At 33.3% G+C, this 72,089-nt stretch overlaps 2 protein-coding genes across 4 annotated transcripts; one reads left to right on the plus strand and one right to left on the minus strand.

Moving 5' to 3' along the window:
- The first annotated feature begins 4,026 nt into the window (after nt 1–4,026).
- On the plus strand, nt 4,027–20,582 carry LOC145315153 (uncharacterized). Its single transcript, XM_080155197.1, has 16 exons — nt 4,027–4,159; nt 5,847–5,955; nt 6,547–6,605; nt 6,788–6,856; nt 14,146–14,236; nt 15,246–15,376; nt 15,576–15,646; nt 15,848–15,920; nt 16,432–16,549; nt 17,405–17,500; nt 18,197–18,278; nt 18,580–18,683; nt 19,358–19,449; nt 19,737–19,823; nt 20,206–20,278; nt 20,412–20,582. Exons 4-16 carry the CDS (start codon nt 6,792–6,794, stop codon nt 20,466–20,468), a joined length of 1,140 nt encoding a protein of 379 aa, XP_080011323.1. The 5' UTR covers nt 4,027–4,159; nt 5,847–5,955; nt 6,547–6,605; nt 6,788–6,791; the 3' UTR covers nt 20,469–20,582.
- A 1,925-nt stretch (nt 20,583–22,507) lies between these two features.
- LOC145313662 (uncharacterized) lies at nt 22,508–56,852 on the minus strand. Of its 3 annotated transcripts, none has more exons than XM_080153173.1 (15): nt 56,799–56,852; nt 55,980–56,075; nt 54,423–54,537; nt 52,276–52,395; nt 51,467–51,578; nt 40,128–40,224; nt 39,203–39,292; nt 37,629–37,709; nt 34,793–34,913; nt 32,031–32,119; nt 30,353–30,434; nt 29,494–29,624; nt 27,440–27,485; nt 24,597–24,707; nt 22,508–23,383 (listed from the first exon to the last, which is right to left on the minus strand). In XM_080153173.1, exons 4-15 carry the CDS (start codon nt 52,381–52,383, stop codon nt 23,177–23,179), a joined length of 1,275 nt encoding a protein of 424 aa, XP_080009299.1. In that variant the 5' UTR covers nt 52,384–52,395; nt 54,423–54,537; nt 55,980–56,075; nt 56,799–56,852; the 3' UTR covers nt 22,508–23,176. The 3 variants fall into 3 exon arrangements, with proteins under 3 accessions (XP_080009299.1, XP_080009300.1, XP_080009298.1); XM_080153172.1 differs by having other exon boundaries at nt 22,511–23,383; nt 52,276–52,421; XM_080153174.1 differs by lacking the exon at nt 54,423–54,537 and having other exon boundaries at nt 22,509–23,383; nt 52,276–52,421.
- Between the last annotated feature and the right edge of the window lie 15,237 nt (nt 56,853–72,089).

Genomic DNA, 72,089 nt, shown 5'->3' on the forward strand with positions numbered 1-72,089 from the left:
TGATATCTATAACTGAAAAAATTTTGAAAATCGGACCATAAACACTGAAGATATGGAGAAAAATGTGAAAAATATAAAAATAGCCTAAAACCTGCTGAAAAGGCAGTCTGGCCTTCATGGTTGTTCCTTTAAACGACGGGAAATTTAATTTTGATATCTGTAACTGAAAAAATTTTTAAAATCGGACCATAAACACTGAAGATATGGAGAAAAATGTGAAAACTATAAAAATAGCCTAAAACCTGCTAAAAATCGGTCCGAACGTCAATGATGTTTTATAGTCAATTGTGCTCCTTAATGATGGGAATGTTGTCAAAAAATTTCAGCATTCTATCTTTTATAGGAGCTGAGTAAATCCCATTTCCCCCATAGCGTTACGGACTGACGGACTGACGGACTGACTGACGGACTGACTGACGGACGGACGGACAAAGTGAATTATAGAGTAGCTTCGCTACTAAAAAGAAATGTAATTATGTAAAGATTGCCCAACTATCATTATGTATGTTATCTTTATTATTATGCCCAACTAGCAGTATCTATGTTATCTTTAGTTATAATACTTATTCCATCTGCCCAACTATTAGAATCTATGTCAACTTTAGTTGATATAATTATTTAATCTGCCCAACTATAAGTATCTCTATTATCTTTATTTATTTCATCTGCCCAACTATAAGTATCTATATTATCTGTATTTATTTCATCTGCCCAACTACTAATATGTATGTTATCTTTAGTTAGCACCAGAAGAAAAGTGTCAGAATTCAGCACATTTATCATTTCTATTAACGAGACTATTCCATAATTCACTCTTTCTCAAAGAGTTCGTAGATGATTTTCATTACATATAAATGCTTATTTATTAATAAGCCACCTGTTATATTCGACGCTGCTGTAAATCAACCGCAGCTGTTAATTTTTTTTCAGCAGCAATTAATTTTTTTATTAACATCGAGGTTTGCATTGGTAACCATTTTTATAAAAAAGAAATATTGTTTACTTTGCTAGTACAAAAAAAGGTAAAAAATTATTTTCCAAATTGTAAATGTTTTGGATTTTGTCATACTTGTTAAACATAAATCAACAAACCATTTCAAAAGAAATAAAACTGTTAGTTTGTCTTATTCTACAACATTATATTTTATTTTCCTAACTTAAATCTAAATCTAAAGAAAATCTGAGTAGTGATATCATCATCCAGTTTTATTTTTCATTAGGGGGGGGGGGGGATAAGAGGTGCTTGCTTACCCTTTGAAGTTTCAAAATATTTGTATCAAACTTTCCAACCAGTATTCTTAAAATCAGATTAGTAGAAAAAATGTTGTCAAAAAAAGTTTGAAAAGTACTAAAGGACGTTCTTGTACAAAAATGTAAAGAATGATTGAAAAACCGATGAGACAATTCTAATGCCTAATTAATGACAAGAGCTAGCCGTTACGGAAGGACAGACGTTCGGACGGACCGACCCTTTTTTTAGAAAAGCTCTCAATTAAAATTAGATTATAACTAAAAACACTCTAGATAAAGGGTTAAATCGTTAGGTCTTATTTGCTGTATCTCTCTTCTAAACAAAACCTTGCTTAATGATGTGTATGGTTACTCGCCCAAACGTACTACCGACAACTATCGACTTAGCAGCAGTAGGGACCATTTTTAAGACGTGGTATTGGGCTAAGAATCGATCAGAGCATTAAACCGACGATTGGCAGATGCGCTATGTGTTAGGCCACAAAAGGGAACTATTAAAATTATATTAAAATTTAAAAGGTAGGAAGTTCAAATATTTGAGTGTAACAATCAAGTTACAAAATCAGTGACCTTTTAATTGACTTAAATTAGACTGACCAATTTAACATTTCTTTCTTGTTAAGTTTTAATCCTTTTTGAGTTTTGTGTGCTTTAATCCTTATATAAAAGTAACAGGATGTCTTTCTGTCTGTACGTACCGAAGGATCTCGCAAACCGCTAAACCGATATTGTTCTCCTTTTTAAAGTTGCTTCACATAATTAAGTCGGTTAATAACTATTTTGGGGGCAGGTACCACTACCTTTTCAAACAACCCCCCAAATTTTTCTTTAGAATTATTCTTTTTAAAACTAAGATTTAAAATAGGTACTGGGATCCCCCCATTTCCCTCCTAAAGTGCTTTTAGAGTCAGGGAGTAAGGGAGGGGACAATGGATCGAATATTCAATTTTTAAGGAGTCTCAGACTTTGGGGACTGGCTTACAGGGAATGTGCACGAATACAGCAGATTCTTACTGATTTTGGGGACTTGCGCATCAATGCCCCGCTAACTAGCTGAGCTAGTTTTGAATATGCAGACAGAAAAGTTTGTTATTTATCGCTGGTTTTAACAAATATTTTTTCCCAAGAAAATGTCTTTTCATGTATAGAAACTCTACTGTGATATTTATGTATTAAATAATCTAAGAACCTGGTTTTAATTGCTTTTCAGCGAACCCTCTTAAATTGAATTAATTGCCCATTGTCCCCTCCCTTACTCCCTGTTTTAGAGTCCTCTTACGGGTGCTATTAAAAAAAATTAATTTTTCTCCTTGTAATTAGAATTTAAAGTGGAGGGTCCCCCCACCCCTTTTTTCAAGTGCCCCTAGAGGTCTCCAGAGAAATAACTGCTTGTAAAGTATAGTATTGGCATAAGGCTACCGATAAATTGAAATGTAGTTGCTTCGGCTCTGGCTTTTAGGTGGGGGTGATGAAAGTCAAGAAAATATTATATAAATGTGAGAACTTAATCTTATCAGTAGCTATCAAAATATTAATCTTCAGATAAAAAAACTTTATTTTAGTTTTTTTTTAATATAAAAACATTTTTTTTTGGAGGGGGGGGGTTTATTGGGGCGATTTCTCTTCGGAGGGTGGTGGTACCTTCCTAGGTCCTATAAAGCTACCCTATAAAGGAGAACCATATCGGTTTAGCGGTTAGCGAGATCTTTCGGTACAGACAGACAAACATTATGTTACTTTATTATAAAGACTTCAAAAAAAATAAAAGGATATCTCCTACAAAAAAAAAAAAAAAAAAATGAGGGTGATTTTTTTGTTTTTGGGGGGATTGGGGGTGTCCCACCCCCCAAGAAAATAGCCTAAAACCACCACAGGACCAGTAGGTATATTCCCTGAAGAGTAGAATCCGATTGGCTCAGTGGTTACCGAGATCTTAAGCTTCAGACGGACGGACGGACAGACATCATTCTACTTTGTATTATAGATAACATTTGCAAATACTAGCGGAAGTAAAACCATTCCTCAGATAAAAATCCCTGTATCCTTCCTTAGCATCCGGTTTTGTCTTCACTGTAAACCAAGGACAATAGTAATGAATGGTAGCGTAGCATTTAAAGTTTACAACATTCTAGATGGAAATAGAACAATATAATGTAATATCTTTTAAATATCATAATCTCAAGAGAGAGAGAGAGAGAGAGAGAGAGAGAGAGAGAGAGAGAGAGAGAGAGAGAGAGAGAGAGAGAGAGAGAGAGAGAGAGAGAGAGAGAGAGAGAGAGAGTTAATGAATGAGCGATAGAGTAAAAGTGAGAGAGAGAAAGAGAAAAAAGAAAAAAAGAGACAATATATAGTTCACTAACCATTTACTGATTTCAATCTATTTATTAAAAGGATACACATTCTCTTGGTATAAAGTCTATCAGTATTGTTTGAAATGTCGTCGCAATTGGTTCAGATTATTTTTGTGCTTTTAGTGTGTTTTGCTCATGGTTATTCGTTCACATACAGGTCCTTTTTAGATGATATTTTATGATAAAAACATTTAATTTCATATTCTCATATATTATCTTCATGTTATAATGTATCGAATGATGTTTTTTGTGTATGTAAGTCATTTAAAACTGAATTTTGACAATTTTTTGAGATTGGCTGAAAATTACAAAAAATTATTAATTAATTTCGGTTATTTTTGTTACACATTTTGATTAAAATTCGTCGTAAAGTGAATTGAAATGTTCAAATCCTGACTAAAAGTACATGTATTAATTTTTTCTAGGAATGAAAAAGAGGACAGTCTTGACAATATTATCGAGGCTGGTGTCATTCCTGTGATAAAAAGTAATTATCAAACACATTTCAACAAGTCTATTTATAAACCTTCTCCTTTGGAACAATCTTTTCATAACAGGTAAAATATTAATTAAATTAAATTAATTAATTAAAGATATTAGAAAAAATTGGCGTACTGAAGTAGGGGGTCAACACTAAGAGATATAAGTTTTCCGGAATTGTAATGTAGGGAGTAGATTTGAAATCTGCATCAAATTTTAACCCTTACAGATCGGGGGGGGGGGGGTCATATTGACCCCCCCCTCTAGTTTTTTTAATGTCATTTTTTTTGTAGGTAAGATGGAGAGCTGTGACTTCATGACTTTTTAAGTTTAGTAATTATGCGTCGGCAGGAGTTGATTTTATAAGGATATCTGGTCTGTGTCGGTCGTGGTGTCCGGTCAAAGTCGGTTGGGTAGCACCAAAATTTAAAAAAAATTCTAAATAAATCTTAATTTCTACATTATGACTTTGTGTATAAGGTAGAAACCTAATTTTTTTTTGATGAATACTGAGTATCAATGACCTTATGAGAAAAGTGGTGTTATGACCGTTTGACCACACCCTGACCGACTTTATGACCGATTTTTGTCCGGCTTTTACTACAGACATATATCATGAATATCGTGGCTTCTATTACAGCTAGAGACCTATAAATTTTTTTGATGAATTCTTGAGCAATAATAAACAGATAAAAATATTAATTGGCGCCGCCAACCGCCGTTTTACCGCCTTAACCGCCGAAAATGGCGGTTTCCGTTATTTGCCGTTTTTCGGCGATGATCAGAAAAAGTAATTTTTTTGTTATGAAAAATAAAAGTTCGTCCTAAAATTTGATCATCCTAGCTGCAAAATTGGCCACTCTACAGCTGTTTTAAAATTCAGCGGCTGGCCGCTAAAAAGCGGCTAAGGAGCGGCCTGACTGCTATGACTAGAAAAAGTAATTTTTTCTAAAAATACACATGAACCACCAGAAAAAAATTTTACGTCTTTATCTGTAACAGAAGCCAAGATAGAGGGGGGGGTCAATATGACCCCCCCCCCCCCCCCGATCTATTAAGGTGGGAATAGGGGCCCGATCTGTAAGGGTTAAGGATTTTTTTTATAAAATTCGTTTTTTGTAAAATTCTTTATCTAAAAGCGAAAATACATTTTAAGTTAATTAATTTTGAGCAATAGGATAGTTGGATTTTAAACTACCTGCGCTCTAATTGGTTGAATAATGTACGACATCCAATCAGAGCGCAGATTTTTTAAATCCACGAATCACAGATGCCAAAATTAATCAACTTAATTTGTATTTCCGCTTTTAGATAAAGAATTATACAAAAAACGAATTTTATAATGAATCCTTAAAATTTGATGCAGATTTCAAATCTACTCCCTACATTACAATTCCGGAAAACTTATATCTCTTAGTTAACACCCCCTTTAAAATTAAAGTTGTAATGTCTTGCAAATAAATAAGTATATATGTATAATTCCTCCCCTATGTGATAGATACCCTTTTCGTCTGCTAGCATATTACTTCTTGTTATATTGTAGGGGCTTGGCTGTGTTTATATTTCCAACACTTTAAGCTGATTCAAATAACCAAAACAAAATCAGGACATGGTTCCCGCCCTACGCAGAGTTACATATAGCTCATGTCCGATCTATTATCTTTCTTTAAGTCCTGACTTCTCCTTTTTTCATTCTCTTTAAATTGTGTTATTGTGTGTGTGTTGAGTAACGAAATAAAATTTATGAAAAACTTGTCGGTTTAGGATAGTTGATAGAAACCATGGCACAAAACGAAGAAAAGTTATTAAAAGAAGGAGAAAATTTGACGAGGAAAATAATCTGTTTGACAATACTACTTTTTCTACTTTGCAGGTAAAGTTTGTTTTAAATTTTGCTAACAATGCTACTTCTATAAGTATAAGGGGTTTATATGACGGTCCAAAGCATTAGGAACGAAGCGATTTCAAGGATAGTAAATATAACTCAACATTATAAAAAGGAAGAGAATCGGAAAAGTTAATAGATTTTTAGGGGTTTCATTTCCCACCTCCCCTCTCATCCTTCGATTTTTGTTACGTCACAAAGATAAAAAGTTAGACACTATTACTAGGTTCAAGAATAATGATACAAAATTTTTGAAATAATTTGATACAAATATCTTTATCAATTATTCTGTCTAATTTCAAATTAAAGAAACATGATGTCTGTCTGTGTGTACCTGTGAAGGATCTCGTTAATAACTAAAATGCTCCCTTAAATTAAAGCATCCCATAAGTTCAGGGAAGTTTACAACTATTTTGGGGAGAGTACCTCTCTCCTCCCAATATTTATTCTGCTATTTCAAAAATGACCTAGGATTTTTTTCTATCTTTTTGAACTTAAATTAAAAGAGCTCCCATAGGACTCTAGAGGCATAGCCACTAGTAGACTATATCTCAATATTCTATTATCGTATCTATATAGACACAAAGCAGTTATCCATTAAGAATAAAGAAAAAGAATATTCTCCAAAATCTTAACAGGTAATTTCAGAATTGTTCTACAGATTTTAAAACATTATTTAATCAAGATTCTTGTCACTGCAGTTTAATTCAAGGTGAAATTCAAAAAGCGTAACAAGTCTAAATAACTTTCTTTTGTCCATCAGTTTGTTTAGTTTTACTTCTATAAATGTTGTTATTCCTGCATTAATTATATTACCAAGGACGATGTTACTGAAGAATGGTTTGAGAAGCAGAGACAGCCGGTTCTTCAGCTTGTTCACAGTCATCAGGTAACTTTCAGCTAATTAGCTGATGATTTTCTTGACATATAAAATATTTTTTCCTTTCCCCTTTTCTATTATACTGTGGTATCTGCCTAGGGTAAATGGCAGACACCAGAGTTCGAATAAAGACTACGGCAGTGTGAACAGACGTGGACACCTTACTATAGAGAAGCTACGCTTCTCTAGCTTTCACTAGACAAGAATCAACATCTATTTCAGTTGTCACTTTATTGGAGGTGTAAAGGATACTAAAGTTATATACAACAAACAATAACTACATGGATAGGAATAAATGATCATAACATAAAAGCATTATAATACATATACAATAGTCAGTTTGGGCAATCATGATTCCCCATCCCTGGAAAGGGTGGGGGGGATTAAGAATACAGTTAACCATAATATAAATACATATGGATTAGGAATAAAGATGGTTAAAGATAAATCATACAGTAAAACATAGATAATTGCAATGGTTAGGTAGATGGCTATCCCTGTCTGGGGCAGGCAGGATAGCCCATGGAGCAGCACAATAGGTAGATAAGCATAGAGGGGTTGAGTGGTAGGTCTGGGTGCTAAAGAGGGAAGGTTTGATGATTACTTGTGACAACAACAGTCTGTGTGGGGGCAGGTTTAGATCCTTTATCCTCAGGGTTGAGGTGGTGCTGATAACTTGGTGGTTGAAGGGGAAGGTTCCGGTGCTTAAGATGGGAGAGGGAGGGTTAACACCCCTCCCTCCCTTTGCAGGACAACTGAGGGATAAAATCAGTACCGTTATCTGACATCTTTTCAGGTGGCTTCATAATTGTAGAATAACAGGATTTAACTAGGTGCGTAGCATCACTATAATGTCTTGGTTTCTGCATGGTCCAGAGCTGCCGAATACCACAACTCTCCCCTCGGAAGGCTGGAGGGGTTGTCTGCACCGCCAGACTTCCGACAGTGGTTGCGGCCTTCAGTTTGTTGTCCTTGTGGAATGGGTCCGCCAGGATACCAGTTGCTGGACGGTGGTGGACTCCAGCCCTCCCCAGGCCTAACGGAATCGGCTATATCTGCTGGAGTAGCTGGTCCTGTTGGATCTTCTGGCCGTTGGATGTGTACCTCTGCGGCCACCCTGGCAACCTCCAGGGGTGGTACAGCACATGAGGGGGCTTGGACCAACAGCCGCCCGGTATACACCTCTGCAGGTTTCTCCACTGGGCTGGTGGTCTCCATCGTGTTGGTCACCTTGCTGCTGGCAGGCTGGCTACTGGATGCAGGCGCAGTTTCTTCGCCCTCGGGGCTGGTCAGGTTCATTCGGCTTCCAGGGTCTCTGTCAACGCGGGCAGGTGGTGGTTGCCATACTGTAGGAGCGTTGCCTCCTTCAGGCTCATTCTGGACATTGGCAGGGTGGTGCATGGCAGTCCGACCTGCGGGGTAGGGAAAGGTAACAGTCCACCTTTTATGCCGGAGGCTGTCTTGGATCTGCAAGGGTGGCTCCGCTCTAGTTGGCTGGGAGACAGGCCCATCCACGGACACTGCTGCTAGTGGACTGGAGGCACAAGGCTCCGGATTTCCTCCCCTAGCCTGAAGGGGTCCAGGCACATTGTCTCCATCCTGGGTAGACATAATTGTTGGGGATCCTCTACTTCTATGGTTAGGCTCGGCCCTTGGCGCATCTAGTTGTGTTACTCCCCAGGCAGCGGTCGAAGCTTCTTCAGTTTGGCTGGTAATGGCTGATACCCTGGCTCCTGGGGCAGATGCAGGGGGCGCAGGCAAGTTTGGCCCAGCCCAAACTTCCTGGTACACCAGTGCAATACAATTACCCTGGCTTGGTTGAGGGAGGTAGACAGCTGGATGCAGTGGAGGGTGAGGGACAGCTGGACTCTCCCTGCTGGCTGGGGGCTCTGGCTGGCTGGGGGTGACGGGTGTCACCCCTTCCTCTGGGGCTGCGGGCTCATTCCGGGGTCCAGGTATCTCGGTGGCGGCGACGGTTGTCGCCCCAGGCACCAGTGTGGGGGCGCTGGATAGCACCCCCCAGTCTTCCCAGGGGTCCAGGTCTCTCGGTGGCGGCGACGGTTGTCGCCCCAGGCACCAGCGTGGGGCGCTGGATAGCACCCCCCAGTCTTCACAGGTGGCGGCGACGGTTGTCGCCCCAGACATCAGCTTGGTGGTGCAGGGAAGCACCTCTCGTTCCTTCCAGGTGGCGACGCCGGTTGGCGTCCCATACATCGACTCAGACTTCTGGGTAGCCGCGGCCCCAGCGGCGGCAGCTAGTTGGGGTGACGGCTGGGCATCTCCCTCCAGGTGGACCTGGGTGGCAGACTGGTTGCATGCAGGTTGTTGGGCGGCCTGGTGTTTCTTCATTGCCCGGTCCCAACCGGTTCTACACTTGGCGACTGTGTGGCCGTTGAAGCGGCAGCGCCCCTTCGTCCAGCTGGGTCCCATCAGGCCGGCTTCCCCGGGGTGTATCAACCTGCCAGGTCTCTCCTCCTCCAGTTGGGGCACCAGCTGACAAACAGGGTCTCCCCTACTAGGGGTCAGGCGGTGCTGGGCTGCTTGTGGTGGCTCCTTGGTTACATTCAGCCTCCTCCCCATACACACAGGTTCCTTCCATCCAACAGCGGCTCTCCTCCCCTGGGTGGCGAGGCCAGCCTCGGCCTTAGCTTCTGCAGGTGCTTCTCCACATGAGGGATCCTGCCTCTGGGTATGCCAGGTGGTTGGTAGCAAAGGCTGTTGATGGTGCCAGTCGGAGAGGGGGCTATGATCTCTGGGGGGGTACCTGTGGCCAGTGTGTGGACAGGTACCCACAGGTGGACCAGCAAGGCCCAGAAGATGCCATACTGATGGTAGACTGAACTGTATTCCGGGCTGTCAGCGGACTGTTGGTCGCCACCTGAGTTGGGCCAGAGTTGCCAGCTGGTATTGCGTCCCTGCCAGGCTCCGTCAGCTGCTGGTGGGGAGCCCCTGCGGTGGTTCTGGTTTTGGCAAGGGGTGGCCTTCTTATTGACTTCCCTAGTTGGAGCTCTGCATCCTGGTGGGCCTCCATCTTCAGCAGCATGGGGGAACTTGGCTGGGACATGTGCAGTGGTTCAACAGAGTAGCGGCATCTGGTCTTGGAGTGTGGGGGAACAGCCTCACTGCTGCTGGTCAACCCTGCTCCCTCCGTGCTGGGCAAAGTCTTCCACTGCAGCAGGTCACCAGTCCCCATCCTTAGGCCGGTCCCCAGTCGTTCCATGCCTGGGGGCTCCCAGGGAGGCTTGGGTGGCGGCTCCCCCACCCCCAGGTACGCGTCGGGCATCTGGGTGAAGAGCCTATTCCCCTGGGACCGCTCCCCATCCTCCAGATTGGTGAGGCCAGTGCCAGGGAGGACCTTTCCACCCCAGAAACAGGTGGTACTGGCCCTAGGGCTGGGCCCCTTTGAAATCTCAGTTCTGGTAGTAGTGTCCATCTTGGGGCTGGCCACTAAGTCTCTGAAGCTGGTTACCTTCTCTTTAGGCTCAGTTGCATCGTTCAACACCCCCAGGAGGACACCTACAGGTTCAGCAATTCCCAGTCCAGTATTGCTATTTCTCGTGCGTTGAGCACCAACTGAACAGGAGCGGTGCAGCGGAAATTCAGTCACCCTTCCAGACAAGGGCATCTCGGGGACCAGGGGTCTGTGACCTGGCATGTGTTTGATGTTCACTGTACTCAACACAGTAGGCCAGAGTAATAGCAGAAGCAGTATCGTGTATGAAAAAGCAGAGAGTGGTGGGGTACAGATGTTGGTGGTTCTGGTCCAAATGAAGACTTCTGTCCACCACAGTGTCAGCAGCAGGCCTAGGCACACAGTTAATGCCCAATCATGAATGTCTTCTATTTCCGCACGTCGGGCTAGGGGCTGCCAAGTTCTTATCTTGTAGATGTAGGAGCAGAGTAGAGTAGCCGCGCCGCAAGGGGGTTCGAGCCGGCTCACCCCTAATATAAATACTATAGCTGTGTAATTAGGGTGGTAGTCCACGTAGCCATAGGCTCGGTCCTCCTGGCTCAAGAGTTTCTGTGGCTGGCGCGTCCCCATGGTAAGTAGCAGGGGGTTGGTCTGTGGGTGCCAGCGTCTTGTTTAACTGTTGAGCCTGAGTCGTTCTCCTTTCCAGTATAGCTCTTGATTTCTGTGATAACCAGCGGATCTTAGCTTGAAGGTAAAAGGAATATGTTAGGGATCCACAGATGTCTCTAGGAGCGTATCCGCTGGTAGATATATGGATAGGTAGGCTAACTATATATATATATATATATGGCTACACTCCCATATATATATATATACGTGTATAAGAATATCCCCAGAGCTAGCTAGCTTTCCTCCTTGCTCCAAAAAAATCACGCTTCCTCTGTATAAAGTTCACAACTATGGGGTCGATGGTCCAGGTACACACCACCACTGCCCAGTGTGGGGCATCAAGTCAGGCTATGTCCACAGGGTGGGCGTACTTTCGTTCAGTTACCATATCAGTTTCCAGTGTTGTATGGTGGGGGTTTAGTATTCACTTACTTGTACCCATGATACAAAAAAAACAACATTATTTATCACTTGGGTATTTATATATACATATATTTGTTTCACTAACCACTCAGCTTTGAAGTAGGGTTGGCAGGGCTAGGAGATGTTGAGGGTCTGAGCGGGTTTAAGGAACTGGTTTAGTTTTCCTTATCACACTGTAGACAGGGAGGGAGGAGCTTGCAAGTTTTTCTCCTAAAAAAATATCTCTGATGTATGCTATAGAGAGTGGCCCCTCTCCTGTGTGGGTGTGTGTGTGTGTGGGTGTGTGTGCGTGAAATCTCCTGTCCTTGCAACGCGCGTCCGCACCTTCAAATCCGCGCACACTGGGAAAACGCGCTCTCACCCCTCAACTCGCTCTCTCATTGGTCAGCTTCGTCCGTTGGATTTATGATATTTCCCGCACTCTGTTGCGCTACCCGTGAATGGCGCTCTGTGTGTCCGATCGCTAGCCCCACACTACAGACGGACTTAGGCTAGTGTGGGTAGGAAGGGGGAAGCGCGTAAGGGGACGGGGGTAACTCCGTCCGTTCCCCCTGTGAGGGAGGGGGATAACTGTGGGCTGGTGTAATATTGCCTTTTCTTCTTAATCCTAGGTTTATCTATTATATCACCCTGATTGTATTTGCCTTCAATGGAGAGGGGGGCTTCTCCCCTTCCCTTGGAATAAGGGGTGTATTGTTATTGTGCTGTGGGCTTGAGATGTTTTGATTGTATATCAGGGTCTTTATTATATTACATCTAGATTCTATTTTTGTCCTTATCACAATTGCATAACAGATTTGTTTACCAACTCTGTTCTATTCTTAGCTGTTATCACAATACCCAATAATCCAAGCCTGGTCTATTCTTAGATTTATCACAACACAACAATTTGTTTGCCAAGCTTTGCTCATAAATCTATTGTTTGGCCATCACATCAGGGTGGTAATCCCTGCAATGTAACATAATATCTGTTTTTCTAGATGGGTGGCTGCGTTGTAGCCTCTCAGGATACTCGGAGTTGACGTAGTTTTTCTCTGTTCTGGTGCACTACACTCGTATGTTAGCTCGCAGCTTGCAGCTATGTGGCATGTTTCAGCCTATCGGCGGCAGGGAATGTCCCGTCCTGCTAGCGCCGCTTGCAGCTATGTGGCGTGTTTCAGCCTATCGGCGGCAGGGAATGTCCCGTCCTGCTAGCGCCACTTATCCAAATCCAGTTGATGGCGGCAGGGAATGTCCCGTCCTACTAGCGCCACTGGTTCGGATCCTGCTATCTCTTGCAGTAAAATTGGCCTATTTTCAGCCGTTTACACTTATTTGGCTTGTTTCAGCCGGTCCGCAGGCCTGTTTCAGCCCTTTTGGCGCTCAATTCTCCGTTAGATATCAGCGCTGCTCGCGGTTATTCATCAAATTTCGCTGTCTCGCTTCCACAACTGCCGGATGCAGAGTTAAACTTTGCTGTCCAGGGTGGGTAATTCAGGTTGCTTGCGTCAGTTTTGCCAGATTCACTGCTGGGAGTACCTTAGCCTCAGATGCGCGTCTGCTCTACACTTGTGGTTCGCCGTAATCTCACACAGCTGTCACCAAAGTTGTGGTATCTGCCTAGGGTAAATGGCAGACACCAGAGTTCGAATAAAGACTACGGCAGTGTGAACAGACGTGGACACCTTACTATAGAGAAGCTACGCTTCTCTAGCTTTCACTAGACAAGAATCAACATCTATTTCAGTTGTCACTTTATTGGAGGTGTAAAGGATACTAAAGTTATATACAACAAACAATAACTACATGGATAGGAATAAATGATCATAACATAAAAGCATTATAATACATATACAATAGTCAGTTTGGGCAATCATGATTCCCCATCCCTGGAAAGGGTGGGGGGGATTAAGAATACAGTTAACCATAATATAAATACATATGGATTAGGAATAAAGATAGTTAAAGATAAATCATACAGTAAAACATAGATAATTGCAATGGTTAGGTAGATGGCTATCCCTGTCTGGGGCAGGCAGGATAGCCCATGGAGCAGCACAATAGGTAGATAAGCATAGAGGGGTTGAGTGGTAGGTCTGGGTGCTAAAGAGGGAAGGTTTGATGATTACTTGTGACAACAACAGTCTGTGTGGGGGCAGGTTTAGATCCTTTATCCTCAGGGTTGAGGTGGTGCTGATAACTTGGTGGTTGAAGGGGAAGGTTCCGGTGCTTAAGATGGGAGAGGGAGGGTTAACACCCCTCCCTCCCTTTGCAGGACAACTGAGGGATAAAATCAGTACCGTTATCTGACATCTTTTCAGGTGGCTTCATAATTGTAGAATAACAGGATTTAACTAGGTGCGTAGCATCACTATAATGTCTTGGTTTCTGCATGGTCCAGAGCTGCCGAATACCACAATACTAGGCACTATAAAAACAAGCTATGTTACCAAAAAACAGGAGTAGAAAGACTATGAAGGGTCATAATTGTTGGGACTCTGCCTGTTTTTTTTATATCAAATGAAAAGTACTTGCTCCTGACAGAATTTAATCATTTTTAACCTATTTTCTTTATTAGCACTGTGTGTTTTATACCAGCAAAAAAATCACAGTTTTCGACAAATTATGCCTTAAAAGCCTGTTTTTCTATAGGACCAAATTACAAGGTTATTTGTTTCGACAACATAACGAGTTCAAAAACAGCTTGCACCACAGCCTCTGTCTGCATATCAAGATCCGAGTGAAGAAGATATGTGTTTCAAAAGCTACAATCCACTTTTTGGGGGCTAAATATTATTCTTATTTTTTTACTTAGATTTGACAATTCGATGTGTATGACAAACCAGAATGACAACGGCACCTGCTACACTCAGGCAGATTGTGAACGGAAAGGTGGAAAACCAAGGGTAAGCTTACAATTTTCAACTTTTTTCAGTCGTTGGTTACAAATGATTTTAACTTCATACAAAGTTAAAAAACGTGTTCATATATTTTTTTTTAATCAGGTATCATGTGCAAGTGGGTATGGAGTATGTTGTTATTTTGATTATATGTGTAGCCAGTCTATACTATATAATATATATATATATATATATATTTAGGGATCTTGTGCTAGTGGGTATGGAGTATGTTGTTATTTTGATTATACGTGCAGTCAGTCTATACTATATAATTTAAAATTAGGGATCATGTGCAAGTGGGTATGGAGTATGTTGTTATTTTGATTATATGTGCAGTCAGTCTATACTATATAATTTAAAATTAGGGATCATGTGCAAGTGGGTATGGAGTATGTTGTTATTTTGAATACATGTGCAGTCAGTCTATACTATATAATTTAAAATTAGGGATCATGTGCAAGTGGGTATGGAGTATGTTGTTATTTTGAATACATGTGCAGTCAGTCTATACTATATAATATATATTTAGGGATCATGTGCAAGTAGATATGGAGTATTTATTATTTTGAATACATGTGCAGTCAGTCTATACTATATAATTTAAAATTAGGGATCATGTGCAATTGTGTATGTAGTATGTTGTTATTTTGAATACTTGTGTAGCCAGTCTATACTATATAATATATATTTAGGGATCTTGTGCAAGTGGGTATGGAGTATGTTGTTATTTTGAATACATGTGCAGTCAGTCTATACTATATATTATATATTTAGGGATCATGTGCAAGTGGGTATGGAGTATGTTGTTATTTTGAATACTTGTGTAGCCAGTCTTTACTATATATATTTAGGGATCTTGTGCAAGTGGGTATGGAGTATGTTGTTATTTTGAATACATGTGCAGTCAGTCTATACTATATATTATATATTTAGGGATCATGTGCAAGTGGGTATGGAGTATGTTGTTATTTTGAATACATGTGCAGTCAGTCTATACTATACATTATATATTTAGGGATCATGTGCAAGTGGGTATGGAGTATGTTGTTATTTTGAATACATGTGCAGTCAGTCTACGTCGCAAAATGGAACATACTTCAAAAATCCGCCAACACCACAACCTATTTGTAACCTTATGATTAACAGGTTAATAATTCATATTCTAGAATTGCAATTTCTCATCTTACTTTGCTAAACAAAGACACACAGTCAGTCATCTTGTTTCTTTTATCAATATATTGTATAAATAGAATATTACAAGACTGTTTGTTAAGAAAAACGATACCAATATTTTTTTTTACAAATGTCTGGAATTCACAATTAGTGATCATTCTTTTCTTTTAAGAATGAATGATGATATTTGTCAAGTAAAATTAGAGCTGGATGTTTTTGAGATAGCTGGCCCTAATTCAAAAGGTAATTTAAAAGTTTTGTTTTAGCCATTTAATAATGATTTACAAACTATTTATCATACTCACAGCTTTTAGATACTTAATTTACCTAAAACTAATTACTAATAAACAAAAGTTTAGTTTCATTTGTGAATTACTTCAATTTGATAATATGAGAGGACGACATTCAAAATTGTTTTCTTATACTAACCATGAAGCTGTATAGGGGAATGTGCAGATGAATTTTTCCTAGTAACAGGAGGTAGCAGTGTTCCTCCTATTTGTGGACTCAATAATAAGTATTGTTATTTTTTTAAATTACAAATCAGATTTAAATTTTGTTATTTCTTAATTAATGATAGATATATAAGATCTAGATGTTCAATCTGGCATCTTATTCCGTAAAATTATGAAAGGTACCCCTAGCAGACGAACATATTTGGTTTTTATACAGTTATGTTCGATTTATGCCATTACTAGGAGATAAGAAATTTTTTAACCATGTAGCTAGCTTCATACTAAGAAATAGCTAACTTATATCATTTGTCATAGAACTTCACAAACAAGCGGAGAAATTTTTACACGAAATAATTCACCAAAAAAAAGCTTTATTCCAAGAAATTCAACTATTTATAGATAACTAATAATGCGAATGAAATAAAAAAATGATTTTTTTCTTAAAATTTCTATACTCCTTTTAACCATTCATATGTCCGGATTGTTCCTTCACCGTTTTCCTATCGGCATAAACGCGTATTTAGATATTCATTTTTTTGATAGAAAAAATAACAAATATTTTTGATGTTTTAGACAGCATTTAATATATTCTGTGACCCCTGACAGCGGGCCATCTCAACTGTCTGTTATTCTGTCTGTATCAACTACTATGCACTCTAATGCTAGATTATGGAATATTAGAATATACCAGGTATGTATGCTCCATCTCAACTGTCTGTTATTCTGTCTGTATCAACTAGTATGCATTCTAATGCTAGATTATGGAATATTAGAATATACCAGGTATGTATACTCCATCTCAACTGTCTGTTATTCTGTCTGTATCAACTACTATGCATTCTAATGCTAGATTATGGAATATTAGAATATACCAGGTATGTATACTCCATCTCAACTGTCTGTTATTCTGTCTGTTTCAACTACTATGCACTCTAATGCTAGATTATGGAATATAAGAGTATACCAGGTATGTATACTCCATCTCAACTGTCTGTTATTCTGTCTGTATCAACTATTATGCACTCTAATGCTAGATTATGGAATATAAGAATATACCAGGTATGTATACTCCATCTCAACTGTCTGTTATTCTGTCTGTATCAACTACTATGCATTCTAATGCTAGATTATGGAATATTAGAATATACCAGGTATGTATACTCCATCTCAACTGTCTATTATTCTGTCTGTATCAACTAGTATGCATTCTAATGCTAGATTATGGAATATTAGAATATACCAGGTATGTATACTCCATCTCAACTGTCTGTTATTCTGTCTGTATCAACTAGTATGCATTCTAATGCTAGATTATGGAATATTAGAATATACCAGGTATCTGTCACTTATGGGTCCAATCGTTCATTTAGAAGGAGGGGAGGGGATGGGCTAAAGGGGGATGGGGTTGAGATAATCATTATTTCATCCCGCTGCGTATTTCACTTTATTGGAGAGCATGAAAATCTGGTGTAAGAACCAAGTACTAAATTATACATTCCTTTTGGTTAAAATTTTTAATTGTTATTGTTTTAAATTGTTATTTCAGTATGAATGCACCAGCCCTGTGTTAGCTCCTGTTGGGTGTTTACAATATTATACCAGTGCTAGTGGTGTTGTTCAAAGCTTTAATTATAGAGATGATGTAAGTATTTACTTGATATGACTAAACATTATTGTTGTTTACAATGTTATACCAGTGCTAGTGGTATTGTCCAAGGCTTTAATTACAGAGATGATGTAAGTATTTTTTCATCACCTTTTATGATTGATCTTTTATTTTATCAAGTTATCCTTTTCAGCCATTGAATATTTAATTTATATTCTATTTATATTTTTGACATCTTATATTTACAGCTACTCTGTAAATAAGGCACTAAAACTAAGATTTCCTAACAATAGCTTTTTATTTTCATCTTATTTAGGCATTTGTTAGGATCCCACATTGGTTTAAAACATGCTGATTGTTTCACAATTTTTTGTAAACATTTTTTATGACTTAAATATACTATTCATCTTATATTTGGAATAATGATTCCTTGGACAACAATGTATAATATTATAAGCGAAGCCTCTCTATATTCAAGTCCTAAAAGTATATATATGTATTTTAAGAAATTTTACAACAAATTTTATATACCATTTTGTTTAGACTAGTAAAATATCATATTGCTTATTAAGTTCTTACACGTTACAAGTGATAGTTTTTGTTTATCCTTCCGTCTGTTTTTAGAGTTTTGCTTTTATTAATATTGTCATTCTTGTTCTTCTATATCTTTTATACATGTTGTCTAAGTTTTATTTAAGTTTCTCAAAAATTATATTCATTTACATAATTCAGGTAAAAAGTATATCCAAAGATACCAACTTTGTTCATCATCTGGCCAACCTGGATTATTCTGCCTGTATCAGGATGGCTTCAGGTAAATCTTTCTTCATCATCTGGCCAACCTGGATTATTTTGCCTATATCAAGATGGTGTCAGGTAAATCTTTGTTCATCATCTGGCCAACCTGGATTATTCTGCCTGTATCAGGATGGCATCAGGTAAAACTTTGTTCATCATCTGGCCAACCTGGATTTTTCTGCCTGTATCAGGGTGGCGTTAGGTAAAACTTTAAAATAAGCATTGACATGAGTAAAGCTACGCTTAAATATGTTTCTTCAAAAATCGAAAAAAGTAGGGGTGAAATCTATTTTACATTTATTTCTCAATTTGTTTAGGTTATTGTGGCATTCGGTGGAGTCAATATCCAGGAGATAATGTTTCTTTTACTATGACTGGAGACGCTAGTGCCATCACTAGCACTACTACTCTTGATCCTAAGGTTTTAAGCAACTTTGATTTTATATATTAAAGGGCGTGCAAAAAAAATGCGGACATTTTTAAAATTGAAATTGCGCGGCTTGTGTTAATAGTAGAAAAAAGTTACGCCTACCGTTAGAACCGCTAAAAGGTCTATTTTTTGGAAATATAAGAACGATTCCTTTGCTACGTATAGTTACGGAGCTACGTGTTAAAATGTCCCAACTGATGTAAAACTTGACTTGCGAGTAGAATTTAAAATATAACTAAAAATTAGAGAAGATATTTTGCAAAACGAGATGCCTACATTTCTTAATTTCAAATTGCGCGGCTTGTGTTAATAGTAGAAAAATGTTACGCATACCGTTAGAACCGCTATGAACTGTATTTTTGGAAATAGAAGTTTTAAGTCAGTTGGGGCATTTTAACACGTAGCTCCTAAATTATGCGTAGCATAAGAATCGTTTTTATATTTCCTTAAAATAGACTACTTCTTAGCGGTTCTAACGGTATGCGTAGTATTTTTCTACTATTAACAAAAGCAGCGCGATTCCAATTTTAAAAATGTCCGCATTTTTTTTGCACGCCCTTTATGTGTGCTAGTGACTTTTACAATGATTACTAATTTCGAACTTCAGTTTCAAGCAATAGATATACATGATACTACTTTATATTATAAATAAAATATGATTTTAGAATGTAGAATATGGAGATGCATGTAAGTATGACTACATAAGAATACCTGGAGGCAGTGAGGATGGAGGTAGTCCAGCAAATACTAAAGACAGGTATACAAACAGTTTATTTTACTTGGCTCCAAATTTGGTTGTTATGATAAAAAGGCAAAGGTATTAAAAAAAATTTAAAAAAATAGTATATGGATCTTAACCCTCTAGGGATTTTTCTAGTTTTTTGTTTTTATTTGTTATATTAGGATATAATTATTCTTTTTGCAATTGTAATTTTGAAAAATAATCTAAAACAAATACCAAACAATAATCATAATTGTAGACTTAACTGTTGTATTTTGGACACACAGACACCAAATTTTACCATATAAGATTTCCCCTTTAAGATATTGTGGACGAGCCCTTGGATTCTGTAGGACAACACCTACCTCCTCAACATGTTCAGCTATTTTGGGTGCTGTTATTACTTACAGGTCATAGAAAATTATATAAAATATATAATAGAGGCGCAGATGCTCTATAATTAAAGGTCTTCCGTTCTCTCTTGTTCTATTCGTTGCTATAATACGAAAAACACGTATACTCTGTCTAAACTATCGTCGTTCTCTTTCTCACACTCCATTTACTCATTTGTACATTGTGTATTACCTATTTTCTTAATGGTATACAAAAAATGCTGAAAATACAAAATATAATATAATACATTGTTGTTTACTAAAATAGTTTAATAATCTTTTTAAATAAAAAATTGTTTTAGTTTTTAAAGCTGCAAATAAGCTGGATTTAATTTAATGAAGATATTCTAGATATCCTTTTTTACAGAAACATGTAGCTTTTACCGTCATTTATATTTAGTAAACCTTTCCAACTTGGAGTTGTAACAGACGCAGACGAGGGAGGCACAGCCACTCAAAGTAATGCACCAGAGGTAAATACACTAGCTTTATAGCAGCTGCGATTATGAAGTTGCAAGAAAAATTGTCACAAATAAGGACATATACAAATCGGCATCCGTTAATTCCAATTCTACAAATATTAACTTAAAACTTACTTTATTTCAGGATAAATCAAACAGAGGTTTCAGGCTTGTTTTTAACCAAACACCGTGTATGTCATAAATTATGAAAGTATAATTGTTATTCTTAATCTATTGTTTATTTTTATGTTTTTGTTAATTTTAAGGATATAAAAGATTTGAGTAAATTTTAAATCAGAATATAACTTTTGTTTTTATATATCTAGAGTTGAATTGTTATTTTTAAGATAAAAAGTATTTTTTTAATATGCAAATCGAATTATCTATTATGTTTTAAATCAGTGGCGAAAGCTAGATTTTTTTCCAGCAACGCTTAGTTCATTTTTCTGCTCACAGAATGGTTCAAGTATATACCTCAAATAGGCCCCTGCCCTTCACGTTTCCGTTTCATTTGTTTTATATCAATAATAGGTACTCATTTTAAACACCAGTTTTGACTACACCTGTCATTAGACAAACCCCAAACTGTCCAGATTTAAGCAAGACGATTCCTGTAACGTCATTCAAAAAGTAAAGTGGGGAAGAAAATCTCTTCCCTTTTCTCCCATCTCTTTTTAAGAGATTTTCTTCCTCCCTTCCCCTTTTCTTTCCCGAAGCGTATATGACGTTACTGGAATCGTCTTGCTCATATCTGGACAGTTTGGGGTTTGTCCTGTCATTATACATGTCTTTCTAGTAATTATTGTTGGAGGTGTTAAATGATTAATATTTCATAGATAACTTAAAATACTTACAATATACTAAGTCTATTAAAAAAGATGAGAAGTTAAATAAATATTTTGATGGATGTAAAGATTTTACATAAACCTGCTACAACACATTAAAAAATGATAATCTTTTCAAACTTTGCAAAAACTTTTTCTCACAATAATTGGAAAAATTCTCGCTTTAGAAATAACGCTGGCAGACAAAACACACAAAAGAAATGAAGTGTTTTCAAAAATGAGAAGAAAAAAAGTAAAATAATATGGACAATCTATAAAATAAAAGATAATTTTATCTATTAATTTATAATTTAGTACCAATTTTCTAAAAACCTCAAAGGTAAAAACTAGATTCATTAGTTCAGTGTAGCAGCGCTACTCTAAAAGTAGTTTACATTGACAAGTCTGTACACATGTGTGACGTCAAGCAGACCTTCAAAAATAAACCAAGAAACTTTTTCGATATTTTTATGGCAAAAAAGATTTTTTCCAATTGTCATACTCTTATAATGTGCTTTTTCTTAAGATACTGGATTTAAGTTTAACAACGTTTTTTTTTAAAAGCAATTTTGAAGTAACACCCGAAGAACATTGTAATATTCAGACGGCGATGGGAAGGTGGGGTGGAGTTTTTTTCATCAACTCAATACTTTTTATGTATTATCATTTTTCGATATTTGATACAACAAAAACATAATACCTATGCTTGGTGGAGGGGGAGAATTCAAATATTATTTATTCAAAATTTGCAAAACAATTAAAAATTCAACCTAATATTAATAAGAGGAAAGATTTTTGTCAATTTGCACCTAAAGATCTCGCTAATTGCTGGGCCAATTTGGTTCTGAATATATTTTAGTATTTTTGATATATTCTTAGGCCAGTTTGTATACTTTTTTACCGATTTGGAAGGATAGGTTAATCCTCCAAAATAATTCTCACAACTTTTTAACTGTTTGGGGGCCAATCCTACAAGTATGAAAATAATATTAAAGTCAGTTATCATAAATAAATATTTTTATAAAATTTATTGTAAAAGTATTACAATGCAATGTTGAAATATAAACATAAAATACCAAACATTATATGAGTAAATGCTTTTTTAGTCAACATAATCCATCAATATAAGTGTTAAAAAAGGCTGTTTGTTGTACAATACAATGTATTTTTTTCCGTTCTAATTTCATATAATTTTTGTGCTTAACTTTGGCAAATTTTTAATACTTTTTCTCGTATTCATTCGAATCCGGTGGATAGGAACCGGTTCTCATCCATACGAAAAAACTATGTCTAGCATCGAATTATATCCAGTTTTCTACGAATATAGAAATGTACAATCATAAGATTAAAACCAGTTTTTTTAGCCGGTGCCTTCGGCACCACGGGGCTAAAAAAACTAGTTTTAATCTTATAATTGTACATTCTATATCCGCGGAAGCCGTTTATAATACGATGCGAGAAATAACTATTATTGGTAATAAATAAAAGAAGTGTTTGAACACCTAAACTTTAATTTACATTTGAACAAGTTTCCAAAGAAACATTTTATCAAAAATGTAATAAAATTTATTTCATACTAAATGCCTTGTTTTTAATAACTTTACGTTCTAATTACACTTTAAAATGCTTTTTATAGAGCTTTTCTACTTTTATATGCAATCTAAACTACTTTTTATGTGTAAAATTAGGCTAAACACACAAACAAAAATTTGTATAAACCCGGGTTAAATGCAAAGCTTTGAAACATACATTAGGAATATTTGCTTTACGTCTAAATCTTAAAAAGCTTTTACTTTTTCTAGATCTTTGTTGGCCTATATAAAAATAGAAAGTTTAGTGTGGCAGCTTTTTATCATATTTCATTAAAAAGTAAATGGAAAATATATTTTAGATTAAAATATTGAGAGAAAAGAAATCTGTTAATCAATAAGAGTTTCATTTTCTTGATTTACATAATAAGATGATTTTTAAAGTAAGAAAACGAATATGAATAAAAAAAATTATACATATTATTACATATGGCACAATATTTACAATAATCACTCAAAAAAATCGTCCAAAAATTTATCAAAAAATGTACCAAAATTTAGTGAATAGTAAGTGGGTACACATATTCATCCTCAAAGCAGCACAAAATAGTACAGCAGTACATGATGGTGAACACTGTACTGCCCAGGAAACCAATAGCAATGACTGGGAGTACATAATCATTGATGAAGGGCAAGGGAAGGATGGTCCATTCTATAAGGGGGGAGTACATCTCCGAGTAGTTCAACATAATCCACATTAGGGCCTGAAAATATAAATTTTGTTCAATAATGATAATTTTTAACTAAAATTTATGTAGATTTCATATCCTTAAAGAAAACACATTCATTAATAGAAAGAAAATATATAGTAATTGCATTTTCCTTCATTCAAGAAACTTTTTTGTCTTTGTATTAAACACAATAGCAATTGCATCAAAAGATTGTGTGTTTTAATGTTTTGTTTCTCATCTTTTATTTATATTTCTTCAAGGCAAGAAAGCTCTTTATTTACAACAAAAGCGACAAATCTTTTTATATTATGTTTGTTCAATAACAAAAACTTGTTGAAAATTATATCAAATCCACTGAAATGGAAAAATTAACATTTCAGTATAAAATATAAGCCATGATGTTAAAAATTAAATTTGTCTAAAATCTAATTCCAAAGCATAAAACTTTTTGGAAGTAAAAACTTGAAAATGAAACTTTTCTCGCATATAAGTAAAAGTATCTAAAATTATAGTAAAAAGAATAGAAAAGTAGGTCTTCTTAGTTCTTATCATTAAAAGAAATTTGCCTCCTTTTTGCCATAAAAAGTTTGTGCCTCTAATTACTAATTATCTGAGCTAGCTAAGCTAAGCTGTATGAACATATCAAACTAACAATTACATAAAAAGATATTTATACAATTACAATCCTATTACATTATAATTTTCTGAAGCTTAAGATTTCAGTAACTACTGAACTGATTGAGTTCTCCTTTTGACGGAAGCTTCATATAGGACCTGGAATAGTTTTAGGCAATTTTATATTTAGATTCAAGCCATGGGATGGTTTTAGGCTATCTTTTGCCTTATACCTCTTTAAATACAGAGTCTCTAGATTCTAGGGACGCAGCTGCTAGTTACTTTATATACCAGCAAAGATATTTAAGCAAGTTAAACAACAGATACCTATATAAAGCTTTTTTTTTACAAAAATTTAAATTTTATTACGGTGCGAGTGTCATTAATAATCTCACTATTATTAGGAATTCTATAGTTTCGCCTTAATCGTCTAATTGTTGTTGTTAAAAAATAAAAAATAAATATAAAGGGAGGTTACTAATTTTATTAAGAACCATTTCTCATAGGAGGGTTACAATACACATACTCTCTTAAGATATCTTTTTAGTGAGATCTTTTATTGTACACAGCTACAAATACAATATAAAGGTTTACACTTAAGTTGTAAGAAAAATAAAGTTGAAAACATTACCAGTGAAACGCCAAGAACTAGTCCACCAAAGATATGATGAATAGCAAGAAATCTTTTACTTCTCTCTCTGAATAATTCCATTTGCTCCGGGCTTCTTTCTCCATAACGAACCTGAACAAAACATTACGTAAAAATGAAATAATAAGTGACAATTACAAAACAAAGTCTTTTATGTTGGATTGCGTATTGGTTTAATTTCATATTTCAAATTTGGTTAGGTTAGATGAGGTTGGATGAGCCAAATCGGGTTAGAGGTCCCCTCAGTTGCTATATTTTTTTTTAAATAAGGGAATCAAAAATAGTTTTGGACGAATTCGTAAAATCGTTTTTTTTCGCCCGGATTAGCTCTGTTTGATATAATCGTTCTTGTTATTGTTTATTACTTACGTTTAAGTAGACAAAGTGTGAAATACTAACAAAGAAGTAGGGAAAATCAAATTTTAAACACAAAGACAATTTTCTCTTTCTATGCATTTATTTTAGTTTTCGCCCTAGTTTTCTAAACTTTAAATGTTTCTTTTCACTCCAGTTTGAAAGCATTTCATTTATTATTTTCAAATTATTGTCACCAACTTTAGAATTGATGAGCTTGAAATACATGCAATTACATTAGAAAATCAGGGAAGTTTTTATCAACAGTTTAAACTAAACAAAGCATTCGATATACAATTGGAAGAGGTAATAATATATATTACTTTTTACAGTACTTGTCACTTTTAAAAATCGAAGGTAACAAAGGTAAAGAATAAACAAAAAGTAATATTTTAGAAGCGACTCATTAACTGTCGGTTTAATTGATTTTATTTTCCTAGAAACCATAATGAATTAAAAAGCGTATAAATTATTTGTTCCTATATCTAACAGACAAGATAGTTGTATGATCAAGTAAATTACAAGGTTGTTCAAAATATCAACATCAAAGAATCATCAAAAATAATTGCTCAGGGCTTTGTCTGGAGCAGACTTCATAATTCTACCTAATATCTTTAACTTTATGGATAGTATAGTTTGTAATAAATAATAAATAGTCTCCCAAGATTGAAATATGCGAAATTTAGCTTTAATTAAATTCAAATGAGGGGGAGGGGGGTGTTACTGAAGACTAATTTATTATCCATTTGCCCTTCCCTAGTTATGAACTCAACAGGGTTAATCAATTCTAAACTCTTGAGAGAAGTTTCTGCTTTAATTATTCCTTGGATTAGTGTGATGGGTTTCAAATCAGGGTTATCAATATGCCTTCAAATATGGATGCTTTTAAGTTAGATTTTAATTACCAGTTAATTAATTATGTTGTGTTTTATTTTAGTAACGCAGTTTTTCTTTGATTAGAATATGACAGTTTATTAGCAAAACTACTCTTTACTTTAGTTCAGATTACTAGGGTTAATTTGGATATCAAATTATATATAGATTAAATAAGCTCCACATAGTGAAGTAAATATGTCTTAACCTCTTTTCGAGGAAGCCTTGTGTTTATCAAGATCGAAATTAATTCCTTATTCAAAATTCAAATTAAGCGCAAAATGTCGTCTTTGTTTGACTTTCCTTTTCTAAAGAGACGCGGCATGAGTGTTGTTTATATTTTGATGCGTCCACGTTCTTTACTTTTTGAATGATATGTGAGTGGATGAAGATTTCAGAGAATAAAGTTGGGCCTATCATTGGTCTCATAGTGCGTGAACAACCCTAGTATACCAGGGGCTTTAAACCATAAGAACTTCAGGTAGAATTTGTTCATTTTATTTAAATTGAATGGCGTATAGGACGAATTTATTAAGTTTAAAAGGCTTTAGCCAGCTAAACATGAAACTTTATTATGATTCAATTATTATGTTTTAGTAATTTTTATTTGCCTTTATTTTTGCATTTAACAATGATTTATTAAACCAAATAATTTTCCTTTAAAGCCAAAGTACCCAAAGATTCTTAACCGTAGAAAAAAAGATTTTAAAAAGCAAATAAGAATACGTGGTTATAAAAACTGGAATTTTGTATTAATTGATTTTGTAATTTCAGGACTTTGAAATAGTTTGTATCAATAAATCTATACTCAAACCTGCTGTTGAAACTTGATGGTTCCTGGTATTGGGGGTTTGTGTGTCCGTCAAACAAGATCTCTAGAACTTCCCGCTGATTCGGAAGTCACACTTAACCAAAGTGTCATGGTTAAGACAAAATAGGTGTAATCCAAATAGAAAGTATTAAATTATTATCTTTATGTAAAGTAATTTCTGGCATCCCTATACCTTTGTGGTTGGTAATATTGTAGGTAGGGGAGATATTAATTCTCTATTTCTTGATAACAAAGTCACAGTGCTTTTTAATCAGACAAAACCTTAATAGCTTACTGGTTTCCACCCCTTTTTTCAAATCCCAAGGGACTCAACTCTATTTTTATCTAACCCTTTATATTTGATTCAAAATATTTCCTTAAGGCAGTTTATTATTTTTGAAGTTTTAGAATTTGTAAATTTGTTATATGCTATAGGTATAAAGGGCAATAAACTTTAACGTCGCCTTGGAGTTGGTTGATAAACTTTATGCAATATTTCCTATAAAGTAAAGTTACCTAGTTCATTTATTGTTCTTTAGTTTTCAAATTTTTTAAAGAAATATCTTTTAATAGTTTGATTATATATCACTTTTGTTATAATAGTCTTATTAATTTAAAACCTTGAATAAAGATTCTTGTAAAAACAAGGTATGTACATGTTTTTTTAGCTTTTGGGCATCAAATTTATAGATTTATTTTTTGTAATTATTTCTATTCTAAAACAATGATTCCAATCTTAATTAAGTAGAATATTTTCATTATTGTTTGTAGATTGAACACTTCTCACCTCATCTGTAACATATCCAAGGGGCTGCAACTTTGGGTTTCTGCACCTAAAAGTAAAAATAAACATTATTCAAATTAGCGAAGCTATCCTACGACTCATGAGTCTTTAAATGAATGCCAGTCAGCAATGTGATATAATGTAATATTTGGAAATAAGTCTAAATAGAAATGACATGATCAAAAAGCTTAATTTTTTTCCTTATTAAAATCTTAATGCTTGAACTTTATGATTTTCAAGTAGAAATTGCTTCTAATGTTATTCCTAATAGAAGGTGTATCTCTTAATTAATTTTAAGAACCCAAATGCACCAATCTGTTGAATCTAAAATTAAGGTAATGTATATGCTGCAACAATATGAATATTAAATCATACTCTTGACCCAAATATGCAATAGTTTTCAAATATGGAATGCAAGGAATAAATTATATAAATTTGAGGTTGCTATTTAAACTGGAAATTTGTTATGTATCAACAGTTGTGACCCAGGGATAAGACAATGTCCGATAAATTGATGTACATCCCCATGATGAAACACAAAATTACCCCTTCTGTAGATTACAGTTAGTATTTGAAACGTTTTGAAAGTCAACTTAATGGCCCAACCAATTAAAAGTCCCCAAAGTTGTTGAGCAACAAATAAGAAAACGTTATTATAAAACTTTTGGGACTAGTGTAATAAATAACCCAATGTCCCCTCCTTCCTGGCAAGGTATAAATTATATAAATTTGAGGTTGCTATTTCAACTGGACCAAACTTAAAATAATTTGTTATGTGTCAACAATTGTGACCACACTTTCATTTGTTTAAATATATTACAAGGTCTTTTTAGATTTGAATAATATGAAATATAATCTTTTAAACGCTGGCTTATAATTTTCAACAACTTACAGCCAAGCCGACCTAAAACTTCTTTGGAAAACTTCCTAAAACGATGATTTTTAAAAAATAGTATTGGCCAGTCAGTCGAATAGCTCTTATCGTTAATTTAGGCATATTGTAAACAAAGTATCTTATAATCAAGTCATGAAATCCAGCTGAAACCAAAAACTAAACAATTTTTTAAAAATATGAGTAAATGCTAGGGAAAATGCAAAGATAGCCCCTAAAAACAGCTGAATTTACAAAATATTTTTCGAATTAAATTAATTAAGTTTTTGATTTGATTAAGTATTGACACTCTACTCTACAAATTCGTTTGTCCTGCCGTCTAATTTTATAACTTTTCTATTTGGACGTTATCATCCTTGTTTAATCTAAGAACAATCACTCATACATGTCCAAAGAACCTTGAAAATTTGAATGACAGAAGAAAGATAAATCATGTAGGAGGTGTGTTTGTCTACATCATTTTATATACACATTTATTTTCTAAATGTCTATGGAAACATGGATCATAGGACATGCATAGGATGACATATGTAATTGAAACACATACTTTTTCATTTCAAAAAATTATTAAATATTCTTCTCAAACCTGAATACCGATTTGGCATAAAGATTATTTTTTTAATGAACCATCCCTTTAATTTTTTTTTACAAGAATCCCTTATAAAGGTTTCGCCTTCTTCTTTAATATAATATTGGAAGATTTGTTTTTCCATCTACACATAAAAACAAGATGACCACATCCATAAAAAGCAAAGCATGGATGGAAATATGAAGAAAGGAATGCGAAGACCATAATTTCAGTTGTCATAAATGAAAAAAAGAACATTTAAATTGTATACTGGATGATCATTGGCATAGGGATAATTCAAAAATAATTATTAGCCGTCTATCTTGAATAGGAGAAAGCCTAAAATGTCACGTGACGTCATATAAATACGTATAAATAGAAAGGATGAGAGGAGAAGTAGGAAAGGGAACCCCCAAAAATGATTGATTTTTATGGCGTCACACAAGACATTTAAGGATTTCTCCTAAATAGTTGCAAAAAATCACATTAACCAACCATGTAGCGTTACGTACTGGTGGTCGGACAGACGGAGTCAAGTATAGAGTAGCTTCCTTACTAAAATGCGCAACAATTATAAAATATAGCTATTAGCTATACCTGTTAAATCCAGCTGGTACAACGATACTGGCCACTCCATACACAATGCTACGTGGCAGGTCTAGGCCGAGGATCTTGAAGGAGATTACGTTGAATAAAAAGATTAGGAACACCGGAATCAGCACATATTCCTATAAAGTTAACATATATTTAGTAATAAGTACTTTACCTCGTTGAAGGGTTACTCCTACAATTTTAAGTGATCATCTAGAGAATCTGGGATGCGATACACCTTCCTGACGACGAGCGGATGCGCTACGTGTTTAGCCACGGTTGCGGGTTTAGTAATATGATGTACATTACTTACGGTATAAAAATTGTTTTTAGACATTTGCTTTACGAATGAAAATAAAAGGATATGAAATTTGAATATATAGAAGTAGAAAGAGAGAGAGAGAGAACAGCAAAAAACGGATGTTTTGTTGAAAACAAACAAAGATGCTTAAATATATTGATAGATTTATCATTACTGGATAAACGCAGGTCAAAATATTGCGGATATTTAAATGAAAATTATAAGATTAAAGCCAGTTTTGTTAACCCAGATCGGCCGAATTCATGAAAAATTGTTCGTAATAACGATGCTATATTTGATTTTTCAGTGTGGCTGAGAACCGATTCTAATCCAGCGGATATTACAGGCAAAAACATAAATAAGACATAACTAAGATGGAAATAGAAAATAAACGGACAGTCAAGGAATTTAAAATACAGAAGGTTTTAAGATAGAGGACAAATATATAGATTTTCTATTAGTATTTGAAAGATTACAAAGTAAACCAAACTTGACCTGGCAATTGTTGAACCATTAATATATCTAAACAAAGAGACTGCATCATAAGCTTGACAATTTGTTTACCTTGAAAAATATGAGAAGAAGTGTGAATGTGATGGTTCTGTATATTATTGTACAACTGTAGAACGGTATAGTAACCAGAAATCTAAATGAAAGATTTGCAATAAAAATTTAATTTGCAATTTTAACAATAAATAATCTAAGGTAATTTTTCTTTCTTTTAATTAAATAGCCTTGAAATTTTACCGGGCTTCTTATCAGGCCATTTTTATGAGGTGGATGAATTTAAAATAACAAAACTTGTTAAAAAAAGACACTGTTTTTCAGTGAAAGGTGGCTTTGAGACTTTAATGACTAAACGTCCGTTACATAAAGGGTGTTAAAATAAAAACCAATCGCTTCACTTTTTTCAATATAAACCTTACAGTTTTGGTCCAAAACTAATAAAAAATAATACAATTCATGCCCAAGCAATGACAATGAGAAAACAATATTGAATTTTGAATCTACTCACCCTTCCAGAGCCCTAGAGCTTAAGACCTAGCCCTTGCAGAGAAATTTGCCCTACGCCGAAAGTGCATATTTTATTACAAATTTGTCTTTTTAAAAACCAATCGCTCACAATTTGAACCACCATAAGTACTTAAAATCTTGTAGATAGACCCCATAATATTTGGAGTTTTTGATGGGGCATGTAAAGACCTTTCTTTAGACACCTTAACAAGGTTTCTAACACAATCTTAGCCCATTTGGCATCAAAATGAAAGACCTGGCAATCATCCAGAACTAGGAATAGACAGAGCCGTCATGCCTCAAAGTTGGATGGGAATGTCTTTTTTATGTCAAATTGGCATAGATTGAGTTAGAAACCTTGTTAAGGTGTCTAAAAAAGGTCTTTACATGCCCCATCAAAAATTCTAAACATTATGGGGTCTATCTCCAAGATTTGAAGTACTTATGGTGGTTCAAATTGTGAGCGATCGGTTATTTTATTAACACCCTTTATCTAGTAAAATTCATTTAGGTTATAAAAAATTCAAGAAGAAGAAAAATAAATTTACTAGTTTATCTGATATAATAATGTGTTGCTCGCTCAGTGTGTGTATATAAATCTATTTAATGTGATATTTTTATACAATATTGTCTAGGAAATGGTTTTCTTTTTTTCTCAAAATAATTCTTGTCAAAAACATAAAATATCATAAGCTGTAGTTTATTATACAATAATTGGATACAAATATACTACAAAATATTTTTTTTATTTTTATAAAATTTAAAATTTTTATTTAAGAAAGTGGAAAATATAGATAGATTTCTATTTAGGAAACCTATAAATAATTCGAAAATAGCCTAAACCACTTCAAGATCCTTATTTTTAGACATTATAGGATAAGTTAGGATTAATTAAAAATTCGCCAAATGGCTGACTGAAATAAGATTTTCAAGCATACTATCCCTAACTCCACTAGCCTCTAAGCGCTGAATATTTTTGTGTTAAATCATTTGATATAGACAAAACTTTGCCCCCACCCCCAAGAAAATAGCTTAAAACCACCGCAAACAAGTGGATTTATATTCCTTGAAGAGTCCAATCTGTTCAGCGGTTACCGAAATCTTAAGTTTCAGATGAACGGACAGATGGACATACATCGTTCTACTTTGTATTGTATTACAGACGAAATTATTTTATGTATTGTAGTGATCCTTATAAAACTAAATGTAAAGTAAAACCCTTACTTACCTCCAAAAAGAAGTTGTTTTCTTGGCGCATTCATTAAAATATAGAACAGTCTGCAGCAGAGATAAGAAGGAGAACAGCAGGCTGTACACCTAAATATATTCATATAAATTGAATAGATACAGATTTAATAACATGAAAATTACAGGAAGGTAGAGATAATCTAAGATTTGGATGGATATATGAATGGAGTGTAAGATAGATGGATGGTTTAATTGTTTAATCATCAAATAGAAGAAAATTCAATAGACATAACTGATGGATGGATGAATGGATGAGTTATTTAGAATTGAAGATGGCTTTATAAGAAGTTAATTAAATTTAGATATTTTAACAAATATGCAAATAAATAGTTCTATGAATTAAAAGATTTTTAAACCGATTATTAGTTGTTTAAAAAGCTGAATAGATAGAAAAAATTCTGACAGATTTATAAAAGTTATGTAGATAAAAATCATTGCTTGCAAATGATTTTTTGATATGGAATCAAAAGAAAGTATAAAAGTTACTCAATACTTGATAAAAAGAATTATATAATCTAATAATGATATACTGGTATATGATTGATTTTTTTGCAAATAATTGGGAGGGGCCATAGATTACTATAGAAATGTGGTAATGTTTAATCTTTATTGGTGTGTCAAAAAATGTTTTATAAAACAGGATTATTTTTATGGGTCTAAAAAATTGGTGGGTAAACCCTGCCTGAATTTTAGACTTTTTTTATTGGGAAGTAATTAAGGCTTAACCACTCCTAAAATGGCAAAAATTAAGGTCCAGTTCAAAACAATTAGAAAGAAATTACTATTGCTATGATTGGTTTTGTTTTTGCATGGATAATATTGCCATTGTATTTCTTTATACCTCTCTATGTCCCACCCCTAAGATAAATTTTTACAGCAATTGTTAGTATTCTATGTGGTAGGTGGATATTGTATCATTTTTCAACGATTTCCTTGCGGTATGTTGGCCAACATCATTAACACAAATATCCAACAAAAACAGAATCTTTATACAAAAGTAAAAGGATGTATGTGATATCGATAACCGCTGGACCGATATGGCTTATCTTTACAGTGATGCTTTACATAGGTCATAGGTTTATAACTATTTCTTTTTAAAACAAATTATAAAGAGGAGCGGGCGACCCCTTTTCCCTTCCCTCAATTGTTCCTAGAGGCCTATAGAGCCGTAACTGCTATCCTATTATATAAAGTACTGGAATGGGAAAAAGTCTTTTATTATACAAATGTTTTTGGAATCAACGGGCATGAAGGAATCTAATTAAAATTTATTATGGCCATATAATTTTTTTTTTTTGGGGGGGGGACAATAACTAGTTCATTAAATCTACAAAGATTGACAAAATAGAGAGTGGGTGACATAAACACCAAACAGCATAAAACCTGTCCATACGTAAGACCAATAGCAAGCTCTCCTGAAATTTGAAAACTGAACGGTTGGATCCCATTAGACACAAAACTAGAATTTATAATTTTAGGTATATATAAATTAAACAAGTTATGGTAAACTTGGCTAGCTTATTTTCTAAGCATAACTGCAACTCCTTGAAACTTGGTTAATAAAGGCAGAAGAGTATAATTTAGCCTTCTCTAATGACCTACTTTAGATAATATCAAAGAAATATTAATATCTTCCACGAGAAACAGGAGTAAAAAATATTTGTCCAGTGGATAGATTCTTTAAACATCTTCTTAATAAACTAAAACTTATTCGATTAAGGAACAAAGTAAAACATTTTTAGAAAGAAGAAAAAACTGTCCTATAGTTAGAAAAAGACAATTAAAAATATTCAAAGGGGACAATAGGAAAAGGGTTGGCTAAAAATTGATAATCAAGGAAAAAGACAATGGAGATAAATTTATTTACATCACCATTGAGAATATAAGAAGTTACACATTCTGTAAATTAAATTTGTTGAATGAAAAGTTTGGACCAGCTATGAGGTTTATAAGCTTTGAGTGCCATCTCTATTGACAGACCAATATCCACTCCCTCCCTGAAAAAAAATCAGATGTTTTATGAATATGGTCTCTGGTTGGTGTGCAGACTTGTAGTTTGTCAGCATACAGATAACAAAATCAGCAATTTAAGATAATATCAAAATCTGGACCAATTTTTTTCAGGTTTTTGCTTAAACATCAAATCTTTATTTAGTTTGTTTGTGTCGAATTTAATCGAAAAAAATAAACAAAGAAAACTAAATGAAATATATTTTTTGTTGATTGTATAATTTCTAGGTAATTGTTGTATTTATTGTATTCCATGAACTAAAAAATCAATTCTGTAGTTCTTTATATTATTTTATAAAAGAATATTCAAAATCACAAACCTTCCATTATGCTAGATATCTAAAAGGTTTCAAAATTGATTTTTGCGGGTTTGCAAGGAAATTGCAAGTTTTTTTACTTCTTATTTTGCACATCAAAACTTTGCTGAGAGGATTGAGAGGAGAAAAAAGTTTCTCGTCTTGTTTTTGTGTATGTCTGCATGAAATATCTCAGATTTATGACTCCTAATATCCAGACAACTTTATCATTCTTTCTACTTCGTTTGGAAATTGGATAGTTATACTTTTTTGCATAAAAAAAGTGAATAGTTATCTTTCACAACAAAGATAACTCAATTTTTGGCCTTAACTCAATTGGCATTTAGGATAGTTCTATAAAAAATAAATAAAACCATATGCAATAAAGCAAATTTTCATTTTGTGAAAACTTAAGGGGATATAAATTAAATTATACCTGGATAAGACCCCAGAACCATTTGGGTGGTCTGTCCGCATCTTCAAACAGCTGGATCTGTTCTGGATCAGTTGTGGTTAGGTAGTGCAGGGTTTGGGCCAGGCTGTGGATCAGGGTACCTCTGATATACATATTTAGATTAGCGAAAAAAAAGAAAATAAAGATGATAAAATTCATAAGTAGTAATAATATTTATAAACATAGATATATGGATTATTAGACAGCCGGATAGAAGAAGATTGTTTTCAATGAATTTTAGATGTTCAACTTTTATCCCTACTCATAGCATTACCGACGAATCTAGTAAGTTTCAGCCTATATTGTTTGGTATGTTTTGTACCCACAAGTTTTTTTTATATTTGAATGAAAAAATAAATGAAAACTATAGACGAAGTGAATAATTAGACAGACTGTCAGGCATAATTATGAGTTACAGCTTTGTTAATCATTAATGTTTCATGCATAGCTTCCTTTCTTTAATAACAATCTTTCCATGGTTCATTTATAAATGAAAGCTCAAAAAATAAAGGTTGGTTTCACTCAAAGTGCCAAGTGATCACAGAACCCCGGCCCCCCCTCTCCCTTTTATTTTAAATGATACAAAATAAAGAGTGGTGTAGTTTTTATCATAGGTAAGGTTATATTAGAACACCATACGTATAGGCACGAATGGGTTGGGGCTTTAGCTGAGGTTAGTCGTACAGAAAAAAATACATCCACACATTTTAAAAATTCCAAAAAGGGGGGAACTTTCCTGTGTGTGCTATGTACTTTGATCGGGTAAACACCAAATACATCTTTATCTTGAAACAAACCAGAAAATTTACCAAACCTGTTTTGCTCACAAAACAAAATGGAGTTGAACCACTTTATCAAAACAATATTAATCCTCATTAATCGAAAGTCTTCATTTTAAATAATTTATTTAGGTAATCCTGAAGGCAATCGATCTGTTAAAAAAAGGAAAGAAGTGTAAAAATGACAACATATTTTCTTACATAAATTTTCTCAAAATTTACTATATAAAGTTTCTATTTATTTTTACAGCCTTCATAATCCATTACACCCGTACATACATTCAAGAAATGCATTGCCTGTACTGAATTAGTAACAGGGACGATTATGTTTAATGGTAACAAGTCAAGTCAAATTGGTCTGAATAGTGACATTACATTTTAAGCCCTGAATTAGATTTTTTCTTACGTTTTCCTTTTGGGTCTTTTACTACTTTAGCTAATCTTAAACTTTGTATCTGTCCCCTGTTTGTTCTTAATTTTAGGGGGATAGACATTTTTTATCTTTCCTTCACTACCCCATCACTTTAAATCTTCTTTTTTCTTCTCCTTCCCTTACTTTCCCCTTCTCTTTAAATCCCCTTCTATTCTCTTTCTCTTCCCTTTCTCCTCCCTTTCTCTTCCCTTTCTCTTCCCTTTGTCTTCCCTTTCTCTTTCCTTTTTCTTCCCTTTCTCTTCACTTTCTCTTCCCTTTCTCTTTCTCTTTCCCTTCTCTTGACTGCTAATTTTATATCTTTTTTCTCCGTTCTCAAACCCAGGCTTAGTAGAACATATAACTTTTCAAAAAATAGCCGTAATCGTCATCTTATTTCCTTAAAGCTGTTCTAGCAAGCATAAACGTGAAGCAGTCTGTTTTCAGATTTGTGAAGTTTTATATTACAACCCAATTTGCAAAACTTGTGGAGAATCAGCGCTGCTAAAAACTGCACGGTTGCAAATTTCTTACACAACACACTCACCATGAAATTTATTGAGATTTTTTAAGTAAAAATGTTTAATAATTACCAATCACTTTGAAAAAAACAATTTTCTAAAATTTTCTTATTCTTATAATCTTGTAAAATGGTGTAAATTGGTAAGTATTTTGGGGGTATTCAAGAACCAATCTATAAATCTTTGCAAAAAGCATTACCGACTGCATTAAATACTTTTTTTGAAAGGTACCCCAGCAAACAAAATAATGTAAAATATGTACATTTCAGCATTTTAAAAACTTTGAATACTTTTTTTATTCAAAATTTTATTGCAAACAAAAAATGTCTGATATTGGTACAAATATATTTGGTTTTATGGTATTTTCTTAAGCAAATATACTCTACATTGATTTTTGATAATTGTATTTTAGCAATGTTTTACCTTTTAAACCTGCAAAGTATTGATATTTATTTATTTTTTATTCTTTTTTTAAAGCAAAGATACTCTACATTGGATATTAGTATGTCAACAAACAACCCACACAATGAATTTAATTAGAAAAGGGTAAACAAAAGGGAAAATTTAAAAGCAAAAAATGACAGCTAATGACTAATAATCATCTAAGGCCAACAAGCGATTAATAAAAAAACTATTACGGGGGTAGAAATCAACTGTTTTAGGGTTGTTTTTCATAAGTAACAAACAAAGGTTAGCACCATATAATTTCAGAAAGAAATAAAACAATACGCTAAAAAACCTAATAACTTTATACATATGGATCTTTAAATATTATCAAAAATTATTTGTCAAGAATTGGCAACAATGGCTTTGGGTTCATTCAACTTTTCTATACATCAACTTTTGTTGATATTATTGTCCCTATTATCCACATATCTTCATCTTTTATGCAAATAAAATAGGAAAATGCACAAGATATAAAAATAGTTCACCATTTAGATTCATAATGCATTACATAAAAAATATTTCGTGCATATATTCATCTGATGCATGTAACAATTCTTCAAAATTTTACTTTTTTCACTGATTTATTTGCAAGATAGATATAGAACAAGAACAATTTATCCAAAAGTAGAAAAGCTAATTTACGAAAAGTGAGTTCTACTTACTTTGAAGCAATGTAGAGGCTGAAAATAATTTGACAAGCAGCAGTTATGAACCCTTCCAAGCTTCGTAGATATACAGCTTCCCTGAATAGAAAAATGTTAACTATATGATTCGTAATTTCGTATATGAACTCTTTTTAATACATCCAGATACTACAAAACTAATTAAAATTAATTATTTTTAAAAACTGTATATTCCTATTTACAGGTCCATCATTACATTTTTCATTATAATAACTGCAGCAAAAGGGAAACATCTTTTAAAACAAGATTAGGTGTTAAGTAATATAGAAAATATTTTGAGAGTATTTATAAGGAAGAAAGATAAGTAATTGTCCTAAAAGTTTTATAAATTAATAGCTATTTATTCAGATAAGTTATCCCTACTTATATTAGTAGCATTTGTTAATTATTCCCACCGATAATTAGAAGATCGATCTACTGTACTCATTAGCATTTATGTAATAAAAGAATATGCATAAAGGCACAGCACAATAATAAACTAAAAATCAGGGATCGGAAACCTCACGTAAGCCGCGCATAAGCCTCAGTTTTAAACCTGCTTGTGAGCAGAAAAAAAAATTTCAGAAAGAAGGATTGTCTGCTAAAGAGCCGTTTTATACATCCAGCTGAATTTTATAGTAATAAAATCACGATTTCACTGAGGCTTACACGCGGCTTACGTGAGGCTTCCGATCCCTGCTAAAAATCACCTTTTTTGTGTTTTTGATATAACATTATTAGACAGTTGTAATCAGTGGCGTGCACAGGGTTTTGCCAAGAGGTTGCGCGAAGCACAACCATAAATTTGACAATTTCTTAAACCCAAATCGCGGGGGGTGTTATTCAGACAACAAAAAGGATTAATTTACTGTAAGAGGGTGGATACTCCCCTCCCATTTAATTAACATACTGAAAAGAAAACATTTATTTTGCAAGGGGGTCGAAAAATAAATCATGATGACAGTTAATAGAGGATAAACCAGTAAATACTAGCACTTACTTTTGACAGGTTATATGACAGGTTCCTAGAGCCATAATGATGACAGTAAACAGGGGGTAAACTAGTAAATACTAGCACTTACCTTTGACAGGTAATATGACAGGTTCCTAGAACCATCATGATCACAGTAAACAGAGGGTAACCCAGTAAATACTAGCACTTACCTTTGACAGGTTATATGACAGGTTCCTAGAGCCATCATAATGACAGTAAATAGAGGATAAACCAGTAAATACTAGCACTTACCTTTGACAGGTAATATGACAGGTTCCTAGAGCCATAATGATGACAGTAAACAGGGGGTAAACTAGTAAATACTAGTACTTACCCTTGACAGGTAATATGACAGGTTCCTAGAACCACCATGATCACAGTAAACATAGGATAAACCAGTAAATACTAGCACTTACCTTTGACAGGTAATATGACAGGTTCCTAGAACCATCATGATCACAGTAAACAGAGGGTAACCCAGTAAATACTAGCACTTACCTTTGACAGGTAATATGACAGGTTCCTAGAACCATCATGATCACAGTAAACACAGGGTAACCCAGTAAATACTAGTACTTACCTTTGACAGGTAATGTGACAGGTTCCTAGAGCCATCATAATGACAGTAAACAGGGGGGAAACCAGTAAGTACAACCAGTCCATAGCATTCCTAAAAAAATTAATATATTGTAAGTTTTTTTAAATATTATACTTTTTGGAGATCCTTAGGGCCATGCAAATGAAGAGAAAGTCTTTAAGTAAACTTTTGATTTGGTGGAAGAAGTAAAAACAATTGATCTTTTATTAAAAGATTTTTGTGGCGAACTGACAGACAGACATATTTTATTCAGAAGTGTATACAAAGTAAAAATTCTAAAGTATAATTCTTATCTAAAAATATGTCTTCCTTGAATTTGCTGAAGTTTGGAAGTATATATCTTATCTATTGTAGAGGACAGTATAAGCGTGAACATGTAATGGGTTAAGTAAAGGGGAGGTGTAAGACATAGTAAATAGAAGAAAAAAAGCTAAAACCAATAGGTATTTTGAGATATTAAAACTATCAAAAATCATCTGTTTTCGGGGTTTTTAGCTTTTTAAATTTCATTGTGATTTTTTCCTTAACGATAAACATTCTCTAGTTAAAATCAAATTTAATTTTAATTTCGCTTATCGGTTGAAGCTGCCCAAAAAAATAGATTCTACCAAATTTTAAGGATATTGACTATCCTATCATTAAAGAATATATTTATTGATCGCGCCCACTTTACAAAGTCCAATGACACGCCCTTAGAATAAACTTTTGCAAATTTTATAAAAATTTTGCATTTAATCCCTTGTAATTTCCTGCTTACTCCTGAGATACTCAGAAACTCCAGATTAATCTTATCAAAGCCAGAGTAATAATCATACAAACAAGAATGACAATATGCGTGCGTTGTAAATTGGAAGATGAGAAATATTATTTTATGCAGAAAAAATATATAGAAAAACAATGATAATACCTGCAGCAAAATCCTTCATAGACACAGCATTTGTATAGTTCTCCTATTATAGCTAGTACACCAGGGGCTAGCACCAGTAGGAGCATAACATATCCATCTAAATATATATTATTATAGTTCTCCTATTATAGCTAGTACACCAGGGGCTAGCACCAGTAGGAGCATAACATATCCATCTAAATATATATTCTTATAGTTCTCCTATTATAGCTAGTACACCAGGGGCTAGCACCAGTAGGAGCATAACATATCCATCTAAATATATATTCTTATAGTTCTCCTATTATAGCTAGTACACCAGGGGCTAGCACCAGTAGGAGCATGACATATCCATCTAAATATATATTATTATAGTTCTCCTATTATAGCTAGTACACCAGGGGCTAGCACCAGTAGGAGCATAACATATCCATCTAAATATATATTCTTATAGTTCTCCTATTATAGCTAGTACACCAGGGGCTAGCACCAGTAGGAGCATAACATATCCATCTAAATATATATTCTTATAGTTCTCCTATTATAGCTAGTACACCAGGGGCTAGCACCAGTAGGAGCATGACATATCCATCTAAATATATATTCTTATAGTTCTCCTATTATAGCTAGTACACCAGGGGCTAGCATCAGTAGGAGCATAACATATCCATCTAAATATATATTCTTATAGTTCTCCTATTATAGCTAGAACACCAGAGGCCAGCACCAGTAGGAGCATGACATATCCATCTAAATATATATTATTATAGTTCTCCTATTATAGCTAGTACACCAGGGGCTAGCACCAGTAGGAGCATGACATATCCATCTAAATATATATTATTATAGTTCTCCTATTATAGCTAGTACACCAGGGGCTAGCACCAGTAGGAGCATAACATATCCATCTAAATATATATTATTATAGTTCTCCTATTATAGCAAGTACACCAGAGGCCAGCACCAGTAGGAGCATGACATATCCATCTAAATATATATTATTATAGTTCTCCTATTATAGCTAGTACACCAGGGGCTAGCACCAGTAGGAGCATGACATATCCATCTAAATATATATTATTATAGTTCTCCTATTATAGCTAGTACACCAGGGGCTAGCAAAAGTAGGAGCATGACATATCCATCTAAATATATATTCTTGTAGTTCTCCTATTATAGCTAGTACACCAGGGGCTAGCACCAGTAGGAGCATGACATATCCATCTAAATATATATTATTATAGTTCTCCTATTATAGCCAGTACACCAAGGGCTAGCACCAGTAGGAGCATGACATATCCATCTAAATATATATTCTTATAGTTCTCCTTTCATAACCAGCTAAGCAATAATGTTATACACAGAGAGATAGATAGATAGATAATTATAGAAAGCAAGATAGATAGTTAGGTAGACTGAGGGAGAAAGGTATTAGAGAGATAAATAGATATAAAAAGTGAGAGAGGATGAAAGGTAGACTGAGGGAAAAGGAAAGATGGCAAGCGAAAGACTTTATAAATACAGGTTTTATAGAAAGACAGATTATGGCGACTGTAAGAGTAGCTCAGATAATAAAAAATTCTTAATTTAAAAAAAATAATCCAAATGACGAAACTTAAGGTTAAAAACAAAATTATTTGATTTTAAATAATCTAACTCAAAATATGAAAATATATAAAACAAAGGCTGTAATACAAAATAATTTAATATAGATTTTTAGTAACAAGGTTTATAAATATTTAATTAGCCACCAGTTGTTCCGTGCTAACATAGGTTAATTAGATTAGAATGGTCAAAACTATATTTAAATTAAACTAAAGATGTTTTACAAGTTTTAATATCCGTTTGTCTTTAGTAATAAAGCTCCAAGTACAATATACGTTCTTTCCTCTATTTTTTTCTTTTTTTTTCACTTAATATTTAGACAGGTTCCTTAGTGACTAGATGAACATGGTTTATCTCCCCTTATTTTGAAATAATTAGTTAGACTACAGGGTGCGCCACATAAATCCGGACTTTTTTTAAACGGCCATAGCGCCAAAACTACTTGACCAATCAGGAAGTTTGACCCCACTATAAAAAGCTTAGGTAATGACCTTTTTGCCCATGAAAATCTTTGGACGATGGAGGACGTGTACGCCGAGCTGGCCGCGCATATGTTCAACAAGGCAGATTCGAATTGTGCAGATAGTTTACCATGGATTTATGATTTGGGCCTACTAAATCTGACCTCAACCCATCTGTAGTTGAGATGGACTAATAAAACTTGCTGGAGATACTATCAGATACCTAGTGAAAACACTAGAAAAGACTAGAGCTCTCTATCCCAGCTGACTTGGCTGAAGTACTCCGACAAAGTGGATAGTGGTAGATTTTAAGATGTCAAAAACGTCAAAAATCTTGAAAATTTCTCGATTCTTGACTTCAGGGGCCAATATGTAACCTTGAAACTCGTTTTAGACTATGTATTGTGCTGATAACCCTATCTTAATCTTCGTGCCAATTTTAAAAAGGTATAAAACGTTGTTCTAGCTTAACTGTGGCCCAAATGAGAGCCGCCGTGTCAAAGGGTAGCTTTAAAGATGGGTTAATTTGGATCCTGCTGTTACTCACTCCTTAAGGAGATGTGGCCTCCCAGCAGCCCCGATATTAATCTAATGGACTTTTGGGCCTGGAGCGCCATTAAAGCATGAACCAATAGACTCGCCCATACCAAAAAGACCTCTCTCATTGCTCCTATCATGGAGAACTTCGCCTGCTTGAACAGGGACATGGTGACCAGGGTCGGCGGGCGGTTCAGGGGGCGGGTAGAGGCGGTGATTGAGGCTGGCGGCGATTTTATTAAATAATCTAATAGTCATATACCTAGGTTGCTTCCCAAATTTTAAAATTCAATAAAATCTTTAAAATTGACGATTTTATGTTTATTTGTTTAAAAATAAGAAAAAGTCCGGATTTATGTGGTGCACCCTGTAGGTTAGGTTAAGATATATTGGGAAAAATGTAGCGCCGTAGGGTTGAGGCGCTGTTTTATCTATTTATTTCAATAATAACGAGGAGGGTTTGTGTGCACTCTGAGCACTTTTTGGGAAATCAACAATATTTCTTGTTGTAGTTTGTACTTGAATGTGACTTTATGATCAAGTATTAGATAAGTTATAGATTTGATATGTTCCACCAATGCCTTTTAAATTCTTGTTACAAATAGCAAATACTCTTTTTTCTATTCTCACAAAAATTACTTTTAGCTCAAATGAAACAAAATTGATGTATCGCCATAAAAAGTCAATTTTGTAATACACCTATAATTTCTACCCTTACATATTATTAATAATTCATAGAACTATATTTCATATTGGAACTATTATATACAAAAATGTACTGATGACAAATAAATGACTTTTCTACAACATGGGCGTGGCTGTGGGGGAAATGCGTCAAAATGGTTTTACCACTTTACGAACACACAGATGCAAGAACTAGGGGGAATTTGAGATAAGGTTAAATGATAAGGGAAGTGGGGGAAAGATAGTTGAGTTGATAAGAGAGTATTGCGTCATTCTGTAAGAGGGGGAATTTTGGTTTGCAAGGGAATTTTTTTCAGGGGATGGGGAATATGTGGGGGAGAACATTGGAATAAAGTAAAAGGGAGGGCTCTGTTGACAAACCATCAATATATATACATTTATATGAATATATATGGTATTGTACGTATTTATAGGGGGGAAGATTATCCCCCATAATATTCGTGAAACACAATTATTGTTGCCTTTATCTTTAGTAAAAAGAACATAGAACAACAATTTATAATTGTTTACTTAAACTATTGTGTTTGGAACTATATATTCAATATTTATTGTAAACAATTAACAAGAAATAATATTTAAGATTTTTTTGCAGTTGAGATGCAGCTTAAGGATTTTATATATTGTTATTTTTAACTTTAAATTAGAATAGTTATTTCTCGTATCGTATTATAAACGGCTTTCCGCGGATATAGAATGTACAATTATAAGATTAAAACTAGTTTTTTTAGCCCCGAGGTGCCGGAGGCACCGGCTAAAAAAACTGGTTTTAATCTTATGATTGTGCATTTCTATATTCGTAGAAAACTGGATATAATACGATGCTAGACATAGTTTTTTCGTATGGATGAGAACCGGTTTGTATCCACCGGATTCGAATGAATACGAGAAAACAAATTATAATTTTATGTCTGGAATCTAATTTAGTGCATATTATTTATTTTCTAACCCTCACATTACTAGTAGTACAGCTACGTTTTAGCTTAATATATTTTAAGATTTTATTCTTGATTTGAGCTGCTTATTTCAGCGCTTTTAAATATTTAATTCCTTTTATTTTAATAAATAAATTGATACAAAAATCCGATGATGTTCCTGCTTTTTGGTGATTTATCTAAAAGGCAGCTATTATAGTTCCCCTGATTCTACATCTCCTCAACTAAATTTGTTTATTTTGTGTTCACATTAAATAATGTAAATAATGAGAGTCATATTACCAGCAAAATAAATACATACATTATATGATACAGAATGACCAAAAAAAGTTTATTTCAGTTAAGTAACATTCTACCTCTATTGGTTTCAGTTTTTAAAAGATGAAAATTTAACAAAAGCAATTATACAGTGATATAACTTGCAATAATCATAATGAATTCCAAATCCTATATTCTCAGATGGTTATTTGGAGTGAAGTTATCAAACATCCTTCCCCTGGAGATATGTGCACAAAAAAAATAATCTAACCTCCCCCCCCCCCCCCACATAAAAGAAAGAAAATCTATTCAACCTCAAAAGACTTTAGTTAAATATAGTAGAGTAAAACCTTAATAGCCAAAGACGTAGCCTTATTACTTATTTGAAAAGAAAAAGGACACCCTGCTGTAAAAAATAAAATGTTAGAATATTTGTAGCATATTAATGAGGAGATTAAAACTTTAACACCTCACACGTATTTCTGTCTGGCTGACTTAATATCATCTTGGCTTCTAGGTTCAGTATTATAGTTTAGATTTCAGCCTATATTTTCAAATACGGAAAAAGTTTTATGAGGAAAAAGAATATAAAGTTCTTTTTTATAGAATTTGCGATTTTTAACAATATTTTATTAACTTTTTAGAAGATGCTTCTTAAATATGAATGAATTAAATAAAACATTAATTTGTAATAGTCAATAGGGCCATTGCAAGAGATTTGTATTACTTCTAGACGATTAAATAACACATTTAGATATTACGATGCCCTATCCTATAATATAAAGTATTAAGGAATTTTATGTCTGAAGCTTGAGATTAAAATAACCACTGAACCGATTGAGTTTTCCATTTTAGGAAAGCTTTAGATAGATCCCTGGATGGCTTTTTTTCTGCCCCTTGAATGCAGAGCCCTTAGATGCTAGGGGCGTAGCCGCTACAGGTCTATAAAGGTCTAAGCTAAAACTTAGTTTCCCTACTTAAAAAGAAATCACAAAATAGATAAATTAGACTAACACTATGTTAGAGAAATGTTTGCAAATGTAAAGGGTTTAAGATATGTAAATGGCGGGTTATCAATATTTGTGGTTGGATCCAATACAATATAAATCCTTCCACCTTTAATAATGAAAACAATGAATTGATATCAATGAAATAGAGCAGCTATACTAATTTTTGTGGTAATCAAGCATTGCCCCATACGGGATTCCAACCTATCAAAATAAAAGTTACGTTATGTTTGTAGGGACTAGGGTTTAGAACTTAGAAGGTATATCTATAATTCCTAAATACATATCTATATTCTAAATTATACCTTTAACTTCAATATTAGTGATTTTTTTAACCTAAAAAAATCCCTATTCATGTCGATAAACCATAACCTTTTTTGTAGAGTAGAATAGTTAATGCAAATTTGAGATATTATCGATCGCTCTAACCCACTTTTATCCACTTAATATCTTCACTGTATAACACTGTATAAACCATATAGTAGTAGAAACTCTTTTTCTAGTATTTGTTTACTTTATTCTTATTCTATTTCTCAATAGTAGAATATTCAAATTAGACACTCTTAGAAAAATATTAGTCTGGATTATCATATTTTCTAAATTAGAAAGGTTTATTGTCTGTAGCTCAAAATTTCGATAATTAATAAACCTATTGATTCTCGATTAACTCAGGATATCTTTCTACCCTTAAGAACCTCTACAAATAAAGAGCCCCCAATTATAAGGGCGCGACCGCTAGTTCTTTATAAACTAAATTTAGTTTTAGAATGGTGCTAGTCTAAGAGTCTTAAATGTAAGTCAACTCTCTGTGTCACGACCGAGTTCTGGTATCAATAGGGGTTGGCAATGAACAATAATAACTTTATAAACTGGACTAATATGAACATAAAGGCAAGATTAAAATAATTATTGGAAAACACTTAGACAGCCTAACTTAGTATTGTAAAACCCAATCAAGATGAAATATTCCCCATCCACCTTAAAAAATACTAAATCCTTCTTTTTAGGAAGATTGAAACAACAAAAAGAAGGTATGTAAAGGGGGCCTTAGGATGCAATAATTTTTATAAATGTATTTGATTTTTTATAGTTTAATCTTATGTTAGTGATATGTATATATTACCCTGTCCCGTTTTAGAAAAATTTTGTTAAAATTTTTGCCCCCAGCCATAATATGGTTGATTTATGCAAAATAATGACCCATGCAAAATATTTTTTCTGTAATGCAAAAATTGCGATGGTACAAGCACTGCAAAATTTTTAAAATTTGCAAAAAGACCTGTTTTTAAAGCTCTTGTACCATCTCAATTTTAAAGATTTTTTAAAAATTTCAATTCTAGTGTGTCAAAATAAACCTGAAATTTACCAAAAAAAATGGGGGCAGTCTCAATTCTAACATATGAAGGACAAAGGTGTAGCAAGTAATCTTTCAAAGTAAAAATTGCCAGATTTCATACACAAATAATAGGGTTAGGCCGGATTGGATGGATACAGATATCCGGCTGATCTATAATTCTGGATATCAAGTATTTAGGTTTATATTGACACACTAGAATTGAAATTTCATAAAAATCTTTAAAATTGAGATGAAACGAAAGCTTTAAAAACGGTCTTTTTGCAGATTTTAAAAAGTTTGTATTATCTCAATTTTAAAGATTTTTACGAAATTTCAATTCTAGTGTGTCAATATAACAATTTTTTCCGTCTTAATTTCTTACGACTTTTTATACAGTTTTGTATTGTGGGAGGCGTAGTTAGACAAATTAGTTGGGGGGGAAAGTACCAATTCAACGGTGGGCGTTCATTTCCGCATGCTATCACTTCAGCATATTGTTTCATCAATACACAAAAGCAAATTAAATTAGAAGGTGTATACAGTAGTGGGTATAATGGATCTAAAGGGATAATGATAATAAGACAATGGCCGATAAATTAATATATACCCCAATGATGATACTTAGAATAACCCCTTCAGTAGATTAAAATTTGTGGTTGAAAAGTGTGAACAATCAACCTAATGAAGCAACCAATTTAAATTGACCCAATCCCCAAAATTGTTAAGCCAACTAATGAAAAAACGTTATTTTAAAACTTTGGGGACTATTGTCATTGCCCACTCTTTCTCTGCTGTACAAAGTTTATACTGTGTTAACAAGGACAAAAGGGATGAAAAGTAGAAAATATTTTTTTTCATGAAATAAAAGAAATATATTTTTTTCATTAAATGAAACAAATATATTTTATATATCAAAATATTGTAGATCCTAAATAAATTGAGTTGATTAATTTAACACATCGTATTATAGACATCTTTCCGTGGATAATAAGTGAAAACAAGGTTCCAAATGCCTGAGCTAACAAAACTGGCGCTAATCTTATGATATTTACTTTAATACTCATGTAAAATTTCTGTAATATTAATAGTAATAGAGTAGCCCCGCTACTAGAAATCATTTTGTTTTTTACCAACTAAGAACTTACGGCAAATTTTCAGATATTTAAATTAATTTTTTTTAAAGAAATAATAGTTGATTATTAAAATCTCTTCTTTTCCAACTTTGTTTCAAAAATTAATTTAAATACTAAGAAGAAAAAAATAATTAATCTTGTGTACTTTCTTTAAGAGAAATAATTCTTTAATTTATACATGGGAACGTTTTATGGGGGCGGTTCAAAAAAGTGGTTTATTCACCACCAATAATTAAGATTTAAAAAAAATAAAAATCTATATAATAATGTATTTTATATATGTTATAAAGTTAATTCCTTAGTAACGTTTATTTGAACAGTTACAAGCAACTTTAGATCAAGTATCTATTAATTTGAATTCGTTCGCATGTGTTCAAATAAGTTCGTATCAAAGTGAATTATGTTTACAGGAATAAATTTAGTTGAAATATGGATCTTGAAATTGTTGACGAAGTTTATCTATAATTTGAAATGTCTGTCAGCTTGTCAATGTAACTTTTTTTCTGCTTTTATATTTAATTTTTATATTTTTTTGTATTTTCCTCAGAGCTTTTGAAACATAGTGACAGATTAACAGGTAGAAAAACAAAGTGAGTTACAGAGTAGATTTGCTTTAAAAAATGTGTTTATCTGCCAACATTTTAATTTTGTTAGTGAGTGAATAAATATTAGTTTTTTAAAAGCAAAGATTTTCTATAATTAGGGTCTGTCCGTCTGTATGTGAGTTTATCATTATGGGACAGTTAGCTATTCTGGTTAATTTATTTGAAATATAGGTGTTCAAGTCAATTTCAGGCTCCAGGTATGATCCTGCAGGTCCTGATCCTCCAGGTCTCCAGAATAATTTAAAAGCCTCCTGTGACCGCAATTTTTAACATAGAGCCTTCAAATTTTAAACTTAAGCTTTTCTTACACGCCTACATAACGTATCAAAATTTTATTAAGATCCGCCGTTTTCCCGCTGACCGCCGACTGCGGTGGCTGGCAGGTGCCAAGTACAGCTGCGGCCGCAGAAATTTATGTTTTGAGATTTCTAATATAAAATTTATATAAATATAAACATTTTCTGAAAAAAATATTTTTCTAGCTTCAAAGATAAAAAATGAAAATTTTAATTAGAAAAGGACTTAAAAACAAAGGTTGTTAAATAAAAGGGTGAAGAAAGCGAAAATTGACTTAGGTTCAGTTATAGTCGGAAATTCATTATCCAACAAGGGCCATGCACTGAGATAATAGAGAAGGGGGGGGGGCGTTGAGCCCTACCCCCAACCGATAAATGTGCGGCAAGGGGCTCCAGGTTCAGGTGCTGCAGGCTGGAAGGTAACTTCTGGACAGGTATAAATGAAAAAAAAATTTAGTTTTAAGAGATAGAGATCAACTTATTCAACCAAATATGCATCTTTTGGGATGTCATGAGCATATATAAAGAAAAAATAAAAATCAGCCTCCAGGTTCAGGTCCTGCAGTTCTCCAGGTGAATTCTGGACAGGTAAAAACTGAAAATTTTTAATTTTATAGTTAGAACAGAACTTATTTAACAAAAGTTTCTACTTTATTGATGGTATGAACTAATTTGAAGAAAAACTTGAAATCAGGCTCCAGGTTCAGGTCCTACAGGCCTCCAGATAAATTCTCGACAGGTAAAAACTGAAAATTTTTATTTTTGAAGTTAGAACAAAACTTATTTAACAAAAGTTGCTACTTTATGGATAGTGTTAACATATTTGAAGAAAAATTTTAAATCGGGCTCCAGGTTCAGGTCCTACAGGCCTCCAGATAAATTCACGACAGGTAAAAACTGAAAATTTTAACTTTTAAAGTTAGAGTATAACTTATTAATCAAAAGTTGCTACAATATAACTAGTATTAACCAATTTGAAGAAAAATTTTAAATCAGGCTCCAGGTTCAGGTACTGCAGGCCTCCAGGTGAATTCTGGACAGGTTAAAAACTGAAAATTTTTACTTTTGAAGTTAGAACATAACTTATTAAATTAAAGTTGCTACTTTATGGATAGTATTAACATATTTGAAGAAATATATATGTTAGAATTGAGACTGCCCCCATTTTTTTTGGTAAATTTCAGGTTTATATAGACACACTAGAATTGAAATTTTGTAAAAATCTTTAAAATTGAGATGGTACAAGAGCTTTAAAAACAGGTCTTTTTTGCAAATTTTAAAAACTTTGCAGTGCTTGTACCATCGCAATTTTTGCATTACAGAAAAAATATTTTGCATGGGTCAATATTTTGCATAAATCAACTATATTATGGCTGGGGGCAAAAATTTTAACAAAATTTTTCAAATCCGGGACAGGCTAGTATATATCCATCTGCATAGATGATAACAAATTATGATAATATATTCATAATCTTAGCTTTGTTATTCTCCAATGAACATATTATATAGTATTGTATACAGATAGGATGATGAGTCATAAGAAAAATAAAAAGATAATATTAATTATTGTTTGTAAACTTAAAACTTAACCACCGTTTTACTTGTCTCAGATGGTTTTACCAATCCTGTTGTCCTCGGATACGTAAACAAAAAATAAATAAAGCTTTAATATATTTGAGAAAAAAAATAAATTCCAACTAGGATAAATTTAACAAAATATGAGGAAGGAGGGAGGGGACATGGGAAAATATACTAGTCCTTAAAGTATAATGGAAAAACGGACAAAGTTAGATATGGAGCAGATATTCAGTTGACTGACTGAAGGACAGACAAAGTGAATTATAAAGTAGATTTGCTACTAAAAAGTGTTAAAAAATTAATCTAAATTAGTTTTTGTTACTTTAAAAGAGATAATTTAGTTCATGAATGCATTATTTTTATTCTTTCGTGTCCTAAATACAATTTTCCAACGAAATCAATTTAAAATTCAAAAGATTGGAAATTAGAAAAATAAACATGATAAAAGCTTTTAAAATCTTTTCATAATCTTATCACAGATCTATTTTAAAACTTTCCATATAAGAAGATAAGGAAAAGATTTAAAATATAAAAATTTTCTTTTTCATTATTATCAATCAATCACAGGAATTTAAGATCTTGAAAACATAGTTACATTAATAAAGATAGGATTTTAAGAAAAGAATATAAATGTCTTGGCAGACAAAAAGCCATTACTTATATAACTTAAAAATAAAGTTCGGGTAATCAAAGTGTTAGTAGTTTTATGGTTGATACCAATGTTATAGTTATAGAATTTAACAAAGTTGTCCAAATTAACAAACATAACGATAACACAAACCAAGCCTATTGGATATATGTATTATGTATGCCTGTAATATTATCACCTTAAATTTTATTTGCAGGATTTTTCTGCTCTTCCTATGCTGAGAAATTCAAATTTTAACAAAGTAATCTTAATACTTACACGTGTAGTAGTCATTGAGTATAAGTTCAACTCCACAAGCAATATCTGTAAAGACGTCAGCTACAAACAGCAAAATAAGCAGGATAGTCGCACAACAGTTAGTCATTCTGCCCTGAACATTAAACAACATTTTAAATGAGTATTTTGGCAACATTAATAATGAATTTAATGGTAATAAATACAATTTTCAGTCGATTCTTACGCAAGATAGGTAGAAAGGAAGAAAGCCAGTTTTCCTCATATAGCTTATTCTTATGCTTTTGGTTAGGTTAGTAAATGTTAGAAGAGCCTTGGCAGGGATAAGGATCACTAGGCTTAGATATATAGTGGGGGAAATATAAGAGAAATTAAAAAGAGAAACAAAATTAATTTCAAACAGACCAAAAAGACCGACAACACCCAAGAACATAGACGTCCAAGCTTTTTTTTGGGGGGGGGTAAAAATTTTTTAAGAGGGAAGTAATTGGGGAGGTAAAATGGCGCGCGCAAATTTTTTTTACTCCCCCCAAAATTTTTATCCCGAGGGGAAAATTTGCTTGGGGGGGGGGGGGTAATTACCCCCCCTGAAATCTGTTGGCAGGGGTAAATTTAGTTTACCCCCCCAAAATTTTTGGAAGGGTAATTTAAATTTTAATAAATATTTAGTATTAAAAATGCGCCTACGGCACCCCCAAAATCGTTTGGGGGGGGGGGGGGGGTAATCGCCCATTTACCCCCCCCCCCCCCTTGGACGTCTATGCCCAAGAACTACCATAAATGTAAAACAACTGAGAAAAATATTAGTTGCTTGTATACTGTACATATAGTACCTTATTCTTCATAGGAGAGGGAGGCGATTCTCCGGTTTCAAGGTTCAGGTTCAGGTTTAGCAGCTCCAGCTTTGGATATACGTCGCTCTGTCTCACTTCGTGCTGCATTAGGCAGGTTTTCTTATTAAAACACTCTTATTGACAACCTGAACAGGAAATTATTGTCAGCCGTTAGACGTTTATTTACTTGAAACAATTTTTAGAAATACAAACGGTCTAGACCTTCTTCTTTTTACATAGCTGGTTAAAACTTATTATCACTTGATAAATAACACTCTTTTTGGGGGAACTAACATGTTCCAAAACAGAAAAAAATGTATGATGGAAAGGTGAAGCAGGTGCTATATCAATTTGCACACACTTTTTGATACCTTAAAACTAAATAAAAACAAGATGCAAAACTTTCTTTAAGAATATTAGTCTAAAAATATGTCGTTCAATGTAAAATTCCATTGGACTTCTTTCTATTTTATGGCCTATTTCTTCTCACATAATGTCCTTATTGCCGATGAAATAATGTCCACATAAAACCAAAACTACATCCTACTGCCCCATACCCTTTTAGAATGTAAATTATTTTTTAAAACGACACAACCCAATCTTTCCCGATTTTGTATAATTTTTTGAGGAACACGACTCCAGTGACGTCATATTTTTTTCCCGAAAAAGGAAAGGGGGGATGAAAATCTCTTCAAAAGAGATGGGGAAAACCCCCTTTTCTCCCATCTCTTTTTTTCTTCCCCCTTTCCTTTTTCGGGAAAGAAAAATATGACGTCACTGGAGTCGTGTTCCTCAAAAAATTATACAAAATCGGGAAAGATTGGGTTGTGTCTTTTAAAACTATTTTATTTTTGTTTCTCAAGTTAAAGAGACTTTGACAAGTCTTCTGTTTTTTTTTGTAAAAGTAAGGAATAAGGATGTACGGACAATTAAGGAGTAATTGTGCTAAAGATTCAAGTTATTCTGCTACTGATGCGTTTTCATTATAAGTACATACCTTTTAGGATCGCACCTACTCTTTAACTAGGGAATATTCGTTCGTGTCTAGCTTTATTCTAATGCAGTCTACTTAAAGATATGGATTTTCATAGTGGCATCAGAAACCAAAATGTGAGGATGTTACATTATACTAGAACAGCTAGATTACATGTATTTCAAGTTGCCAATAAAGAATATTACTCAATGCTTACTTCATTAAAGCCAGAGTTCTGATTTGCATTTTTCAAGAAAAGACGGGAATAGTCCCTTTCGTGGCAACGCTCCTTAAGGAGCGATTAGTTGTATTTTTAAAATGGCTTTTGATGGGTTATTTTAGTTGAGGTTAGGTTATATTGGGTTAGGTGATTGCTCATAGGGTTAGACAAATGGCCCCTCAGGGTTAGAGCCCCCCCCCCCCTCCCCGCATGGGCTAGAAATAGAAGAAAAGTTGCTGTGAAAAATCCCCTTAAGGAGCGTTGGCACAAAAGGAACTATACCTGAAAAGACGACTCGGCTGCTTATTTTAAAAAAAAAGTCCAGTTACCGCTACGGATCCTTGTATAATGTTCAGCTAATGCCAACTATATGACATTAATTAAAGGGGTAAAGGATCAGGCTGACATATTTTCGACATTCAAATTACATAATTTGCTTTATGATAATAATTACCAATTAATGAAAAAATAAGAATTTTAAAAAAATATTTCAGAATATAAAAGTGCAAAAAAGAGAAATAAACTAATTTAATTTAACTTGTAAACATTTTGAGTTTGCATTTAACTGTTAAGCTCCCTATTTATTTCTGTTCTAATTAAATTCCTGGAATTCTCTAGCTTTTTTGCAACAGTAATAATCATAAAAAAAACTAAACTTATTCTTTTTTAATTATCACTGCAAGTTTCAAAACCAAATCTTTTTTATTTGTAATTATCGTTTTCATGTAATTTCATGAATGGAAAAGTTTGTTTGTATGATGTAATATGTAATATGATGTAGAAGCCTTTTGAACTATACTGAAACCCAAAAACCCTGAGATGTCTATCATAATAAACTTTACAGTGATGTTCTTTCATACATATTTCAACATTTCCCTTAAATAGAACGAGTACTACATACATTTGAATATCAGTTTTACTTGACATCCCTGTTACAAAAGTCATATTACTCACACTAATTTTCTAGTAGATGAGATGACGGGATGTGAGAGAAGATTGAGATGCCATTAAATTTGTGTCATCCTGCACATTCCCAGATTTTCTGGACTCTGGTGCCAGTCAGTAGTGCCTTAATTGTAACTTTTATTAATTCTACCTTGGGGTAAGGCCAACTTACTTCCATCACATATATGTAAAAGATAAAAAGGAAGTCTTGTAGTGCAGATTACTTAACAAGGTAAAATAAATCTATGATTTATGTTGAAAATTTAGAAAAGCACTTTTTGTTAAAGTATTTGTTTAACAACATATGGAGGTTTAACTAGGGAGAAAATTTCCTTTTATATTATCCTTAATATTTTGAAGGTATTTTTAGCTTATGCAACGGCCAACCTAGGTTATGAAAGTACCAAACTATGCATAAAAAAATATGTGAATATGTGTAATAATTTTATTATTATTATTTTGTATGCTTATGTTGAAATACATATCTATCTATCTATTTTAAAACCAACAGGTACGGGTATACTTCAAGCCTTTTAAAAAGAATTTGCTTTGTAAAAATTAAGTGCCTAGTCAATAGGCCATCTTGTAAAACTTATAGAGCATCTTCAAAACTAAAAACTGAAAATTCCTTTGAAGACAAAGCAATATACAATATTGTTTCATGCAAAATAAGTTTAGCATAATCAGGGAAACAGTAAAAGTTATTGAAATAAATTTTAATCTTCTGCTCAAGCAAAATTATTGTATTATTAAATCTTTATCAGGGAGAGAGGGAACATTAATTAACCACCCTCTCTTTCAATGGAATATAAAAGGTACCAAAGGCATAAATTTACAAATACAGGATAATTTTTACTTCCCACTTTCCCTGATATCAAGAGAGCAAAACATAATATGTTAAAACTGAGAATGATTTATTTGCCAGTGGCCTTTCCTTGCATCCCGGATGTTTATGCAATAATTGTTCAATCTTTTTCTGGAATAAAGTTTCTTTGTCTAGTTGTTTATACAGTCTAGACATTAAAGTCAAGTACCTTATGCCTTAAACTTGCCTACGAAGCTACTCTAGTTTTATGCTGTCCGTAAGTCCATAAGAAATATACCTAAAATATATGCCTTACTTTTAAAGCCTTACATTTTAGATTTATAAATAATGGATGCTTAGCAAGTATCCTCTTTCCTCACTGACTGACTGACTGACTGACTGACTCCCTCTTTCCTTTCAAAAAAATTTTTTTACCGCTATTGTTAGAGTTTATAGTATAATGGTGTTCCTGTATATGTCTGCTATGAGTGTACGATTATCAAATAAAGAAAATTAAAAAAAAAAAACATTTTATTTTTTAGTTGCCAAATTTTCAATAATTCCCTTTTGATGGACACAAATTACGAATTTATACTTTTTATTTTGATATTTTTAATTCTCTAAGGAAGGAGGAGACAACGAAAATTATATTCATTATTTTCTCTCTTTATTTACTGTCTTTAAAAATTGTACATTAAATATATAATACACCTACACATCTATGACCGTTTTCAGTCTTGTTAACATAAAAATCCTCCTACCTTTATAAGTGCAAATTCTTAATTCTCTTTTAGTTTTTATTGTCTCGGCATTAAGTTTCTTTCTTCATTAATAGAACAGGACAATTACTAATAAACCTGAAACAAAAAAGGAAATTAAGGTTGACTTTATATTATAACAATTTTTAGGGTAAAAAATAAGGTTGAGGATATCCATTTTTTTCTAAGAAATATAAAAAGAATAATTCTAATTTATATTTGATAGCTAGAAATCTGGCTGTAAATTAAGATTGTAGACAGAAAAGCAAATTAAGATTGTATCTTTGTCCTTAGACAAACCAGTCCAAAATTTATGTCTTTATGCTTACATAATACATATAAATAAGAAACTTAAATTGAGACAAAGAAAAACCAAAATTTTTATTAAAATATAGAAAAATTTGCAACTTTGTATAACTTTTATCTTCCCTATAGCCTGTAGGAATGGGTAAGGAAGGTCAGGAAATAGCTTAAATCCATCTTACGATATTTATAAAGCTTGTCCAAAAGCTAATTCTGACAGAGATGTAGTATAAATACTATAATTTTTGTCTCAAACTAATAATCTCAGAAATTGCTGGTCCGAATTAGTTCTACTTTTTAGATGATCTTTGTAAATAGCATTGGTTCATGGACAGTTTTTCGCGGTAGGAAAATTAGGCCAACAAAAAAGGAATTAATCATATGATTTTTATTTTATTTTATAGAAACTTAGAACTGGTTTTAATCCAAAAGAATCGGATTATGGACCATACTGTAATTTTAGACTAAACAAATGCTTTATTAAATTCAAAATGAATAAAATTAAATAAAATTACCCACCCAACACATGTAAAGCTACTATGGCCAAAACAGTTAAAACTAACAGCTGTTCCTGTAGTAAACAAAATATGTTACATAGATTTACTTAAAATATAACTTTTTATTTCTAACTTAAAACAGTTTTTTGATAAGTTTGTTTTAAAATCTAAAATTTAAAATCCTAAATGAAAAGATTATCTAGACGTTAATTCTGTTGCGTCTGTTCGTTAATATCTCTCTAACCAATGATGGGTCACTGATTTCAGGGTTGCTTCAGCATATTTTATTTAAAATATAAGTCATGGGATCGGGGTGGTTACGGCTATTTTACTGCCCTTGCAAATACAAATCCTCTAAATGCTATAGACGCACCCATTATTTTGTTTAATACGTTTAATTAAATAAGACAGGGGGGTGTATAATTTTGTATAAAAGTTTGAAATATCTTTTGAAAGCAAGCCAAGACAAACTAAACCCAGAATATGGTTTATATTCGGCTGTTATTTTAAGTTTGCCTGTGTGGTGTAACTTTAACTTTCTACTACCTTAACTTTTAGGTCGTAAAAGTACAACCCAAGTCCATTGACTAATTTCGTCAATCTGTAAAGATATAGGTTGTTATCCTATGTTGTTAATAGCGAAGCTACTCTATCATTTAATTTGTTTGTCCTTCTGTTCGCAACGCTTTAGAGCAAATTTTTTTCTCGGCTGCTATTTAAGCTAAAATATTTACTATTCACGAATAGATATCTATAATACCTTAAATAAATATATCAAAACTTAAAATAATTAACACAATATATTTTGTTTTTCCTTTTTGATACAGCGTACAGTATAAAGCCAGGAATCAAGGAATGGTAGTAACATTGATATCACCACTATCAACTACATTCAAAACAGCTTTGGATTTATATTCACTTGTTTAGCAGTCTCTACACCAATTATTTATCACTTTGTTACAGCAGTGCTGTAAATGCAGCTAATATACAGCTGATATGAAATCTACAGGCTGTTAAAGAGCAGTCACGCCGTCATTTCACAATCTTTAACAATGAGAGGGAAAAGGTTACAACTTTTATGGGGGAATATTTTTGTCCAACTCTGAAAAAATCAATAATTTTAGTTTATTAACAATGTATATAATAACAAGGACGACATCCATCAGCAATAGCAAAGCTATTCAATAATTTAAACATTAAATGTGAAGTACAAAGCAAAAGGGGAAAAGGGATAATAGGGTAGAATAAGAAGTAGAAATACAAACAAACAGACAGGTATATATATATATATATATTCGGTCACTCATAGAGTAGCTTTGCTACTAAAACAATGTAACACTCTAAAGATTAACTTTTCCAAACTATTGATTATCGTTTACCATTTTCTATAAATTGACTTTTTTTCACAATTTCAGCTGAAATAAGTTTGTAGATAATTTGTTTTAAATAAAAAGAAAACGTAATATATATTTTAGAAGTAAAACAATTCATTTCTACTTTTTATACATTTATATGTTGGTTTTTATATTAATCATTTTGAAGTTTATGAGGAAAAGGAAAAAGGAAAAAAAGTAAAAAGATGTGTCAAGTCTTTTAAGCAAGCGTCAAAAAATGTAAAGCTTTAATTGATCGTAATTTCCCTTTTTTGATCAATCTTTTTAAAATAAAAATGTTAGAAACACAGTTAGCTGACTCATGCAAAGGAATACTAGAAAATGGCAACTATACCCGCTTTTTCAAATATTAAACATAAAACCTAAGGTCTTACAAAAATGACTTTTGACTAAATTTGGTTTAAGCTTTAAAAGTATATAATTTCAAGTGATATAAGTTGTAAATATGAGGGCTCATTTTACTATTAAATTGCATTTTAAAACTCAATACCTAATCTTTATATTAATAATACTAAATGACACCAAGTTTATTTTTTTTATAAAATAGAAATTTTTAGTGCTTATTACATTTGTATTAGGAAAGTAATAGACATATTTTTTGATCATTTGTAGCACTCCATAAATCTAATAAATACGGCCAAGATGGGGAAATCCACCCTTCCAATTCTACCATAGAGACCAGAGCTCGTCTTTTCATAACATCATTTATTTTGGCTTTATGTCAACTTTAGCTCGCTTTCTTCACAATTCAACATTTGTCAATCCAAATATAATTGCGGAGGGTGGAATCCCTCCGTGTGCTAGTTAAAATTTATTTGTTATTAATAGTATGTAGTAGAAGAAACTAATTTAGTTTACTTTTGTTGTATCAATGTGGCCTCTTTTAAAATCATTTGTATATGCAGATATCACACCAATAGCATCTTTATACTAGGGTTGGGCCGGATATCCGGTGTGGCCGGATATCCGGCCATTTTCAATATCCGGCCGGATACCGGATATTGAAACTATCCGGCCGGATATCCGGCAATATAATCTTTTATATTTTACAACAAAAATCTCTGTTTTTTTTAAATCTTAAAAGGACTCTCCACAGAAAAAACAACTTTGGATTTTTGAAAATCTAACCTGAAACTTTTATTCTCTGTTCAATTTTAGGCATTTTTTGTTTTTGTGGCATCGCGATCGAAGCCCTTTGAAAATTTTGTCCGCCGCCTATTTGTACTACCGCTATAACAATATATTCTACACTTTACCTCCACTCAATATATGTTCTCCGCTAAAGAACATTTTCTCCATTCCAGAGATTTAACTCGCCGTCCCTATTCATTCTCATACGCAATATTCTCTCCCCTCATTACAATTCATGCTACAAATGAAAAAATAAGACAACGTAGCTTGGAGAAGTAGAGAAAAGGCCTAGAACCTGTAAGAAGCTTCACTGCAAAGGGTAACCATATTGGTTCAGTTATTAGTAAGATACTTTATTACACATTGCACAGACAAACAACCTGCTACTTTTATATAAGGATAGAAGTTTACAATGCTATTAAATCTACTCATCATATCAAGGATGACAACATCCATAAAAGTGAAGATCGAAAAGCAAAAGGATGGAAGGTCATAAGAGCAATAACACTTGTAGAGTGTTAGAACTTGAACAGCAGGACATTGATTTCTAAGTCTAAACACAATTGTACATAAATTTGATGCAAAACTGCGTAAATTTAGGAAACAGTAGGGACATTCTTTCATTTATAGGATTTGATTATAGAGACACCTCGCTTATAATACTGTGCCTTGTTGTCATTATTCCAAAAACCAGATGAATAGGATAATCATACTATATAAAAAAAGTCAAAATGTTAAAAAATCAGCAGATTTTAAATGGACGTACAGACTTTCTGGTAATGATTATCGAGTTTCTCTGCTTTCTAAATGATACCCAACTGTTAGAGGAATCACCAGGCAAAATCGATAGGACTATTCTAACATGTCTTTTTTAATAATTAAATAATATCCAACAATGATTAAACTTGTAAACAATACTAATATTTTTGTAGAAATAAATTGAAGAGTTTGAACAGGGATCTAATGGGATAAGATAATGGACGAAAAATGTATTACATCCCTAATGATATTAAATAAGATTACTCCTTCCAAAGATTAATTGTTAGTTGAAAAATTTCTCAGTCCCGTTTTCAATGACAATAAAACAACAATGATGACAACATCCATAAAAGCGAAGCTCTGAAACGGTAGGACAAACGAACATTAACACTTGTAGAGTGCCATAACTGAATAATCAGAATATAAATGTATAAAATTATAAACAAAATTTAAACAAATTTGTTGAAAAACTACGCTAATACAGGATAACATACATTTTTAGGAATTGAGTATAGAGATGCTTTGCTTATAACAATGTACTTTGTTGTCCAAGGAATCAGTATTCCAAAAATTAGATCAATCGAATGATTCTATCATATAAAAACTTGTTGTTAAAAAAAGTTAAAATTCAACTTGTTTAAAATGGACGTACGGACAATCTAACGATTATAGAGTTGCTACGTAACTATATACTACTAACTATCGTACCTAACTACTACAGGATTCATCATGCAAATCGATAGGACAATTCTAACATGCCAGACGGACGGACGGACCGACCCTAATTATAGAAAAGCTTCGCTTAAAAAAAAACATAGTTGGCTAATAGTCATAAAATAAACAGTTTTTCGCTTCTGTTAGACGCAACCATCTTTATTATACAAAAATAGTTATTTACCGCGACGTATTATAGACAGCTTTCCGTGGATATTAAAAGGTCCGTCCTAACAATACGGGTATTATTTTTATGATATTAATTTGATATTCGTGGAAAATTGTCTGTAATACTTACATTTTTAGGACTTAAGTGTAGAGATGCTTTGTTGTCCTAGAAATCAGTATTCGATAAATCAGATCAATCGAATGATTTTATCATATAAAAACTTGTTGTTAAAAAAGTTAAATCAACATGTTTAAAATGGACGTACGGACTTTCTGGTAACGATAGAGTTGTTACGCTTTCTAAATTGTACCTAACTACTACAGGAATCACCATGCAGAGTTTGAAATTGATAGGACAACTAACATGCCTAAGTTAACGAAAAGAGCTAACCGTTATGGACTGACGGACGGACTTACTGACGGACTGACCGACCCTAATTATAGAATGGCTTTGCTTAAAAAAAATATATTATTAGATTATTTCCAGACTTGTTGGCTAATACAAAATTTGTAAAAAGGGGAAGGGGGATTAATGCAACCATCTCGTAATCAATGTGTAAATGGCACTTAGAATTGAAATTTTGATCTGAAAATTTGCATGAGTAATCCTTGGTAGGTCTATTTTTCCTAAATTGAACAAAAAGTTGAAAAAGTAATGGCTAATGGCTGGCAGCTGGCAGCTCAGCCTTTTAGCTGTTTTTTTCTTATTTTCAGAATAAATTTATCATTAATTATGTAAGAATCAACTAGGGTAGCGTGGGGTTATTCTGGTAAATTTTTTATTTCTACCCAAAAAAACATACTTCCAAAAAACTTTTTATTTTGATCGCTAATGAATGATATGGCAATGATGATGATGCCTGTCTTGGTTCCATTAAGATCTCGCAACTAGAATTTGGTTAAAAATCAGTCTAAAGAAGATCCTTTTATTCATCCAAACTTTTTTTTTTAAATCATACTTTTTATCATATCATTATGTTTTTTTTAAGCTTTATTCATAAATTAGAGGTAATTTCTGATTCGCAGGTATTGGAATTTTTTGACAAAAGTGATTTTTTTCCCTAAAATCTTTAATTTTAAAAATCCTGCCAGTTTTTGTAGCAGTTCTCAATACATTTTTTCTTGTCTCAAATTGGCTAGGATTGTCCTACAAGGGTGGTTAAGGTGTCTGAAGATGCAGAATTATTGCCTGACAATAAACTCGAAATGATATGGGGTCTCTAATATTACAACATATTTTATGCAACAGGAATTTTAAAAAATACAAAATCTTGAAGATGTATTTTAAATATTGGAGATAGAACCAATATCCTGTACAGTTTTTGTTAGGGCATGCAAAGAGCTTTCAATAGACACCTTAAACACCTTTCTAGCTTAATCCTAGATGATTTGACATAAAAAGGGAATGATCTGTGTGTTTGTGGCTCAGCCACATGTATTACCACTTTTTTGTAGCTCATCCACAGGCGGTTCAGCAGATGTACGGCTGGCGGCGATCCGACCGGCCCTTTGACTGAATGTACAAGATCTTAAGTCATATCGCAGCGATACACTATTATTTTGATAGTGTGAATGGGGCGCTTGCACATGGGTTTGAATGTGGGAAATGCTCTCTCATGAGTACTGCTTAAAAATAGAATTTAAATAAAATACCCAGAAGTATTCTCAACATCAGTGTCAGTACAGAATGCTTTGTCCTTTTACTCCCACAATTATAATACGAATTTATTGAATCTGTGGCGATTCATAAATACCCAAGCATGGTATTACAGTGCTTTAACCTAAGAGTAAAGGTTGGTTTTTGATGTTAAATCAATATAAGATAAGTATAGTAAAGTATAAAAAGGAAAGAAAACAGTTTAATTAAGTTAATTGTATTTACATATAGATCAGTCAGATATTGATGTTACATAATACTTATAGTAAGTGTAAGTAGTGTAGGATGAGAAGTGCCTAAGTCCAAGTCATGATTGTGCATATAGTTAGGCCTCTAACATAAGTCATATGCACAATACATGCCAAGTACAAAGGAACCTAAATTCAAACTAAACAATGCATGTTAAATAAACTAAGCCATTTACCTTCTTAAGCCAGGAGAGAAGAGGGAGAACCAGTTGGTTTGCGAGTTAAATGATAACTGAGTTTTAAAGTGTTTGCAAGCTATAAAGAAAACTAAATACTTGGATTTAGAGTGTTGTCTGTCTCTAAACTGTGTTTGTAAGTTAGCGTGAGCGTAAAATTGTTCATGATACTTTGGATAAGAAAGTTATCTGAGAAAAAGGCTTAGGTATGGCTTATATACAGAAATAGTTAAATAGATAATTAACAATAGGTATATGGTTGGATATAAACATACAACATTGATAAATTACAATAGGTGTGCCTACATGGTCCATATATACGTGTATATTGATAAGAAACAGGCCAAATAGTGCATAAAGGTTGCCTAATTCTGAGCTGTGATAGCTATGACTTTCGCCTTGAAAGTCAGAGGGCAAGCTCTGCTCCAATTAAAGGAAGTGTGTCTGTCAAGGTCAGCGTTTTTATCAAATTATTCATATACATACATAATTATGACTTACTTAATTTAATTGGGAGGGAAGCTTTTCTTTAAAAGTAGCGTTTACATGTTCAATTTATTTGAAACTTAGATGCGGCATCTACAATTTACCATGAATTAAACCAAGTTGTTACTTTTCTAAATTTTTGTTCAATTTAGGGAAAATAGACCTACCAAGGATTACTCATGCAAAATTTCAGATCAAAATTCGAATTCTAAGTGCAATTTACTCATTGATTACGAAGTTGTTGCATTAACCCCCTCCCCTTTATGCTTCGTTTTGTTATTTGTGAAACCGCAGAAATTACTTTAATACTGGAATAGCTATTCATTGACAGCTTTCTGTGGATTTAAATGAAAAATTATAAGATAAATACTAGATTTGCTAGCCCCGTGGAAAATTATCTGGAATATGATGCTATACATGATTGGATGAGAACCTAATCTTATCCTTCTGATATTAATCGGTGTCGAAGCCATACTGGAAAAATATTTATTTTATAACCCTAGTAAGAGGAATCATTATATGTCTGTTTCTCTGTACTGCCTTGCTAACCGCTGAACTTATATGGTTCTCCTTTACAGTGTAGCTTCCCATAAGTCCCATATAGAAAAAAATACCCCCTCCTTCCCCTTAAATTTCCTTAAAATTACAATAAGATGTTAAAGGCTGATATATTATCGGCATGCATTTTTCCATGATATTAGAGAATTCCTTCAAATACTTTGATTAAGGAATCACAAGGGATAAGACAATGAACGATAAAAAATATAAATATTAAAATAATAAACAAACATGGAATAAGCTACCTCCATCCCAGCATTCTCAAATTGAATCAAAATATTGGGGTGTGGTAGGGTTTCAGTACTCAGTACTTAACTTTCTTGGATTCTATGATTCTGTTTTACTTTAATTTAGTATTTTAAATTTTTAGCAGTAATAAGAAAATGGACAATAAATTTCCTAATTATGACAAAAGAAATAAATCAAAATTATTGATCAATTGGACTTTAATAACGAGAGAGGGGACATTGGGTTGTCTATTACACTAATACCCAAAGTTTAATAACGTTTTCATATTTGTTAGCAGAACAACTTTAGACTTTGAGAAATTTAATTAAATTTTGAAAGGATAGTTCATTAAGTATACCTAGTGTCCATCAACCACTAACTGTAATCTACAAACGGGTAATTTTGTGTAGAATCAAATGGATGAACATAAATTTATCGGCTATTATCTTACCTATCCCTTTAGATCCCTGGTAGTTAGTAACTTCAATAAAGAAATGAAATTTATATTGTAACAAATAAAAATGGAACTTTTTATATAATTCAGGGATAAGATAATGAACGTTTACATCCACAATGATGATAATTAAAATTACCCCTAATGTGGATCAATATTATTGGTTGAATTTGAACCAATCAAAATTCAATAACCCAAAGTTTTCAAGATTACCAATTGTGATATACAACTGTAAAGACTAATAATGTCTCCTCACTCCCTGGGTATAATTTTAATTTACAGTTCAATGTTATCTCCTCCCTGGGTATAGAAGAGTTGTCTACAGGGATAGCACAATTGACGAAAAATGTTTACATGGGATAGATAAGAAATGCAGAGAGAGATGGGACAATGGGCTTTTTATTACACTATCCCCAGCAATGTTTTCTTATTCGTTGGATTAATTACTTTTGGGACTTCAATGAATTTTGATTGGTTGATTCCTTAAGTTGAGTGTTTGATTATTTCAACCACTATTTTTGATCTACAGAAATGGTAATTTTGATTTTCCACTTTTTTGCAACAATTTTTATGTTATATAATCATCCTATTTATCTGTTTTTTTTTACATCATCTAAAATTTCTATAATATTTTCAGGGAGTTGTATTGCCACATTATCTTATTAATTGGCCCAAAACTTTACCTGAAATTTGATTGGTTGGTTTCATACCAAAAACAGATGGGGTAATTTAGTATCTAGCAACTGTAATACCCTAAGTTTTACAAACACTATTTCTCAAAAACTAAAAAATCATGATTGGTTGGTATAAACTACCACTTAGTTTTTCATGCACTGATGATCTAAATCTATAAATGGAATAATTTTGTTTCTAACCATGGGGAATAATTTTGTCTCTAACCATGGGGGATAATCAATTTAATCTCCATTGTCAAATCCCTGTATATTTTCTATCTTACAGGTCTGCAAATACCTGGTGCCCCCATCCCCTTCCCTCCCACCTATTACATTCCTGCCTTCCCTTTCCTATGTCAACCTGTATCTTTACTCCAAAAAAACTACACACACACAACGAGAATTTGTTGGTGTGCGCCATGGACCGCTAAAAAACAAAACCGCGTTTCCGCGGACACCGCGGATATATTAACCACGTCATATACAGACCATACACAATCTAAGGTTTATAAATTTTGCCTCCACTCTACTCATGCTTCCTAACTGCTGGACAATATTGCCGCCACTTTTTTGTGTTCCCCTCCGCCCAATAAAATCGCAGTTGCCGCATTCATCGCCCTTCTCCGCCACTACTCCGCTATACAATGCTATACACCGCTTACATCGCTATACACAAAATCCCCCAGCCTCCACTTAATTTCTGAACAAGGGAGAGGGGAGCATGTATTGAACCGCGACATACAGCAATGAATAGCGGAGTAGCGGCGGAGAAGGGCGATGAATGCGGCAACATAGAAGCTAAAAATCACTAAAGCAGCACAAATTGAATGGCGGGAGGATTCACTTAAGGGCGGTCAAAATTTTCAAAGGGCTTCGATCGCGATGCCACAAAAACAAAAAATGCCTAAAATTGAACAGAGAATAATAATTTCAGGTTAGATTTTCAAAAATCCAAAGATTATTTTTCTGTGGAGAGTCCTTTTAAATGGCTGTAATTTTCTTATTATTGAAGATAGAAGAACATTTTTTTCTGAATATGTTTATCTTTATGTAAATTTTATATTACAAATCTCAAAACATAAATTTTTTGCGTTGGCAGCAGTACTTGGCAGCTGCCAGCCGCAAACCGACGGTTTGCAGGTAAACGGTAACGGATTTTATGAAATTGTAATATGACATGAAGATATATAAAAAAAAGCCTAAGTTTAAAATTTGAAATCTTCAAGTAAAAATTTGCGGTCACAGGAACCATTTAAAGATTTCTGGAGACCTGGAGGTTCAGGACTTGCAGGATTATACCTGGAACCTGAAATCAACTTGAACACCTATATTACATATGATGATGTACAACTATAGGATATTTTAGTATTAGATAACATGAAATGCTTTGTTTAGGTAAAAAAATATTTTTACTTTTTACCTGAATGACCTTACCAGATTTGCTGGCATCCTGTGCCCGCCAGGAAGGAGGTATTAAAAAAAATTTCAACTCTCAGTTATGTGTCATACCCATATTTCGAAAGTCACTTAGTTATAGCTCTCTACCTTTTATACACAGAAAATGGGATAGAAAAAAACAGAGGGGGGGGGGCAGGCATTCAACGCCACATCCCCGCCCATCCTCCAACTGTTAGGGGTTGATATTACAGATTGAGGGAAGTAATAGTTCATTAGATTTATTTGCTAAGAAGAAAGATCATTTAATACTTACTTAATTTTTAAGTTTTAATCTTAATTTTATCCTATTATACAAAGTAGTAACTTTTTTTGTCTGTAGCGAAGGATCTCCCTAACCGCTGAGTAAAGCTTCTAATAGGTCCCAGGGTGGTTTTAGGCTGTTTCATTTTTATAAAAAAAAAGTCGTAGTAAGGTTTTAAATTATTTTTCTGCACTTTTATGTCCCTTCTAATATCCCTAGATACTAGGGACGCAGCCGCTAGTATAATATAAAACACCAGTTTATGAAGAAATTTTTTTTGCGGGTATAGTCCTCTTTGTGGCAACGACCCTTAAGGAGCGATTATTTGGGGGACTCTAACCTTGCGGGGCCAATTGCCTAACCCTGCGGGACAATCACCTAACCAAATATAACCTAACCTAACCTAAAATAACCTATTAAAAGCAATTTTAAAAATACAACGAATCGCCCCTTAAGGTGCGTTGCCACAAAAGGGACTATATCCTTTTTTGATACTTTAATATGTAGTAATTTGGCCGGTTATCCGGCCGGATATCCGGTAATTTGGCCGGATAACCGGATATCCGGCGTTGGCCGGATATCCGGCCGGTTACCGGATATCCGGCATTTGAAATCAGCCGGATATCCGGTATCCGGTATCCGGCCAAAAAAATATCCGGCCCAACCCTACTTTATACAAAAGAAAACAAAAACGTATGTATTTTACAGATAAATAATTTTTTTAAAAGACTTCAATAAGTTGAACAACCCTTTGAGGCAGATAAAGAATATTCAAGTCTAGAATGTAAAACTTTAATTCTACCTTTCAGAATATTTATAGGAAGGAACAGAATAGATATTCACTATTGTAAAGATAGACAGATAGACATAAAGGTATCTACATTCTTTTGTGTTGATATTCCTGTGTGAAACTTGTTGTAAATATGGCTGGGCCTGAAAGGAATATTCAATTAGGTCTCAAACAGTTCTTTCTTTCTTTTTTTAAACAAAAAAATCCATAACACATATGCACTTTACCAATTATTTGTAAATGTAAAAAATAATTGTCTTTTGAAATAATCAATAAAAAGAAATAAAATCTATAAGTTCGTAATTAAATGATTGTACTAATATAGCTTTTAAAGGGAATAAAAGTTTAAACCTGAGCAATATTTGTATAACTTAAAGTAAAGTGTTCAGAAATGACATGTTATGAGCAAAGCCATAAATGACCATTCTTTTGAAAACCATCAGGCATAAATAAAATGATGATTTTCCGTATGTCTGTTTCTCCAATAAAGCTTTAAATCTCGCTGGACTGATTAGAATCTGCTTTTTAGGGAATATAGCTGGCCATACTAAGTTTTAAGCTATTATTAAAAAAAGGATGCTAAAGGCCCTTTAACTGATAATGTAACAAATAATAAGTACGGGGGTTTATTTTACAACACGTTTAATCTTTGTCCGTAAAGGCTATTGTCGAGGCCTTTAATAGCATTTCAATACCAAGTTGCTACGCATACTGAACTAAAGTGTGTTACTTTATTTTATGTTTTATTATTATTTGGCCACAACTTGGTCAAAAATGCTCACAAATCAGACCTTTTTCGACCGAAGATGCTCAAATGGTTCCTTTACAAGCCCAATCAATCAGTTTTAAGATATCCTTATATTTCAAGAAAAATTTATGAAAATACTAAAAAACAGCAAATTTGGGTGTTACCTTTTATATGCACAGATACCATAAAATCAACAGAAAAAATACTTATTTTTACTTTTCTGTCATTTTTAAAGTTTGATTCTGTTAAATTGGCTATTCTTGAAGGGATTTATGCATTAAAATATACTGAAACATAATATTGGGCAGAAATTAATGTATTTCAAAGAAAGAAAATTTTACAAATAAGTAATTCAACCTCTATCACTTCAGAGGACAGCTGCCAACCTCCAGTTGACAGGATATAGTTTAATACTTGTTAGCAATAATAATTAGCCCAAAAAGTAAAACAAAACGTTTTTTAATATGGTAAAAAAATGATAATCTAAATCTTAATTTTGGGGATGATGATCTGGAGGACGCTCTTACTGGTGGTGATGATGACCCAGATGGTATCCAAGTACATGAGCATTATGACAACTCATCTATTGAACTATGGTCCAATTTTTGTATTTGTAGCAGCCTCCAATTAAAAGTTGAAACAAGAAATATAACCATCTTTTAAAAACTACTATATTTACCTTATGAATTGGAGAATTTAAAAACCATGATTGTATGTTTTAGGATTTCTCTTGATTGGAGAATGCTACAAATACAAAAATCGGACCATAGTTTAATAGATAAGTTGTCATAATGCTCATGTATTTGGATACCATCTGGGTCATCATCACCAACAGCAAGAGCGTCTTTAAGATCATCATCCCCAAAATTAAGATTTAGATTATCATTTTTTTACCATATTAAAAAACTTTTTGTTTCAGTTTTTTAGCTAATTATTATTGCTAACAATTATTTAACAACATCCTGTCAACTGGAGGTTGGCAGCTGTCTTTTGAAGTGATAGAGGTCGAATTTCTTATTTTCCAAAATTTCTTTCTTTGAAATACATTAATTTCTGTCCAATATTATGTTTCAGTATAATCAATGCATCAATCCATTTTAAAATAGCCAATTTAACAGAATCAAACTTTAAAAATGACAGAAAAGTAAAAATAAGTATTTTTTCTGTTGATTTTATGGTATCTGTGCATATAAAAGGTAACACCCAAATTTGCCGTTATTTTGTATTTTCATCAATTTTCCTTGAAATATAAAGATATCTTAAAACTGATTGATTGGGCTTGTAAAGGAACCATTTGAGCATCTTCGGTCGAAAAGGGTCTGATTTGTGAGCATTTTTGACCAAGTTGTGGCCAAATAATAATAAAACATAAAATAAAGTAACACACTTTATGTCCAATTTCTAGTATAAAACAGTTTCTTCTAAAGATTAATTAATTTTCGTATTATTGTTTAATGAATAAGAATACTATTATCTAATTAACTATCTATTCATTGTTTACTCCTAATTAATATGAAAAATCCTATAATATCCCCCTTGAGGATACTAATATAAAAAATCAATAATCGATTTAATTTTTTTTTTAATTTTCTAGAATCTAAAAAAATATAATTAGGATGATAGCGTGCATGTGTTGTCAGGGGTGTCGTGTGGTAGGGGTGTGTCCCCAACCCCATAAAGCAAGGTATTAGGGAGGACTGCCTTCCCATCCCCTACCCCATGATGAATCGCTTTGCACGCCACAATTGCTTAAAAAACTTGACAAGTGTCGGAGAAGTAAATACAAGGAAAGTAAACTACTTTTCAACTTTGCAACTAAACCTTTTTAAAAACTGTGCACTTTGCTTCAAAAGCCCACAGCTTTATCATTATACTTATTTTTCTTTTCTTTTTTTTTAAATTAGAATTCATCACTTTTTTATGATATTATCATAAACAAGAAAGATTACATCCATAAAATGCTGCTTAAAAAATAAAATCAAAATCATACCTATCAAAATTATTTCTACTCTTGTCAATAAAATGCTAATTTCCAATCATATAATGGCCTTTAAATCTGTAGCACTGACTGACTAATTAACCACAAGACTAACACCAAAATGTAGAGTACCTACGCTACCAAACCATCTGTGACTGACATATTAGATAAAGAGTAAATAATAATAGATTATATTTCAGTGAAACATGAGAAGAGGATAATATTTAAATTAGATTTTCTAAATATAAAACAGTGAATACGGCTTTCTTGTGTATTATTGATTATTTTCTTTATTTAATTTATAAACTTGCATTGCTTTTGGATACATCATTTAATTATTCTTTATTAGATCGGATCTACTGCAGTTCATGGTAAAATATTGCTGGTAACGAATGCTTCCTGTTTCCTGGCAATATTAGAAGATTCCTGGATCTAGCATGACAATAAATATTTCTGGAGCTACCAATGTTGAACATTCCTGGTTGCTGGCAATTTATGCATATTCCTGGCCACTGCCATGTTTGAAATATTGCTGTTAAAAAGCAATATTTCCCTTTTTAATTCCCATTTCCCTTTTATTGAACTTACCCCACAGTTTAAAGGTTGGACACCAAAAATTCCATATAAATTTGTATGATGTATACATGCACACCAATAATAATTGGAGAGATTGAAGGGAAAGGGGAGGGGGAGTTAGTATAAATATTGCAGAATTATGTTACTTATAAACAGTATGATTAGAAATTTACTATTGGTTGGTACACCAAGAAAATGACCCGGACAAATGCACAATAATAAAAATATGCAAGGCTTTATAGAACATGTATGGCTTCCATTTAGCATGAAAGTTAAATATTTAGAATTTGGGTAGGCATATTATATAATTAGCCAGGAATTACGCAGAGTGAAGGGATGGGGCAGTTTAATTATTAAGAAATCGTAAAACTGATCTTGAGTATGCTTAGTTAAGTAAGTGGGAGGTGTGCCCAAAATCCGTATATTAAACATTTTGGAGAGTTGAAGCAGTTAGGCTATATGAAAGTGATTTGATGTTTGTCTATGTTAAGTTTTTAACTTTTTTTCCTGAGAAAGAAACTATCCTAAAACCAAAACTGAAACGCATGCATGCTATTTTATAAATATTTTAGATTTAAATCCTATACTTTATTATACTACTAGATGCTACGCCCCTAGAATTAAGGGGCTCTATTTTAGAAGGGGTAGGGATTGGTAGAAAAATAGCCTAAAAACATACCCAGACTTTTTTTTATACAGATGAAATAGCTTAAAACCATCCTATGACCTATAAAAAGCTTCATTGTAAAGGAGGACCAAATCGGGTTCAGCACTTAGCAAGATCCTTCACTATAAACTAAAAAAATCTTACTACTTTATATAATAGGATAGGCTAGCGGTTGCGCTAATAGCATCAAGGTGCTTCATATTAAAAA

Source organism: Acartia tonsa, chromosome 3, assembly GCF_053477335.1.
Source record: "Acartia tonsa isolate MP-2025a chromosome 3, ASM5347733v1, whole genome shotgun sequence".
Classification (NCBI taxonomy): Eukaryota; Metazoa; Arthropoda; class Copepoda; order Calanoida; family Acartiidae; genus Acartia; species Acartia tonsa.

What these genes read in the sequence shown, in the direction of transcription:
- LOC145315153 (XM_080155197.1), top strand. Translation starts at nt 6,792, where the DNA reads ATGTTACTGAAGAATGGTTTGAGAAGCAGAGACAGCCGGTTCTTCAGC. An exon ending in AGCTTGTTCACAGTCATCAG is followed by an intron (nt 6,857 to 14,145) that starts GTAACTTTCAGC and finishes TTTTTTACTTAG; the next exon opens with ATTTGACAATTCGATGTGTA. An exon ending in TGTAACCTTATGATTAACAG is followed by an intron (nt 15,377 to 15,575) that starts GTTAATAATTCA and finishes TTTTCTTTTAAG; the next exon opens with AATGAATGATGATATTTGTC.
- LOC145313662 (XM_080153173.1), bottom strand. Translation starts at nt 52,383, where the DNA reads ATGCAGCACGAAGTGAGACAGAGCGACGTATATCCAAAGCTGGAGCTG. An exon ending in CCTCTCCTATGAAGAATAAG is followed by an intron (nt 51,579 to 52,275) that starts GTACTATATGTA and finishes TTTAATGTTCAG; the next exon opens with GGCAGAATGACTAACTGTTG. An exon ending in TTGGATATGTTACAGATGAG is followed by an intron (nt 24,708 to 27,439) that starts GTGAGAAGTGTT and finishes TGTTTTGTTCAG; the next exon opens with GTTCGTTATGGAGAAAGAAG.